The sequence below is a fragment of the Somniosus microcephalus genome, unplaced genomic scaffold (genome assembly GCF_052327205.1).
Source record: "Somniosus microcephalus isolate GS21.2 unplaced genomic scaffold, FLI_Smic_1.0 unresolved_chr3, whole genome shotgun sequence".
Taxonomy (NCBI): domain Eukaryota; kingdom Metazoa; phylum Chordata; class Chondrichthyes; order Squaliformes; family Somniosidae; genus Somniosus; species Somniosus microcephalus.
Window position 1 is genome coordinate 17,770,275 of NW_028225181.1, and position 72,089 is coordinate 17,842,363.

A 72,089-nucleotide genomic window follows, 5' to 3' on the forward strand; every position below is an offset into this window, starting at 1 on the left:
AAGAAGATGTAATAGCTTTATAAGATTATACGCGTTTGATCATAGAGCAATGGCATGCTTTCAATATGTGAATAAATGCATTACTTTTTCACAGAACTCTATTGACGCAGTAGTGGTGTTTATGTATTAAATGCAAGGTCCCATGAGATTGGAAAGTTCAATAACAACAACTTGCATTTATATCCTTTCCTTAACATAGTACATGGTCCAAGGTGGTTCGCAGGAACATAATCAGAATAAATTGAGATCGAGACATATGAGGCGATATATATTCCTTGATTCCCCTAGAATGCAAAACTCAATCTGTCTCAGCCTTGAATATGCTCAGCCATACAGCATCCACAGCCCTCTGGGATAGAGAATTCCAACGATTCCTTACCATCTGAATGAAGATATTCCTCCTCATCTCAATCTTAAATGGCCAACCACTTATTCTGAGATTATGCCCCCTAGCTCTAGATTCTCCAGCCAGGGGAAACAACCTCTCAGCATCTACCCTGTCAATCACCCTCAGAATCTTATGTGTTTCAGTGAGATCACCTCTTATTCATCTGAACACCAGAGAGTACAGGCCCACTCTCTCCTTATAGGAAAATCTTCTCCTCCCAGGAATGAATCATGTATATCCATGCTCAGCTAAGGAGACAAAAATTGGCTGAGACATTAAACCAAGTCCCCACCTACCCTCTCAAGTAGACATAGAGTATCCCATGGCACTATACGATAAAGCACAGCGGAGTTTCCCCTTGTGTTCTGGACAATGTTTATATCTCAAACAAAATCATTGAAACAGATCATCTCCACATTGTTGCATTGCTCTTTGTGGGGCAATGCTGTGCACAAATTGAATGCCGGATTTCAGCCATTGCAACAGTGATTGCACCTCAAATGTGCTTCATTGGTTGTAAAGTGTGTCCTGGGTTTGTGAAATGGAAGATGTTCTTTTTTCTTTCGACTGAAACAGGGAGGCAACACGTTGCCCTTACTAAAGCCCCCTAACAAGCCGCACTTTCTGCCCTCTTTCCCGTCCAAACATCTCCATTAATGGGCGGGTAAACCGATATCACCCATGATACACTAGCACCCAAAGATAAAATTACCAACTCTGTTTGGAGCAGCGGTCAGCAACCTTGTAATAGCGAGATCTGAAGATTGGGCTGAAATGTGAACTGTGATTCAGAAAGTGAGAGGAGCAATCACAGGGAGCCAATGAGGAACAAGAGGGGCTGCTCGCTCGCCGTGCACACCGTCACTTATTCTGGCACTACCCGTTGAACTGAGCTGTTTCCAGGAGACTGAGATTAACTCCTGCTCCGATAAAATTAAATGTTTGGAGGCGAAGCGTCTGCGGGAGAGGCGTTCCAAGAAGCAGACAGCAGCCTATAGACAGCAGCGCTCCTCACTCTGTCCAAAGTTTGCAAACTTAGCTGTCAGTGGGGATGTAGCTCAGTGGTAGAGCGCATGCTTTGAATGTACCAAGGTCACCTTTTCTAATCTTAAGCCTCTCCCAGCACATTATGCATGTGATTTTCAAAATATCATCTCTATTATCACTGACAGGGAGCCAGTTGCCCAGCGATGCCGATGGCTCACAGCTTTAAAGTAGCTCTCTGTTCACAAGGTTTCTGCTCCTCTTTGAACATTTCAAAAACAGGCCTGTGGCATAAATGCAATGCCCAAGGTTCTCTGTCCAAGCTGAAATCCGATCTCTAAATCCGAAAGTAAGTTGGAAGAACCACAGGGCGGCAAACAGTAGCTCGTGCTGTGGCTGCTCGCTCAGCATTGTGACATCACACAATCTGGTCAGTCTGTGACTGGGGGTGAAGAGCAGCTCCGGCCAACTGAATGTTTGTGGAGCTCAGCTGTTGCAACCTGCTGCCCTCGTAAAGCAACATTCAGCAACTGTGGTTTAAATAAATGCTAGGAGATGCCGGTGATTGAACTTAGGCTCGCATACCACTGAGCTACATGTCTGGGACACCATGCTAATGACATTTTGGATAGAAGGACTGAGTTCCTTACTTTCTCAATGCCAACATTCATTTGCTGGACTTAAGATAATCTCCTTTTGTTCTCCAGTATGTACTGAAGTATGTGCACCTAATACAACTGTGGTTGAAGAGAAGAAACCAGGGCTCAGCACAGAAGTGTGAAAGGAGCATTGAGAAGGAAGACATGGGGAATCCTTGCGCTCCTCCCTCAGGGAAAAAGGGGACTAAGGGGAGACCTCAGGGAGGCATTTAACATTATGAAGGGATTTAAAACATACAATCATAGAATCATTCATCACAACAGGGGCATTTGTCTCCATTACGACTGTGCCGGCTCTTTGAAAGAAGAACGACATTTAAAACCAAAGCCCACTATTTGTCCCATAACTATCCTTCTAAGAACATATAAGAAATTAGAGCAGAAGTAGGCCATTTGGACCTTCGAGCCTGCTCCTCCATTGAATAAAACCATGGCTGATCTTCTACCTCAACTCCACTTTCCTGCACTATCCCCATTTCCCTTGATTCCGTTAATATCCAAAATTCTATCGATCTTTGTCTTGAATTTACTCAAGGACTGTGCATCCGCATTCCACTGGGGTGGATAATTCCAAATGCACACCACCCTCTGAGTGAACATACACCACCTTCTTCTCATTCTTAAATGACTATCCCCTTATTCTCAAATTGTGACCACTGGTTCTATGCACTGCAGCCAAATAAAACATTCTCCCTGCATCTAACCTGTTGAGCCCTGTAAGAATTGTGTATGTTTCTAGAGATTGTAGGCCTATTCTACTCAATATATATTCATAGAAAAATCCCCCCATCCCAGCCATCAGTCTGGTGAACCTTTCTTTCCAATCCCTCTATGGCAAGTGTATTTTCCCTTTTGTAAGGAGAACAAAAGTGTTCACTGACAGCCTGAATGCTTATCCTCACATGTAGCATGTACATTGCACTTGTTGGCTAGGATCGGTTTCTGAGGATCCTCTTTCTCTATCTCACATTGTTCCCTTTAGTCAGTCCACTTTCAATCACAATAATCCCATACTAACCCTGTAGCTCCCTACGAGGAGTCACCGAGGTCTAGAGCAAACTGTTCAGATGCTGCTCCCCCTCCATTATGTGTTGGAGAGTTCGAATCAAAGACATCTACTGCAGACGTGTCCTCTCGGAACATTCTTGCTGTCTAGAAATTCCAAAATATTGCAGTTCTGACACGCAACCTGCTATGCCATACCATAGGCTGTGTTTATTTATGGCTTAAATTGATCTGTAGGTTCTTTTTGGATTTAAAGCTATTTAACTGTTTGCATAAAACCAAAAAACAAATTCTAACCACGAAATTCACTAACCAACAAACTAACTACTTACACTAATTACCAAAAGCACTACGCAATAAACTAACTACTTATCTGTAACTTACCCGTGTCCATTTTTGTATGTGTCCCTCTTATTGTCTGATGTCTGCTCTCTGCTCCCGGTGCTGCTCTCGAATTCCTTTCGCGAGGTTTCTGCTCATCTTTCTTGTAAACATTAAAAAAACTGCAGTAATGAAGCAATTGTGAAGATTTCGTGACCAGACCAAAATCCGATCTCTGAATCAGAAAGTGAGATTGAAGAATGACAGGGAGTCAAACAGGAACAAGAGCTGTGAATGCTCACTCTGCATTGTGACGTCACACGATCCCGTCAGTCGGAGGCTGATGTGAGCTGAGATGTTGAGGAATCCGAGACTGGAGAATCGTAGACAGTGGTGTTTCGCAAGGGTCTGTTTTGGGGCCACTGCTTTTTTGAAATGTATAAATCACCTGGACATTGGAATACAGAGTAGAATTTCTAAAATTGCTGATGACACCAAACTTGGGCGGGGGGGAGGTGACAAACAGTGGGGATGATACCAATCGACTGCAACAGGACACAGATAGGCGAGCAAAATGTGAAGACAAGTGGCAGATGGAATTTAATATAGGTGATGCATGTTGGTTGACCGAAAGAACAGGGACAGGCAATATACACTCCATGGTACAGTTTTCAATAGTGTGCAGGGAGAGAGGAACCTGGGAATTAATGTGCATACGTCCCTGAAGGTGGCAGGAGATATTGGGAGCGTGGTTAGCAAAGCATATGGGATGTTGGGCTTCATAAATAAAGATATTGAGTACAAAAGCACTGAAGATATGCTGAACGTTTATAAAGCGCTGGTTAGGCCCTAACAGGAGTATTGTGTTCAGTTGTGGTCACCACATTTTAAAGAGGAGATTAACACAATAGTAAGGATGGATATTAGCTCTGATTATGTAGAATCTGTATGGGTAGAGCTGACAAACACCTAGGGGCAAAAAGTTAGTGGGAGTTGTATACAAACCCCCAAACAGTAATACGGAGTTTGGGGCTGGCATTAAACGGGAAATTAGAGAAGCGTGCAATAAGGGCACAGCAGTTATCATGGCTGACTTTAATCTACATTTAGATTGGGCTAACAAAATTAGTCACAATACTGTGGACGAGGAAATACTAGATTGTATACGGGATGGTTTCCTGGACCAATATGTCGAGGAAACAACTAGAGATCAGGCCATCTTAGACTTGGTATTAGTAATGAGAAAGGATTAATCAGCAATGATGTTGTGTGAGGCCCCCTGGGGAGGAGCGATCATAATATGATAGAATTCTTCATTAAGATGGAGAGTGAAATAGTTGAATCAGAGACTAGTGTCCTGAATTTAAATAAAGGAAACTACGATGTTATGAGGCAGTCAAAGGGATTAATTAATAGGGGGAAAATATAATATGAGAGTAAGCTTGCAGGGAACATCAAAACGTACTGGAAAAGCCTCTATAGATATGTGAAGAGCGAAAGATTAGTGAAGACAAGCGTGGGGCCCTTGCACTCAGAATCAGGGGAATTTATACTGGGGAACAAATAAATGGCATACCAATTAAATACATACTTTGGTTCTGTAGATGCATTGTTGGTCATCTTCCAAAATTCTATAGACTCTGGAATAATCCCCATAGATTGGATAGCAGCTAAATTAACCCCACTATAAAAAAGGTGGTAGCGAGAAAACGGGGAATTATAGATCGGTAAGCCTGACATCGGTATTGGGGAAAATGCTAGAGTCCATTATAAAAGATGTAATAGCAGAGCACTTGGAAAATAGTGACAGGATCGGACAAAGTCAACATGGGTTTACAAAAGGTTAATCATGCTTGACTAATCTACTGGAATTTTTTGAGGATGTATCTAGTAGAATATATAAGGGAGAACCAGTGGATGTGGTGCATTTGGACTAACAGAAGGCTTTCGATAAGGTCCCGCATAAGAGATCAGCTTGCTAATTTAAAGCACATGGCATTGGGGGGAATGTATTGAATTGGATAGAGAACCGGTTGACAGACAGGAAGCAAAGAGTTGGAATAAACGGGTATTTTTCCGAGTGGCAGGAAGTGATTAGTCGGGTACCACAGGGAGCGGTGCTAGGACCACAGCTGTTCATAATATATATTAATCATCTAGTCGAGGGAACTAGCTGTAATATCTCCAAGTTTGCAGACGACACAAAGCTGGGTGGGGGAGTGTGCTTTGAGGAGGATGCAGAGAAACTCCAGTATGATTTGGACAGGATGGGAGATTGGGCACATGCATGGCAGATGCAGTATAATGTGGGTAAATGTGAGGTTATCAACTTTGGTGGCAAAAACAGGAAGACAGATTATTATCTGAAAGGCAACAGATTGGGAAAAGGGGAAGTGCTACATGACCTGGGTGTCCTTGTGCACCAGTCGCTGAAGGTAAGCGTGCAGGTGCAGCAGGCGGTTAAGAAGGCAACTGGCATGTTGGCCTTCATAGCGAGAGGATTCGAGTAAAGAGTAAGGATGTCTTGCTGCAGTTGTACAGGGCCTTGGTGAGACCACACCTCGAGTATTGTGTGCAGTTTCCGTCGCCTTATCTGTGGAAGGATGTTCTTGCCATGGAGGGAGTGCATCAAATATTCACCAGACTGATACCTGGGATGGCAGGAATGACTTATGAATAGAGATTGGGTCGATGAGGTTTATATTCGCTGGAGTTTCGAATAATAAGGGGGGATCCATTTAAACTTATAAAATTCTAACAGGACTAGGCAGACGAGATGCAGAAAGGATGTTCCCGTTGGTGGGGGAGTCCAGAACCAGGGTTCACAGTCTAAGGATAAGGGGTAAGCCATATAGGACTGAGATGAGGAGGAATTTCTTCACCCAGAGAGTGGTGAACCTGTGGAATTCTTTACCAGAGAAGGCAGTTGTGGCCAAATTATTAAATATATTCAAGAAGGAGCTAGATATATTTCTTAAGGCTAAAGGGATCAAGGGATATCGCAGAAAGCAGGGACCAGGTACTGAATTTGGATGATCATCCATGCTCTCATTAAATGGTGGGACAGACTCGAGGGGGCCTATGTCCTACTCCTGCTCCTATCTTCTATGTTTCTATGTTTGTATATTTCTCAGAAGGATGTGAAGACCCTTGAGATGGTGCAGAGGAGATTTACCAGTGATGTGGGATCTTAGTTACAAGGACAGGTTGGAGAAGCTGGATTTTTATCAATAGAGCAAAGGAGGTTGAGGTGTGACTTGATAAAGGAGTACAAGGTTGTGACAGGTTTGGATAGGCTACACGGGGAAAGGCTCTTTCCAATAGCTGATGTTACAAGAACTAGGGGACACAGATTTAACCTTTTGTGCAAAAGATACAGGAGGGATGTGAGGAAAAACGTTTTGCTGCAGCGAGTGGTGGTGACCTGGAAGTCGCTGCCGATAGAAGAGTTTGGAAGCGGAGACCCTCAATTTGATCTAACTGAGACTGCATATGCACTTGAGGGAGATAAAGTTGCAGGGCTACGGGGTAAGTGCGGGGAATAGCACTGACTGGATTGCTCTATAGACAGCCGGAAAGGACACAATGTGTCGAATGGCCTCCTTCTGTGCCGTTATGATTCACTGACTATGTTGGAAACGATTGCTTTAAGGATTCAACGCTGCACTCTCCCGAGCGGAGATAATGGGCCACAGAAATGTTCGTATGATTGGGTAGGTATGAGGTTAATTTAGAACACAATATTTATACAATTACAGTTAATTCACGTCTACAAACAGGCTTTGCAGTGCGATTTTGCACTGAGTGCGTTTTAAACAGAGTGCTGCGAGTTGGGTGAGTCAGGAAGTTAGGTGAGGGGTGGGAGGAGGAGCTCCCTTGCTTCACCTTTGTTTTTCCTAACTTTTCAACCTGTAGGAATTGGTTCTTACTTTACACCAAATAAAGAGTCTGAGAGCGGGAGCATTCAAACAACAACGCCGAAACCGCTAAAATTACCTCAGAACCAGGGAAGGAGCTGATTGGTAAGTAGGGCCTGGTGTGTATTTCTACAGTTCATTCATTAAAGTAAAAATAAGGTCTCTAGTTTAGAGTAAGTAGTGTTTAAATAGTAGTAACATCCCTAGTGTAATTAATATTCTTTAATTTAAAGGAAGTAAAAGGAGTACATTAAGAATAGGGCATGGCAGGGCAGCTCGGCAGCGTGGACTGCTCCTCCTGTGCTATGTGGGAAGTCAGGGACACTTTCGGTGTCCAGGGCAAACACATATGCGGGAAGTGTCTCCAGCTGCAGCTACTCGAAATCCGCATTTCGGATCTGGAGCTGTGGCTTGGGTCACTGTGGAGCTTCCGCGAAGCTGTGATCTTCGTGGATAGCACGTTTAATGAGGTCGTCACACCACAGGTAAACAGTGCGCAGGCAGGCAGGGAATGGGTGACCGCCAGACAAAGTAAAAGAACTAGGAATGTAGTGCAGGAGTCCCCTGGGTCCATCTCCCTCAACAACAGATTTTCTGTTTTGGATACTGATGGGGGTGATGGTTTCTCGGGAATGCAGCAAGAGCCAAGTCCATGGCACTACGAGTCGCTCAGCTGCACAGATGGGGAGGAAAAAGAGTGAGAGAGCAATACTGAATGGTCAGTCTAACGTAAGGGGAACAGATACACTTGTCTGTGGCCGCAGACATGACTCCAGGGTGTTATGTTGCCTCCCTGTGTACAGAGCTGGAAGATGTAGTTGGGGTTTTAAATGAATATTTTGAATCTGTGTTCACTATGGAGAAGGGTGATGTAGGCATAGAAATCAGGCAGGGGGATTGTTATATACTTCAACAAATTAGTATTGAGAGGGAGCAAGTTCTATCGGTTTAAGCGAACATAAAAGTGTATAAATCTCCATGCCCAGACGAGATATATCCCAGGCTGCTCTGTGAGGCAAGGGACGAGTTTGCAGGTGCTCTGACACAAAAGTTCAGAACCTCTCTGGTCACAGGGGAGGCGCCAGAGGACTGGGGAACAGCTGACATAGTACCATTTTTCAAGAAATGTAGTAGGGATAAACCAGGGAATTACAGGCCAGTGAGCCCAACATCAGTGTTAGGGTAATTTCTGGAAAATATTCTGAGGGACAGAATTATTCTCCAATTGGAGAGTCAAGGATTAATCAAGTATAGTCAGCATGGCTTTGTCAGGGGGAGATCATGTCTAACCAATTTGATTGAATTTTTCTAGGGGTTTACTAGGGGTGTGGATGAGGGTAGTGTAGTTGATGTAGTCTACATGAACTTCAGTAAGGCTTTGGAAAATGTCCCATATGGGGGACTGCTCAAGAAGGTAAGAGCCCATGGAATCCAGGGCAATTTGGCACATTGTATCCAAAATTGGCTTAGTGGCAGTAGGCAGAGGGAAATGGTCGAAGGTTGTTTTTGTGACTGGAAGCCCGTGTCCAGTAGTGTACTACAAGAATCGGTACTGGGTCCTTTGCTATTTGTAGTGTACAATAATGATTTAGATATGAAGGTAGGAGGTATGATCAATACGTTCGCAGATGAAACGAACATTGTTTAGATGGGCAGAACAGTGGCAAATGGAATTAATCCCTGAAACGTGTGAGGTGATGCATTTTGAGAGTACTAACAAGGCATGGGAATACACTAGGAAGAACAGAGGATGAGAGGGACCTTGGTGTGCATGTACATAGTTCCTTGAAGGCAGCAGGACAGGAAGATAAGGTTTTTAAAAAAGCATATGGGATACTTGCCTTCATTAGCCAAGGCATAGAACATAAGAGCGAGGAGGGTATGATGGAGCTGTACAAAGAGCTGGTTCGGCCACAGCTGGAATACTAAGTGCAGTTCTGGTCGCCACACAGTAGGAGGGATGTGACTGCATTGGAGAGGTTGCAGAGGAGATTCACCAGGATGTTACCTGGACTGGAGAGCTTCAGCTCTGAAGAGACACTGGACAGGCTGGCTTTGGTTTCCTTAGAGCAGAGAAGGCTGAGTGGGGCCTGTTGATGTGTACAAAATTATGAGGGGCATAGATAGGTTAGATAACAAGGAACGTTTCCCCTTATTAGATTGGTCGATAACCAGGGGGCATAGATTTAGGGTAAGTGGCAGGAGGTTTAGAGCGAGTTTGAGGAAAAACTTTTTCACCCAGTGGTTGGTTGAAATCTGGAACTCACTGCCTGAAAGGGTGGTAGAGGCAGGAACTCTCAACATTCAAGAAGCGTTTAGATGAGCACTTGAAACGCCAAAGCATACAAAGCTACGGACCAAGTGCTGAAAATGGGATTAGTATAGACAAGGATTGATGACCGGCGCGGATATGATGGGCTGAAGGGCATCATTCTGTGCTGTGTAACTCTATGTATGACGCTATTAATGCCATTACAACTACATCTGACCCTCAACCAGAACACAGTGACATTGCAGCAGTTATACATTAATTTCTGGCGTTAAAACACAAAAGGAAAAGAGGCACAACCATGGCTAACAAAAGAAATTAAGGATTCTATTTGATCCAAAATGAAGTCATATAAAGTTGCCAGAAAACCAAGCAAGCCTGAGGTTGGGAAGCAGCTTAGAGTTTCAGCAAAAATGTGCCAAGTGATTGATTAAGAGGGGAAAAATATGGTATGAGTGTAAAGTTGCAAGTAACATAAAAGCGGATTGTAAAACTTCTACAATTATGTAAAAAGAGAATGATTAGTGAAGACAAATGTACGTCCCTTACAGTCAGAAACGGGAGTATTAATAATGGTGAACAAGGAAATGGCTGTGTAATTAAACAAATACTTGGGTTCTGTCTTCATGGAAGAGGACTCAGTTAACTTTCCAGAAATGCTAGCGAACCAAGTGTCTAGTGAGAAGGAGGAATTAAAGGAAATTAGTAATAGTTAGAAAATAGTGCTGGAGAAATTAGTGGGAATAAAAGCTAATAAATCCCCTGTGTGACTCTATTATTCCTGTTTAACTTTCCTCTACCTCTCTCAGTTTCTGTCTCCATTTGTACAACAATTTCACGCAGCTTTCTCTTGCAGAGAAACTCCTATCTTTCTCTTAATTTGTGCTGAATGTGTGCAGCTTTTTAAATTTATATACATGTGCCTTTACTGTTTATGGTTCTCCTCTGTGTAATTTTCCTCATTATATTGTTCTCTTTCTATTTTCCTCCATCTCATCTTTTGCGGGTTTCTGTTTCTCCCTTCTCAGTTTGCCTGCCCAGAAATTTCTCCCTCTCTCACTCTTTCTCTCTCTTCTTTTTCCTCTGTTGTTTCTCTATCCATTTCAACATCTACATGTCTTACCCTTTGCTTCTTTCCCTATTTTGATTGGCCTCTTGTTGTGTTTACTTTCTTTAACGTGTTACCTCTGCCACTCTACGCTCTGCAGTCAGTTGAACAAAGACCCAGAGATGGACAACTGAAGGAAATCCATCGTTTTGCTCTTCAGTATATCCGGCAGTTTTATATTTTTATGTACGCCCATTGTTGTTTATTTTCTGACTTTCCGTATGCCAGCCCTCTCTTTTTCCTCATCTACCTGCTTCCGATTGAAACATTTATCCCAAATATGTACTTTGATGACACCAGTTTTAAACCTGGGACACACCCCCTTTGATGTCGGACTACATTTCCAACATCCTGTTTTGGATGAGACATAATTTTCCCTAAACAAACATTGGTATGGCTAAAGGCATCATCTTTACTCGCAGCCACAAACTTTTTATCCTAACCATCAATTTCAATCCCTATATTGGTCGTTAGCTGCCAAAGAATCTCAGCACCTCTCTCATCCTAGTTTCTGCGTTATACAAAATAGTCACTCTATAACAAATTTCACCTAATTCCACGTCAGTAGCATTGCCGCATCCATCTTGCCACACAGAGTTTAGTACCAATCTACTCAACTCTCCCCATAGTACAATCCTCCCATGGCATAGATCAATCTATTAAACCGACATTGCACTGCCTCGACGGCAATTATACCCTTTCTCAATTAAATTGACCAACCCTGTGTGCAGTACTCTAGGTGATGTCTCACAAAAGCCCTGTAGTACAATTGTAGTAAGAATTCCTTACTCTTGCACTAAAGGCACACATGCCATTTGTCTTCCTAATTTTTTGCTGTACCTGAATGCTGACCTTCTATGGTTCCTGTACGATAACAGCTAACTCTCTCTGAACTTCAAAATTTAAATTTTGTCACCAGTTAAATGGTATTCTATTTTTCTATTCTTTATACCAAAGTGAATAACCTCACATTTGCTCACATTTTAGTGCATCTGACATCTTATTCTACAAACATGCAACCTGTCTATATTCTGTTGCAGGATCTGTGTATCCCCCTCAGAACTTACTTTCCCACCTAGCTTTGCATCGTCATCAAATTGAATACTTCACACTCGGTTCCTTCATGTAAATCATTCATTTAGATTGTAAATATTTGTGGTCCAAGCACTAATCCTTGTGGCACCCCACTAATTAGAGCCTGCCAACTGGAAAATGACCCGTTTATCCCTGCTCTCTGTTTTCTGCCCGTTAACCAGTCGTCTACCCATGCCAGTATTATACAGCAACCTTTATCTTCCATAACCATTTTTAAGTGGAACCTTGTAGGAACGGAGGTTCCTATCAAAAAGACTGAGATCGGCTCAGGTAATTAAGTTAACGTAGTTTAATGAAATCAAACCAGTTTAAAATGGAAACTGCTAGAACACATCAGTAACAGGTTTACTCTCCTTGAGGTTTCATCCAGGACTGATCCACTGATCAGGAGGCAGACGTCATGACGTCATCTCGTTGAAACCGTGCTGTAAAGGTAACTAGGCATTGTACAGTCAAACATTGTAATTAAAGATACAGGCACAGACAGTAACTACATTGCTGTTAAAAGAATTATGTACAACCACTCTGAGTCCTTTGGTGCCTCCGCCACATGCGCCCCCCCAGAATTGTCTTTAACAGAAAAGGTGAGGCGAGGAGAATGCCTGATGAGGCTGTCTGATCGACTTCGATACCCTGGTAGAGGAAGTTGATGATCAGTGGATGAGTTGGCAGTCGATGGCGGCTGAGCAGGCGCGGCGAGCACAGTTGGGTTGTCAGGCGGCTTTGGTTGACCAGGTGCGGTGGCAAAGTGGGGTCGGCCACGTTTGGGTGGTTGAGCGACTACAGCAGGTCGGTCCAGGTCCAGGTGATCCGGCTTCAAGTGGTCCACCGAGATGTGATCCGGTTTCCATCCGAAGTCGACCAAAAATAATTTGTCTCCCGGTTCGATGACATGGAAAGGACCAGTGTAAGGGGCTTGAGTGCATCCCGGTGAGCATCGTGTCGGATGAAGACAAACTCCGCATTCTTCAGTCCTGGTGGCACGTAGGAGGTCTGCAAACCGTGATTGGATGTAGGTATCGGAGCAAAGCATTTGGCCACTTCTTGGTGGCAAATGTGTTGCCGGGAGGCGGGCCATGGCTCTGTGGGAGAAGGGAGGAAATCTCCTGGTACACGGAGCGGCTGGCCATAGACGAGTTCAGCTGAAGACGATTGTAGATCGTCTTTGGGCGCCGTACGGAGACCCAACAGGACCCATGGGACTCTGTCCACCCATCCTGCACCTTGAAGACTGGCCCAAAGAGAGGCTTTAAGTGACCTGTGGAATCGCTCGCAAAGGCCGTTTGCCTGCGGATGATAGGCGTTGGTGCGATGAAGTTTGGTACCGAGCTCCTGAGCCACAGCATTCCAAAGATCCAATGAAAATTGTGGCCCGCGGTCAGAGGAGATGACCGCCAGTACCCCAAAATGGGCGACCCAACAGGAGAGATATGTGTTGGTGTAGGGGTTACGGGGATTGGGTGGGATATGTGTCGGTGCAGGCTCGATGGGCCGAAATGGCCTCTATCTGCACTGTGGGGTTTCTGTGATTCTGTGATTCTGTGAGATGGAAGCTCTAGTAACGTCTGCCGATGTGGTGGAAATCAAATGAATAGCCTCTGGCCACCTAGTGGTGCGATCCACTTTGGTGAGGAGATGAGTATAACCCTGGGAAGGCCGAAGCGGCCCCACGAGGTCCACATGCACGTGGTCGAAACGATGCTCCAGAACAGTGAACGCAGCCACTGGAGCCTTGACATGATGCTGGATTTTGGCCTTCAGGTATTAGCCCAGTCACGGCAATCGATGTGCATATCTTTCCAGACAAAGTTGGCTGATATAAGCCATTGAGAAGCCTTCATCCCTGGGTGCGACAACCCGTGCATGGCATCAAAAACCCTCCGGCACCATGCGACTGGCACTATGGCATGAGGAACTCCCATGGAAACGTCGCAATGGAGCGTGGCACCTGTGGTCTGGAAGACGACGTCAGTCGCTTGGAAGCTAGATGGAACGGTTCGATATGATTGGACCTCCGAATCCGAAACCTGATCTGCTGCCATGAGGGTCGAGTCAATTCCCAGGTGCACTGCGTGCACCATCGCATGGGAGAGGCAATCTGCCACCAGGTTGTCCTTACCAGACACATGTTGAATGTCCATGGTAAATTCGGAAATGAACGTCAAGTGACGTTGTTGATGAGCGGACCATGGTTCGGTGGTCTTGGGCATGGCAAACGTAAGGGGTTTGTGGTCGACAAAAGCCGTGAAAGGGCGCCCCTCCAATAAAAACTGGAAATGGCGAATGGTGAGGAAAAGGGCCAGTAGTGCCCTATCGAAGGTGCTGTACTTTTTTTCATTTGTTCGCAATTGACGGCTGAAAAAAGCCAGCGGTTGCCACGTGCCATTGAGCCACTGTTCTTGCACCACACCGAGGGCATAGTCTGACGCGTCGGTGGTAAGGGCGATAGTAGCACCTGAAAATGTGTGTGCCAGCATGGTTGCATTGGCCAAAGCGTTCTTGGTGCCGCCGAATGCCTGGATACTTTCAGCTGTCCAGCTGATTGGGTCTTTGCCGGACCTGCCCTTGAGGGCCCGGAACAAGGGTTGCATGAGTTGAGCCGCCTTGGGGACGAAACGGTGGTATAGGTTGACCATCCCCAGGAACACCTTCAAGGCCTTGGCTGTCGATGGCCGCGGGAAAGAAGTAACTGCCTCAACCTTCGTCACCAAACAGACGGCGCTGTCCAATGTCATGCGATGTCCCAGGAAGTCGATTTGTTCCAGGCCGAACTGGCATTTGGCCGGGTTGATGATGAAACCGTGTTGGCTGAGGCGTGTAAAGAGGGAACGCAAATGGGAGATCTGCTCCACCTTGCTGGCACTGGCGATGAGTATGTCGTCAAGGTAGACGAAAAGGAAACGCAGGTCTCGAAGAACGGAGTCCATTAAACGCTGGAACGCCTGTGCTGCGTTCTTTAAGCCAAACTGCATCTGCAGGAACTGAAAGAGGCCAAAAGGGGTGATGACTGCGGTTTTTGGGATGTCTTGTGGGTGCACTGGAACCTGGTGATATCCGCGGACGAGGTCGACTTTAGAGAAAATAGTATTTCCCAACAAGTGGGCCGAGAAGTCCTTGATATGTGGGATTGGGTACCGATCCAGAGTGGTGGCGTGGTTGAGGCATCGGTAGTCACCGCATGGCCATCAGCCGCCGCCTGGTTTCAGCACGATGTGGAGAGGTGAAGACCAGGGACTCTGTGATCGCCTAATGAAGCCGAGCTGCTCCATTGTGGTGAACTCCGCCTTCACAGCTTCAAGCTTGCTGGGTTCAAGCCTTCTAGCCCGCGCATAAACCGGGGAGCCAGTAGTGGTGATATGATGTTCAACACCATGTTTCATCGCCGAAGAGCAGAAGGTGGGCCTTGTCAGCTCCGGAAGCTCCCCGAAGAGCAGCATGAAGTCATCTGGAGGAGGGAAAGCACAGGCAGTGGATCACACCACGGAGGTACCGTGGAAGCACAGAATCGAGTGGAAGGTGGCCATGTTGATCAACCGGCGGTGTCGGACATCGACTAGTAGGCTATTGGCACACAGAAAATATGCCCGTAGGATAGTCTGTGAGAATGTAGCCGTGACGAAATCCCGAAAGAAGCGCTGACCACCGAAACAGACTTCGACCCGCCGCTTTTGGAATGTTCGAATAGCTGCACCATTAGCCACTATGAGGGTAAAACCGAGGTTCCCAGTCTGTGTGTCGAGCTTCGATGCAAGTAGAATGCTACACTGCGCCCCAGTGACACAAAGGAAATGGAGGCCCGAGAGGGAATCGGTGATATAGAGGAGTTTCCCCGTAGAACCGAGGGCCATCGGCACCACAGAACACCCTGTAGACTTGGTCATCCGTCGCCAGGGACGCCGCCTGCGCCTTCTTTTTTTTTTGGCGAAAAACTGCAGGGGTAACGGCAGCATCGTACTTTCACGCCAAAACGGGTGTGGTAGGAGCACCAGCCCACTGTAGGAGAAACCGGGACCACGTCTGTGGGGGGTGGCTGCCTCATGGCCACGCAGCACTGCTGGGTAACTGTGAAAATCTTCTCGGCTTCTGCCGCAAGCTTGGCACAGTCAGTAATGTCGTAGCTGGCCAGGAGAGCCTGAACCTGTTCAGGCAGTTGATAGTGGAAACGCTCCCGGAAGATGAAACATTCTGGTTCAGCACCCAAAAGTGTGAGCTTTTGGCTCATGAGCTTGAACGGTTTGGAGTCCCCGAGGCTGGGCAGCGTGATGAGCTGGCGAGCACGCTCCGACTTTGATAGCCCGAAAACCTGAAGCAACCTCACCTTAATCGCATCATACTTGCTGTCAGTAGGAGGACTACCGATGAGGCTGATGATCTGTGATGCAGTTGTTCTGTGGAGGGCGGAGACCATGTAATAATAACAGGTCTGATCCGTGTTGATGTTCCGAATGGCGAACTGGTCTTCAGCCTGGATGAACCAGGCGTCTGGTTGTTGCTCCCAGAACTGTGGCAGATTCAGCGTGACGGCGTTCGTGTCCATGTCGAATCTTCCACGAAAATTGTTCGTAGAAGTCGGGGTCACCAATGTAGGAATTGAGGTTCCTATCAAAAAGACTGCATTCGACACAGGTAATTAAATTAAGGAACTGTAATGAAATCAAACGATTTTAAATTGGAAACTGCTAGAACACATTAATAATAGGTCTACTCTCCTTGAGGGATCCACGATGACTGATCCCCTGATCAGGAGACTGACGTCATGACGTCATCACGTTGAAACCGTGCTGTAAAGGTAACTCGGCATTGTACAGTCAAACAGTATAATTAAAGGTACAGGCATGGACAGTAACTACATTGCTTTTAAAGGAATTTTGTACAACCGCTCTGAGTCCTTTGGTGGCTCCGCCACAACATTGTTGAATGCTTTTTGGAAATCCAAATAATCTACATTTTTAAGTGTAACTTGAACGACTATTACATGTACAATATAAGTAATGATTCTGGGATACCTGGTATTAGACGTATATGAACTTCTCATTCTTAGCTCCTATTGTTTGCACTTTCAACACAGGCCTCTTGCCTCATCGAGCGAGGAGCATATTTGTTGGTGTGTGAGTATTTACAGAAGAACCCATGGGGTTGAGGTTAATTTTTCCTTGTCTTTGCTTGTAGGCTAGTTCCCATGTTAGAAGAAAGTTGCTCGAGTGAAACTGATCCAAAACCATACATGGTACAACTGTGGTTTCAGAACGCTTTCATTGATTGGGTGAAATCATATATTGGTAAGGGAATATCTGTCACAAGAGCCTTCAACTGCGTCTTAGTGTGTTCAGATCTTAGGACATTAAGAATTGTTGCTGAATGAAGTGTCTAAGATATTGTGGAATGCCGTAAGTCAGTAAATTTCAGATACTGTTTGATGCAGTGAGAGGGAAGCGGCTCCAATTGTCAATCAGGCTTTTTACACGGCACTCTTACAGGCCATGCTTGTGTCCAGTTTATTTGGCTGGCCTGGTAAGGTCTGTAAAATTATTCCCGCATCAACAACTTGCTGGAAATAGCAATCACTAACAAGGGCAAACTCTATGGAGCTGGATCATGACACTCTTGGACCTCCTTACATTGGAGAGAAAATGGAGACTGGGCGATACGTTTCCAGATTGCCGCGAGCAACCATGAATTTAAGATTATTTAAATTTAGGTTTTGGTGCCAGCAGTTGCCCTAACTACAGAAATAAAATGGTTAACTTGGCTCTTTCAGCTGTCGCAGCATCAGCGACATCGCCCACAGACGTGCACTGCCGCCAGGGGGCGCGAATACTGTCCGGTCTCAATATTTAATAAAGTTTTTTGAGGAGAAGCAGGCTGGTTACTGGGGGAGTGACGCTGAGTGGTGGTGAAGGATTTTCAGGCCTAGTTAGGCAGCACATCCGCCGCTGAAATTAATTTAGCCGAGAAGGGACAATCTGGGGTTTTCCCGTTGTTAGAAAGTTACATTTATGTTGTGTTAGTTACAGATGGTTCAGGAGTTGATGTGTGACGGTTCTCTTCTGATGGGAACAGTTGCTCGAATGATACACGATGCTGCATCACCCTTCCAGCTGGCCCTAAATCCACCCAATCAATCATCCCCTGTAACATTAATAATCATCTGGGCATGTTCAGTCAGCGTTTATTTTAATTTTCACAGTTAATAACAGGAAAATATTTAATATTATAATCATACCTGTGATGATACATTACACAGTTTGTTAAGGAGAATATATTAGAGTAACCATCGATTTGCAACTTTGCTTAAAATGTTGTACCAATAACGATTGGTGCATTAAAAACGTTTTGATCTTTGTTGCAATGGCCGATAAACATTGTGTGGATAGACATCAGCTATTTCTATTATTTAAATAATTTTGCAATTAAATGCACTGGATAGTTTACCCCATTCTTTAGCTCCCCTCTGAATTTATCCTGGGTCAGCACATAAATAAATGTGTTTGTGCAGCAATTGAGAACCTGAAGCATGAATCCCACCGATTCAATATCATTATCATAATCATAATGAAAGACGGTTGTACGGAGAGATAGAGAATAAACAACAATGGTCGTCCATAACAAAATAAAACTGCCCGATATACTGAACAGCAAAACGATGGATTTCCTTCGGTTCTCCATCTCTGGATCCTTGTGATTCTCTCCATTGCTGAAGCCCCGGAGTCTCCTGCGGACTCGACTGGACAGTAAAATGTGTCTAGCGGTGAGAACATTGAGCAACAAAATCAGAACGAATGGGACACAAGGGATTAAAGTAAGATTAAAGACATCAAACGCTGCCCACGCGGGTGCAGTAAAAAAGGTCGATTTCCAGACACAACCCCGGGGTACGTTCTCCATTATATATTCAGGGTCAAATACAAAGTACCAGGGAATGTTTATTAAACAACCCAGCGCACTCACCACCCCGATAACAACAGACGCCGTTTTCTCGGTGCAATATTTTGTTTTGAGCTTCGGACAACAAATTGCCACAAATCGATCGAAGGTGAAAACCACTGTGAACCAGACAGAGGCCGCCGTGGCTGCGCAAACCAGGACTATATTCAGAATGCACATGGGGGTAATCGTCAAGAAGGAAACTGGGAAATAAATTTCAACAATGCACCTTAATATTACATTCGAACAAACAACCAGAAGATCAGCCGTTGCCATGGCCACCAGGTAGCGAGTGATACACTTGGAGAGACCGCACTTTCCTCGGGACAGGATCACAATCGCCACCAAGTTAACTGCAAGAGATACAAAGATCAGTGAGATTTGTTTCCACTCAGAGTCACTGTAAAACCATCGTTATTACAGTCATTTTGAGTGAAATTTCAGGTTGTTATTGCACTGATTAATGGGAACTCATTCATGCTCTGTTGCTTCCAAACTGCTCTATCGCTGAACTCGCATCTTTCTCCAATTTCGCTCCTAGCTCCCCTCATGCCCTCTCCGTGCTCAGCTTTTATAGGAGACCCACCTACTGGTCGCTCGATCCTATTTCCACCAATCTGCTGACACCCAACTTCACTTCCTGGCCCCCATGCTAGCTGATATTGTTAATGGTTCTCTCTCCTCACATACTGTCCCCTCCACTTCAAAACCACAGTCATGCGCACCTGCTCAAAAAAAACCCTTGAAGCCTGTGTCCTTGCCAACTACTGCCCTATCTCCAACTTCCCTTTCCTTACCACGCCCTTGTTCGTGCTGCCTCCTCCCAATTCCATGCCCATCTTTCACAGAATTCCATTTTGGAGCCCGTCATACCAGCTATCGCCGCCTGCCCCGGTACTAAATCACCCTTACCAAAGTCAGAATTTGTATTCTATGTGACTGTGAATGTGTCTGTGGTAAGCTATTCCTCCTCTTCCTTTTCGACCTGTCTGCTGCCTTTGTCTGGACAATGCACCTCCAACGCCTCTCCAGCCTTTACCAGCTCGGTGGGACTGCACACACCTGGCTCTATTTTGATCTATATAATCGTAGCCTGCAACGGCTTCTGTGCTCGCCCCCACACTGTTACCTCTGGTCCCCTCATATTATCATCTACATGGTTCTCATCAGCGATATCATCCGGAAACACAACGTCTGGATCAAAGCCATGCCGAGGACACCCAGCTCCATCCGACTACTGCCTCTCCCAACATGTCCCTTGTCCCTAATTTGTCACACCGCTTGTCGGATTGGATGAGGAAAAATTTCCTACCACCTATTATTGGGAAGACCGAAGTCATTGTATGTGTCCCCGCTATAAACTCCATTCCCCGCCAACGACTGCATCCCCCCTGGCAAATTTTTGAGGCTGGACCAGACCTTGCGCAACATTGGCATCGTGATTGAACCCGATTTGAGCTTCGGCCACATATCTGCTCCATCACAAAGACTGCTTCCTTCCACCTCCGTAACATCACCCGACTCAGCCACTTTCTCAGCTCAACTGCTGCTGAACCACTCATATATGCTGCGGTGGCCTCTAGGATTGATTACTCCAAATCTCTCCTTGCAACACTATCATTTTCCAACAGCCTTAAGCTTGAGCTCATCCAAGACTCGTCTGCCCGTATTCGAACTCGCACAAATTCCCATTCACCCAGCAATCCCCTGAGCTCAAGGATATACAATTGCTCCCGGTTCATCAAAGTCTATATTTTAATATTCTCATTCTTGTTTTCAAATCTCACATGGCCTCGCCCCTCCCTATCTCTGTAACGTCTTCCATCCCTACAATCCACTAAGGTCTCTGCTCTCCTCCAATTCTGGCTCTTGGGAATCCTGGATTTCAATCGATCCACCATTGGCGACCGTGCCTTCCACTAGCAAAGCAATATGGACTGGGCGTGGTGAGTGTGCAATAGGGACTGGGCAGGCTGAAGGTTCATTGGAAGTGGGTGGGGCGAAGTTGCAAAGGAGACCGAGCCGGGTGAAGGTGCAACAGGGACTGGGCAGAGTAAATGTTCAACGTAAGTGGGCTGGGTGAATGTCCAATCGAAGTTGCGCAGTGGAGCTGCAATGGAGAAGGGGCTAGATGAAGCTGCAGTGGAAACTGAGTGATGTGAAGGTGCAATATGGTTTGGGTAGGGTGAATGTTCAATGGACGTGGGCGGGGTGGAGGTGCAATGGGGAAGGGGCTAGGTGAACGTGCAGTGGGGAACGGGTTAGGTAAAGGTGTAATGGGGATCTGGTGTGTGAACCTTCAGCCTGTACAGTCCCTATTGCACCTTCACGCCACCCGGTCACCTTTGCACCTCACACAAGCCGTTCCCCATTGCACCTTCACCCTGCCCACTTCCAGTGAAACTTCAGACTGTCTACTCCCTATTGCACCTTAGAGTCATAGAGTTGTACAGCACAGAAAAAGGCCCTTCAGCCCATCGTGTCCGCAACGGTCATCAAGCCCTGTCTAATCTAATCCTATTTTCCAGCACTTGGTCCGTAGCCTTGTATGCTATGGCATTTCAAGTGCTCATCCAAATGCTTCTTGACTTTTGTGAGGGTTCCTACCTCTACCATCCTTTCAGGCAGTGAGTTCCAGATTCCAACCACCCCCTGGGTGAAAAAATTCTCCCTCAAATTCCCTCCTAACCTCAAACCTTGAATCTATGCCCCCTTGTTATTGACCCATCTACTAAGGGAAATGTTCCTTTCTGTCTACCCTATCTATGCCCCGCATAATTTTGTACACCTCAATCAGGTCCCCCCTCAGCCTTCTCTGCTCCAAGGAAAACAACCCTATCCTGTCTAGTCTTTCTTCATAGCTGAAGCGCTCCAGCCCAGGTAACATCCTGGTGAATCTCCTCTGCCCCCTCTGCAAAGCAATCACATCCCTCCTATAGTGTGGCGACGAGAACTGCACACAGTACTCCAGCTGTGGCCTCACCAGCGTTTTGTACAGCTCCTTCATAGCCTCCCTGCTCTTATATTCTATGCCTCGGCTAATGAAGGCAAGTATCCCATATGCCTTTTTAACCACCTTATCCACCTGTTCTGCTGCCTTCAGGGATCTATATACAGGCACACCAAGGTCACCCTGATCCTCTGACATTCCTAGGGTCCTACCATTCATTGTGTATACCCTTACCTTGTTAGTCCCTCCAAAATGCATCGCCTCACAATTTTCAGGGTTACATTCCATTTGCCACTGTTCCGCCCATCTGTCCAACCCATTTATATCGTCCTGCAGACTGAGGCTACCCTACTCTCTTTTTACTTCCCCACCAATTTTCGTGTCATCTGCGAACTTACTGACCATACCTTTTAAATTCACATCCAAATCATTAATGTAGACCACAAACAGCAAGGGTCCCAGCACCGATCCCTGCAGTATCCCACTGGACACAGGCATCCAGGCACAAAAACAACATTCGACCATCACCCTCTGCCTTCTGCCACTAAGCCAGTTTTGAATCCGATGTGCCAATGCACCCTGGATCCAATCGGCTCTTAACTTCTTGACCAGTCTGCTATTCGGGACTTTATCGAAAGCCTTACTGAAACCCATGTATACCACATCCACTGCACTACCCTCATCCACACACCTAGTCACCCCTCGAAAAATTGAATCAAATTGGTCAGACATGATCATCCCTTGACAAAGCCATACTGCCTATCCCTGATTAATACTTGCCTCTCCAAGTGGAGACTAATTCTGTCCCTCAGAATTTTTTCCAATAATTTCCCTACCGCTGATGTTAGGCTCACTGGCCTGTAAGTCCCTGGTTTATCCCTACTACTCTTCTTGAATGATGGCACTAAGTTATCTGTTCTCCAGTCCTCTGGCACATCACCTGTGGCCAGAGAGGTTCTGAAAATTTGTGTCAGAGCCACTGCTATCTCCTCCTTAGCCTCACACAGCAGCCTGGGATACATCTCATCCCGGCCAGGGGATTTATCCATTATTAAGCCTGCAAAAACCACTAGTACCTCCTCCCTCTCAATGCGAATATTTTCAAGGATATCACAGACCCCCTGCCCGATTTCTATGTCTACATCGTCCTTCTCCATAGTGAACACGGAAGGACAAAAATTCATTTAAAACCCCACCAGCATCTTCTGATTCCACACACAGATTGCCATTTTGGTCCCGAATGGGCCCTACTCTTTCCCTAGTTATCCTCTTGCCCTTAATATACTTATAAAACACATTAGGAGTCTCCTTGATTCTGTTCGCCAGTGTTATTTCAAGGCCCCTCCTCGCTCTCCTAATTTCTTTTTTAATTATCCCCCTGCACTTTTTATACTCCTCTCGGGCTTCCTCTGTCTTTAGTTCCTTGTATCTGCCAAATGACACCATTGTTTTCCTAATCCATTCTCGTATATCCCGTGACATCCAAGGTTCCCTGGGCTTGTTGTTCCCACCCTTGACCTTTACAGGAACATGTTACCATTGTACTCTCTCAATTTCCTTTCTCAAAGACTCCCATTGCTCCGATGAGGATTTTCCTACAGGTAGCTTATCCTGGTCTACTTTTGCCAGATCCTGCCGTATCATATTAAAATCGGCCTTCCCCCAATTTAGAACCTTTATTTCCAGTCCATCTCTCTGCTTTTCCATGACTACCTTAAATCTCACCGAATTATGGTCACTGTCACCAAAGTGCTCACCTATTAACACATCTACCACTTGCCCGGCCACATTCCCTAGAATTAGATCCAGTACCGCCCCCTCTCTTGTAGGACTTTCTACATGCTGGCTCAAAAAGCTCTCCTGGATGCACTTTAAGAATTCTGCACCCTCTAAGCCTTTCACACTCTGACTATCCTATTTAATATTGGGGAAGTTGTAATCCCCCCTATTAGTTCCCTGTTCTTTGCACACTTCTCTGTGATTTGCCTACATATCTGTTCCTCTATCTCCCCCTGACTGTTTGGGGGCCTATAGTACACTCCCAGCAAAGTGCTTGCCCCCTTTTTGTTTTTAAGTTCTACCCCTATGGCCTCTTTAGAGGAACCTGTTAATATATCATCCCTCTTTACAGCAGTAATTGAATCCTTAATTAATATTGCCACACCCCCTCCTCTTTTACTCGCCTAAAGATTCTACACCCCAGAATATTGATCTGCCAGACTCGCCCCTCCCTCAACCATTTCTCCGTGATAGCAACAATATCATACTCCCATGTGTTCATCAACATCTTCAGTTCATCCACCTTATTCGCAAGATTCCATGAATTGAAATAAATGCCATCCAGCCGTGCCCTACTCCATTGTGCCGTTACATATTTGCTCTGCCTTCCAAGTTTACTTGTTTTTCCCTCTATATTTGGCTGTACATTATCCCCTATTACAACTCCACTCTGTATCCCATCCCTCTGCCAAGTTAGTTTAAACCCTCCCCAACAGTGCTGGCAACCCTCCCCACAAGGATATTTGTCCCGTTCTGGTTCAGGTGCAACCCGTCCGACTTGTACAAGTCGCACCTTCCCCAGAAGCAGATCGACTGATCCAGGAAACTAAAACCCTCCCTCCGGCACCAACTCTTTAACCACGCATTCATCTGCTCTATCCTGCTATTCATATACTCACTAGTACGTGGCACCGGGAGTAATCCAGAGATTACAACCTATGAGGTCCTGCTCTTTAATCTGCTACCTAGCTCCCTAAAATCTTGCTGCAGAACCTCATCCCTCTTCCTACCCATGTCGTTGGTCCCAATATGAACCACGACCTCTGACTGTTCACCCTCCCCCTTCAGAATGCCCTGCAGCCGTTCAGTGACATCCTTGACCCTAGCAGCAGGGAGGCAACAAACCATCCTGGAGTCACGGCTACGGCCACAGAAACGCCTATCTGTTACCCTTAAGATAGAATCCCCTACCACTATTGCTCTCCCACTCTTCATCCTCCCGTCCTGAGCAGCAGAAGAACCCCAGTGCTGGGAAGTTGGCTGCTGCTGCCTTCCCCTGGTAAGTCATCCCCCTTAACAGTATCCAAATCGGTATAGCTGTTTGAGTGGGGGATGGCCACAGGGGTCCTCTGCACTACCTGCCTGCTTCTAATGCTCCGCCTGATGGTCACCCATTTTCCTTCTGCCTGTGCAGACCTTACCTGCGCTGTGCCCAACTCACTAAATGTTTTATCCATGAACCCCTCAGCATCGCGAATGCTCCAAAACTCATCCATCTGCAGCTGCAGCGCCTCAATGCGGTCTGCTAGTAGCTGCAGCTGGATACATTTCCAGCACACATGGTCATCAGGGACACCGGCAGCATCCCTGAATTCCCACATAGCTCAGGTGGAGCATAACACAGGGCTGGGCTGTCCTGACATGATTACCCTTTAATTAATTGTAATTAAATTAAACAAATGAATCCCACCAATTTCACTACAGTTAAGTGATATAATTAAATGTGAATGTAAAAGGTATGATCAGTAAGTTCGCAGATGACACGAAATTGGTGGGCTGGTAAAAAGCGAGGAGGGTAGCCTCAGTCTGCAGGACTATATAGATGTGTTGGTCAGATGGGCGGATCATTGGCAAATGGAATTTAACCCTGAAAAGTGCGAGGTGATGCAATTTGGAGGGGCTAACAATGCAAGGGAGTACACAATGAATGGTAGGACCCTAGAAAAGACAGAGGATCAGAGGGACATTGGTGTGCATGTACATATATCCCCGAAGGCAGCAGAACAGGTGGATTAGGTGGTTAAAAAGGCATATGGGATACTTGCATTCATTAGCCAAGGCATAGAATATAAGAGTAGGGAGGTTATGATGGAGCTGTACAAAACGCTGCTTAGGCCACAGCTGGAATATTGTGTGCAGTTCTGGTCGCCACACTATAGGAGGGATGTGATTGCTTTGGAGAGGGTGCAGATGAGATTCACCAGGATGGTACCTGGGCTGGAGCGCTTCAGCTATGAAGGAAGACTGGACAGGCTGGGGTTGTTTTCCTTGGAGCAGAGAGGCAGAGGGGGGACCTGGTTGAGCTGTACAAAATTATGAGGGGCAGCGATAGGGCAGATAGAAAGGATCGTTTTCCCTTAGTAGCGGGGTTAGTAACAAGGGGGCATAGATTCAAGGTAAGGGGAAGGAGGTTTAGAGGGGATCTAAGGAAGAACTTTTTCACCCAGAGGGTGGTTGGAATCTGGAACTCACTGCCTGAAAGTGTGGTAGAGGCAGGAGCCCTCACAACATTCAAAAATCATTTGGATGAGCACTTGAAATGCCATAGCATAGAAGGCTACGGACCAAATACTGGAAAATTGGATTAGATTAGACAGGGCTTGATGGCCGGTGCAGACACGATGGGCCGAAGGGCCTCTTTCTGTGCTGTATAACTCTACGACTCTATGTGGGTGGGGTGAAGCTGCAATGGGGAGCAGGCTGGGTGAAGATGCAATGGGGAACGGTCTGAATGAAGGAGCAATGGTGACTGAGCAGAGTGATGGTGAAATTGGGACTGCGGGGTGAGGGTCAATTGCCAATACAAAGTGACCCCGGCTGAATAAAGAGAAAAACAAAACTTAAAACTAAAGTAAAAGGTATACCTTGGGGAACAGTACAAAGACAATAAAGGAGAGGAAGGCAAATGCCAATAAGATGTTAGGAAACATGTCAATATACAATTAGGAAATCAACGACGAATTACAAAATTACATTTTCAATCAATATAAAAATAAATAGTTAAGTATTCTATAAGCACAGGAAATATGAAAATAGGGATATGACCGCAAAGGAATGCACAAGTTAAAATCTAAAATAAAAGCAGAGAAGTGAAATAAATATTGAACAGTTCTTTTACCTCAGATTTTACCAGGGCCACAAACATGGTGGGCGTGAAATTAGCCGAGGAATTCAAAATGGAAAACCAAGCCTTCTAAGATAGACGGGAGCGAGATCTTTGATTAGAAGTGCATGTAACAAGGGCAATTCGGTTATCATGGGATCTTTAATCTAAATATGGACTGGACAAATCAAATACCACTAATGGTGTGAAGGACGAGTTCTTGGAATGCAAGTGAGATGGTTTCCTCGATCAGTATGTCATAGAATCATAGAGTCATAGAGTTATACAGCACAGAAAGAGGCCCTATGTGGAGGAACCAACCAGGGAACAGACTCTCCTGGATCTGGTACTGTGTAATGAGAAAGGGCTAATCAATACTTTGGTTGTAAAGCGTCCTTTAGGAACAAGTGACCATAATATGATTGAATTTTATATTACATTTGAGAGTGATGTAGTCCAAACTGAAACTAAGGTCTTCAGTCTCAACAAAGGAAACTACAAGAGAATGAGGGACAAGTTGGCCATGGTAGATTGGGAGACACATTAAAATGTATGAAGGTGGAAATACAATCGCTAACATTCAAGGAAATAATGCATAATTTGAAAAAATATCATATATTTCTCTGGGGCATAAAAACCCAAAAGGAAAAGTGAACCAACCATGGCTAACAAAATAAAATGTACTGGTATTAAGTCAAAGGAGGAAGCTTAAAAAGTTGCCAGAAAAAGCGGTCAGCCTGAGAAAAGGGATTTTTTAGAAAATTGCAAGGGAGGACCAACATTTGATAAAGAAAAGGAAACTGTAATATGAGCAGAAACTAGCGAAAAATATAAAACCGGATTGTAAAAGCTGCTCTAGGTAAGTAAAAAGGAAAAGTCTCGCAAAAGTAAATGTAGGTCATTTACAGTCAGAGACTGGAGAATTTATAATGGGGAATGATGAAATGGCAGAGAAATTAATTAAATACTTTGTTTCTCTCTTCACGAAGGAAGACACAACAAATCTCCCAGAAATACGAGAAAACGAAAGCTGTGGCGAGAATGAGGATCTTAAAGAAATTATTATTAGTAAAATAAACAGTAGTAGCAAAATTAATGGGAATAAATTTCGATAAATCTCAGGGATCGGATGACCTACATCCCATGGTTTTGAAAGAGCTGGCCATTGGGATAGTGGACGCATAGGTTGTCATCTTCCAAAATTCTATAGATTCAGGAATTGTTCCTGCAGATTGGGGGATAGCAAATGTATCCCCTCTATTTAAAAAAAGGAAGGCGAGAGAATAAGGGAACTACAGACCTGTTAGCCTCATATCAATCGTTGGGAAAATGCTGGAATATATTATGTAGAATGCAATAACTGGGCACTTAGAATCGAATAGTAAGATTGGGCAGAGTCAACATGGATCTATGAAAGGGAAATCCTGTTTAACAAACCTATTGGAGTTCTTTTAGAATGGAACTAGTGCCGTAGGCAAAGGAGAACCGGTAGATATGGTTCATTTGGATTTTCAGAAGGCCTTCGATAAGGTCCCACACAAGAGGTTGGTGCACAAAATTAGGGCACATGGAATTGGGGGAATATACTAGCATGGATTGAGAATTGGTTAACAGACAGAAAAAAAAGAGTAAGGATAAAAGTATCTTTTTCAGGATGTCAGGCTGTGACTAGAGGGGTACCGCAAGGATGGTGCTTGGGTCCCAGCTATTCACAGTCTATATCAATGATTTGGATGAGGGGCCTCAATGTCACAGTTCCAAATTTTGCCGCTGTCACAAAGCTAGGTGGCAGTGGCCGTTAGAAAGAGGATGTAAAGAGGCTTCAAGGGGCTCTGGATAGGCTCAGTGAGAGGGCGAGAACATGGCAGATGGATTCTAATGTGGATAAATGTGAAGGTAGAAAAATCAGACAGGCAGAGTATTTCCTAAATGGTAAAAGATTGGAGAATGCAGATGCTCAAAGGGACTTGGCTATCCTTGTACATGAGTCACTAAAATGAATGTGCAGCTGCAGCAAGCCATTAGGAATTCAAATGGTATGCTGGCCTTCATTATAAGAGGATTTCAGTACAGGAGTAAAGACGTCTTACTCCAATTACATAGGGCCTTAGTGAGACCAAACCTGGAGTATTGTGTACAATTTTGGTCTCCTTACCTAAGGAAGGATATAATTGCCATAGTGTGAATGCATCGAAGGTTCACGAGATTGATTCCTGGGATGGCAGGACTGTCGTATGAGAAGAGATTGAGTAAACTAGGCCTGTATTCGCTTGAGTTTAGAAGAATGAGTGGGCAGCACATTGAAGCATACAAATTGATTTCAGGGCTTGATAGGTGGATTCTGGGAGAATGTTCCCCTTGGCTGGGGAGTCTAGGACCAGGGGCCACAGCTTCAGGCTACAGGGTAGGCCATTCAGGACTGAAACGAGAAGACTTTTCTTCACACAGAGTGTGGAGAATCTTTGGAATTCTCTACCCCAGAGGAAAGTGAAGGCTCAGTCAATGGGCATATTCAAAACAGAAGTCGATAAATTTCTCACTAGTAAGGCCATCAAGGGATATGGCGATAAGGCCGGTGAATGGAAGTGAGGCAGAAGATCAGCCATGATGTCATTGAATGGTGGAGCAGGCTCGAGGGGCCGAATATCTATCCCTGCTCCTATTTCTTATGTTTCATGATAAACTAAACATATGTATAGAGAATAAAACCCCGTGTCTGGAAGGACTATTTCTACTCATAGTCAAAGTTAAGGAAGAGATAGCAGAAGCACTGTATATGAATATATGTATACTTTCTTAGAACTTTCATCCAGTGTGCCTAACAACGTTGGGAGGAAAGGTCTTGTAATCTTCGCTTAAAAATAAGAAAAGATATTTCTCTTGAAACCGAAAACGTAATAAAGACTAGTCAGCACGGATTTCAAATGGGAAGGTCCTACTTTACCAACCTTACTGCGTTATTTGAAAAACTAGCAGAGAGAGTAAATAAGGCTAAGTTAGTGACTATATTATACATAGACGTTTAAAAGAGCTTTCACCGCCATAGTAGACTCGTGACTAAGATCCGAGCCTGTAGACTCAGTGGAAAAGTGGCTGAATGGATAGTAAACTGGCTGCTCAATAGAAACGAGAGTAGAAATTAAAGGTAGTTGCTCAGACTGGGGGAATGTGGGAAGTGGTGTTCCACAGGGGCCACTATTGGTTAAAATTTATAGTAGAGGGTTGGACTTGGGAATCAGAAGTATAATATCAACATTTGCGGATGACACCAAATTATGGGGTATAGTTAACACTGAGGATGTCTGCGACAAAATTCAAGAAGATATTAACAACATTGAGTCATGGAGAGTAAATGATAAATGATTTTCAATAAATATAATGTGAGGTTGTGTATTTTGATAGGTGGAATAAGCAGGGCACCTGAGCCTTGGAAAATAACAGTCCTAATGGTGGGAGAAGAAAAGGAATTTAGGGATACAAATTCACAAGAAGATGAAAGAAGCCATTAAACGTGCAGTCAAAGCTCCGGAGTTAATTTCTAGAGGAATGGAAAGCAATAACAGAGGAGATTTGTTAAGCTTATACAGAACCTTGGAGACAATTATGATCTGCTCATTACAATAAGTATATAGAAGCACTGGAGAAAATGCAAAAGATATTAGAAAGTGAAACTCGTTACCATTCAATAAGACCATGACTGATCCGATCTTGGCCTCAAATCCATTTCCCTGCCCGCTCCCCATAATCCTTGATTCCCCTATATTTCTAAAAAGTATCTATCTCCAACTTGAATATATTCAATGACCCAGCCTCCACAGCTGTCTGAGGTAAAGAATTCCAAAGATTCACAACCCGCTGAGAGAAGACATTACTCCTCATCTCCATTTTAAATGGGCGACCACTTGTTTTGAAACAATTCCCCCCTTGTTCTAGATTACCCCAGGCGTGGAAACATTCTCTCTGCATCTGTCAACCCCCATTAGAATAATCGCCCAGAAATTCGGTTCGGGGGCTTCCTGCGGGTGCAAGCCTCCGACCTGCACTTACCTAGCATGCCGGCCATTGTGCTGTGGCCCCGCGTGGTATTCCAATCCAGGTCCTCCTCCAACTGCCAGCACACTGTGCTTGTGTATCCCAGGGGCGCAGTTAGTTTGATGCGTCCCCTGCGATCACGTGGGCCATGGAGAGCCAATGGGAGCAGTGAATGCTTCATTCATAAGATTGACAGGAAGAGCTGTCCAACCTATAAACACTATAAGCCCCAAAACATCACTAAAACTTCAAATAACTTTTATTAAAAAATGACATTTTAAAAATTACTATAAATTACATGAAATAACTATTGTAAACAATAAATTTATTTTATGAAATAAATAATTACATTTTATACGGGGCTAAAAATAAACATACCTTTCTTTAAAGTATATAAAAATAATAAACCTGTGGAATAAATGCTTTAATTTCAATTAATTCACCACTTACCTTTTTAAAAGCAGGCCTTGCGACTGCGTTTTACATGTCTAATTTCTAGAGACTTACCTTCTCGGAGAAATCTGGAAGAAAAATGTAAGTTCAATGCGCACGCGCTGCCTCTCCCGTGCACGCGTTCCACCTCTTAACCCCTTCTTTCTGGGGCAGGGAAGTGCTGGTTTCCCACGCATGCGCAGCGCACGCACGAAACCGGCTCTTCCGTTGGACCTACGGGTGAGTACCACGTGCGTACTCACCTGTGGAGACCCGATTTTCTGGGCCATTATATATTTCAATAAGGTAATTTCTCTATATTCTAAACTCCAATGAGTAATGGCCCAACCGGCACAATAGTTCTTCATAAGACAACCTCCGAGGGGAATGGGAATGACTGAATTGCTCTACAGAGAATGGGCACGCACTCGATGGGCCGACTGGCCTCCTTTTGTGCCTTTGTGACTCTATGACTCTATGTCATGGAGTGTTAGCGGCACTTTGCATAGATGCATGTAAGTGGCAGCTAGATAAATATAGGAGGCAAAAATGAATAGAATGATATGTTAGTGGTGTGTGATGAGGAAATGCGGGAGATGGCTTGTGTGGAACATAAATCTGTTGGGCGGAATGGCCTGTTCCTTTGCTGTAAAATTGGAAGTTATTCTATTCTATGTAAGGGGGAACTTGTGGGGTGTAGGTACAATGGAAACAGGGCAGGAGGAAGGTGCCTGGCTTATGGGCAGGTGAAATTGCAATGGGGACTCGGCGTGGTGATGGTGCAATGCGTACTCTGCCTGGCGAAGGAGAATGGGGACCGGAAGGTGTAAAGCTGCAATGGGGACGTGGCGGGAAGAAGGAACAATTCGATCACCGGATGGGACAGAAATAAAGGTTCTAAATTGGGGGAAGGCCGATTTTAATAGGATAAGGCAGGATCTGGCCAAAATGGACTGGGATTAGCTACTTGTAGGAAAATCCGCATCGGAGCAATGGGAGGCTTTCAGAAGGGAGATTGAGATCATACAATGGCAACATGTTCCCGTAAAGGTCAAGCGTGGTTCCAAAAAACACAGGGAACCTTGGATGTCAGGGGATATACGAGAATGGATTAGGAAAAAAAGGAGGGCTTTTGGCAGATACAAAAGGCTAAGGACGGAGGAAGCCCTAGAGGAGTACAAAAAGTGCAGGGGGATACTTAAAAAAGAAATTAGGAGATCAAGGAGGGGCCATGAAATAACACTGGCGAGCAAAAGAAAGGAAAATCCTAAGATGTTTTATAAGTATATTAAGGGTAAGAGGATAACTAGGGAAAAATAGGGCCCATTAGGGACAAAAGTGGCAATCTGTGTGTGGAGCCAGAAGATGTAGGAGGGGTTCTAAATGAATTTTTGCATCTGTTTTCACTATGGAGAAGGACGATGTAGACATAGAAATAGGGCGGGGGGTGCTGTGATATGCTCGAACTTATTAACATCGAGAGGGAGGAGGTATTGGCGGTTTTAGCAGGCCTAAAAATGGATAAATCCCCAGGCCCGGACAAAATGTATCCCAGGCTGCTGTGTGAGGCAAAGGAAGAGATTGCGGGGGCTCTAACACATATATTCAGAACCTCTCTGGCCACAGGGGATGTGCCAGAGGACTGGAGAACCGCTAATGTAGTACCATTATTCAAGAAGGGGAGTAGGGAAAAACCGAGGAACTACAGGCCAGCGAGCCTAACATCAGTGGTAGGAAAATTATTGGAAAAAATTCTGAGGGACAAAATTAGTCTCCACTTGGAGAGGCAAGGATTAATCAGGAATAGTCAACATGGCTTTGTCAAGGGAAGATCATGTCTGACTAATCTGATTGAATTTTTTGAGGGGGTGACTAGGTGTGTGGACGAGGGTAACGCAGTGGATGAGGTATACATGGATTTCAGTAAGGCCTTCGATAAAGTCGCACACAGGAGACTGGTCAAGAAGGTAAGAGCCCATGGAATCCAGGGTGCCTTGGCACATTGGATACAAAACTGGCTTAGTGGCAGAAGGCAGAGTGTGATGGTCGAAGGTTGTTTTTGTGACTGGAAGCCTGTGGCCAGTGGGGTACCACAGGGATCGGTGCTGGGTCCCTCGCTGTTTGTGGTCTACATTAATGACTTGGATATGAATGTAAAAGGTATGATCAGTAAGTTCGCGGATCATACAAAAAATTGGTAGGGTGGTAAATAGCGAGGAGGGTAGTCTCAGTCTGCAGGACGATATAGATGTGTTGGTCAGATGGGCGGAACAGTGGCAAATTGAATTTAACCCGGAAAAGTGCGAGGTGATGCACTTTGGTGGGACTAACAAGGCAAGGGAATACACAATGAATGGTAAGACCCTAGGCAAGATGGAGGGTCAGAGGGATCTGGGTGTGCAAGTACACAGACCCCTGAAAGGCGGCGGAACAGGTGGATAATGTGGCAAAAAGGCATATGGGATACTTGCCTTCATTAGCCGAGGCATAGAATATAAGAGCAAGGAGGTTATGATGGAGCTGTATAAAACACTGGTTAGGCCACAGCTGGAATACTGTGTGCAGTTCTGGTCGCCACACTACAGGAAGGATGTGATCGCGTTAGAGAGGGTGCAGAGGAGATTCACCAGGATGTTACCAGAGCTGGAACGCTTCAGCTATGAAGAGAGACTGGGCAGATTGGGTTTGTTTTGCTTGGAGCAGAGGAGGCTGAGAGGGGACATGATTGAGGTGTACAAAATTATGAGGGGCATAGATAGGATGGATGCTGAGGAGCTTTTTCCCTTAGTAGAAGGGTCAATAACTAGGGGGCATAGATTCAAGGTAAAGGGCGGGAGGTTTAGAGGGGATTTGAGAAAGAACTTTTTCACCCAGAGGGTGGTTGGAATCTGGAACTCACTGCCCAGAAGGGTTGTGGAGGCAGGAACCCTCACAACATTTAAGAAGCATTTGGATGAGCACTTGAAATGCCATAGCATACAAGGCTACGGACCAAATGCTGGAATATGGGATTAGATTAGACAGGGCATGATGGCCGGTGCGGACACGATGGGCTGAAGGGCCTCTATCCGTGCTGTATAACTCTATGACCTGATTCCTCCAATTTAAAATCGGGCTTGCTGAATGGTAGAGAAGTGAGAAATAAGTAATGGGTTGTTGAAAGTGCTGAATCATGGCGATATAGTTAGAGGTGGACCCAATAAGAGCTAGGATGCAGCAAGAGTACAGGAATAGCGATCTTTGGAGGAAAGCCAGGAGCAGATATTGTGCAAAAAACGCATGCACCAGATACGAGGATAGTCGTGTTTTCATATATAGAAGCCGAGAAACCTTTTACATTCACCTGTGGGGAGAATCTGAATATGGTGCTGGGGATAGACTCCGCACTGCTGTCTGTCTGATATCAAATATGTTGCTGATGTTGACCACAGAGACTTAACTTAGCAACGTTTTAAAAACTGTGGTTTATAGTTTTTAAGGTCTCTGTAGTGTAGCGGGGACAGTTTGTAAACCAGGGCCCTTAATTTTATCACCTAAATGTAGTGAAATTGCTGGGATTCACTTAATTTTAATTAATTAGTTAAAGGGTAAGTCAAGGCAGGACAGCGCAGCCCCGTAGTGTGCTCCCCTGCTCCAAGTGGGAAATCAGGGAAGCTTCCTGCGTTCCTGACGACCATGTGTGCGGTAAGTGTGGCCTGCTGCAGCTACTGACAGACCGCATTGCGGCAACGGAGCTGCGGATGGATTCATTTTGGAACATTCGCGATGCTGAGGACGTCGTGCATATCACATTTCGCGAGTTCGTCACACCGCAGGTAAAGGGTTTACGGGCAGGAAGGGAATGGGTGACCAGCAGACAGAGTAAGAGGCGCAGGCAGGTAGAGCAGGAATCCCCTGTGGCCATCCCCCTGTCCAACAGATATACCACCCTGAATACTGTTGGTGGGGAGCAGCAGCCAACTTCCTGGCACCATGGGTGGCTCTACCGCACAGGCTGGGAGGAAAAAGAGTACAAGAGCTATAGTCATAGAGTCATAGAGTAATACAGCACGGATAGAGGCCCTTCAGCCCATCGTGTCCGCGCCGGCCATCAAGCCCTGTCTAATCTAATCCCATATTCCAGCATTTGGCCCGTAGCCTTGTATGCTATGGCATTTCAAGTGCACATCCAAATGCTTCTTAAATGTTGTGAGGGTTTCTGCCTCCACAACCCTTTCAGGCAGTGAGTTCCAGACTCCAACCACCCTCTGGGTGAAAAAGTTCTTTCTCAAATCCCCTCTAAACCTCCCGCCCTTTACCTTGAATCTATGCCCCCTAGTTATTGACCCCTCTACTAAGGGAAAAAGCTCCTCAGCATCCATCCTATCTATGCCCCTCATAATTTTGTACACCTCAATCATGTCCCCCCTCAGCCTCCTCAGTCCCCTATAGTGATAGGGGATTCAATTGTAAGGGGAATAGATAGGCGTTTTTGCGGCCGCAATCGAGACTCCAGGATGGTGTGTTGCCTCCCTGGTGCAAGGGTGAACGACGTCGCAGAGTGGCTGCAGAACACCTTGGAGGGGGAGGGCGAACAGCCAGTTGTTGTGGTGCACATAGGCACCAACGATACAGGTAAAAAACAGAATGAGGTCCTAAAAGCAGAATATAGGGAGCTAGGAGGTAAATTAAAAAATATGACCTCAAAGGTAGTAATCTCAGGATTGCTACCAGCGCCACGTTCTAGTCAGAGTAGAAATAGGAGGATATTTCAAATGAATACGTGGCTAGAGGAATGGTGCAAGGAGGAGGGATTCAAATTCCTTGGACATTGGAACCGGTTCTGGGAGAGGTGGGACCAGTACAAACGGGACGGTTTGCACCTGGGCAGGGCAGGGACCGATGTCCTAGGGGGAGTGTTTGCTAGTGCTGTTGGGGAGGGTTTAAACTAAAGTGGCAGGGGGTTGGGAACCTGAGCAGGGAGACAGAGGAAAGGGAAACAAAGAAAAAAGCAAAAGACAGGAAGGAGAAAAACAAAATTAGAAGGCAAAGAACTCAACGGTTTAAATCAAACATGGTCAAAGTAAATAATAATTCATATAGGTCTGAGAGCGTTAAAAAGCAAGCCTGAAGGCTTTGTGTCTTAATGCAAGGAGCATTCGGAACAAGGTGGATGAATTAGCTGCACAAATAGAGGTAAACAAATATGATTTGTTTGGGATTACAGAATCATGGCTCTAGTGTGGCCAAGGCTGGGAACTCAACATCCAGGGGTATTCAATATTTAGGAAGGATAGGCAAAAAAGAAAGGGAGTTGGGGTAGCATTGCTGGTTAAAGAGGGGATTAACACAATTGAAAGGAAGGATATTAACTCTGATGATGCGGAATCTGTATGGGTAGAACTGAGAAATATCAAGGGGCAGAAAACGTCAGTGGGAGTGGTATACAGACCTTCAAACAGTAATACGGAAGTTGGGGATAGCATTAAACGGGAAATTAGAGATGCGTGCAATAAGGGCACAACAGTCATCATGGGTGACTTTAATTTACATATAGATTGGGCTAACCAAATTAGTAACAATAATGTGGAGGAGGAATTCCTAGAATGTTTACGGGATGGTTTTCTGGTGCAATATGTCGAGGAACCAACCATAGATCAGGCCATCTTAGACTGGGTATTATGTAATGAGAGAAGATTAATAAGCAATCTTGTTGTACAAGGCCCCTTGGGTCAGAGCTATCATAATATGATAGAATTCTTCATTAGGATGGAGAGTGATGTAGTTGACTCGGAGACTAGGGTCCTGAATTTAAATAAAGGAAACTACGATGGTATGAGGCGCGAATTGGGTAGGATTGATTGGGGAATGTCACTCAAAGGGTTGACGGTGGATAGGCAATTGCAAACATGCAAAGACCGCATAGATGAACTACAGAAGTTGTTCATCCCAGTTTGGGATAAGAATAAAACAAAAAGGTTGAATCAACCTTGGCTAACAAGGGAAATTAGGGATAGCATAAGATCCAAGGAGAGGGCATATTGATTGGCCAGTAAAAGGGGTAACCCTGAGGATTGGGAGAAGTTTAGGATTCAACAAAGGAGGACAAAGGGATTAATTAAGGGGAAAATAGAATATGAAAGTAAGCTCGTAGGGAACATAAAAACTGACTGTAAGAGCTTTTATAGATATGTGAAGAGAAAAAGATTAGTGAAATCAAGTGTAGGTCCCCTGCAGTCAGAAGCAGGGGAAGTTACAATGGGGAACAAAGAAATGGCAGACCAATTAAATGCATATTTTGGTTCTGCTTTCACAAAGGAGGACACAAATAACCTCCCAGAGATGTTGGAGAACATAGGGTCTGATGAGAGGGAGGAACTGAAAGAAATCAGTATTTGCAGGAAAATTGTGTTCGGGAAATTGACGGGATTGAAGGCCGATAAATCCCCACGGCCTCATAATCTACAGTCTAGTGTACATAAGGAAGTGGCCCTAGCAATAGTAGGTGCATTGGTGATCACCTTCCAAAATTCGCTGGAATCTGGAACTGTATCCATGGATTGGACGTTAGCTAATGTTACCCTACTATTCAAAAAGGGTGGTAGAGAAAAAGTGGGGAATTACAGACCGGTAAACCTGACATTGGTAGTGGGAAAAATGCTAGAGTCCATTATAAAGGATGTAATACCTGAGCACTTGGAAAACAGTGACAGGATCGGACAAAGTCAACATGGATTTACAAAAGGTAAATCGTGCTTGACTAATCTACTGGAATTTTTTGAGGATGTAATTGGGAAAATAGATAAGGGAGAACCAGTGGATGTCGTGCATTTGGACTTTTAAAGACTTTCAAGAAGGTCCCGCATAAGAGAGTAGCGTCTAAAGTTAAGGCACATGGGATTGGGGGCAAGGTATTGACTTGGATAGAGAACTGGTTGGCGGACAGAAAGCAGACAGTAGGAATTAACGGGTCTTTTTGCGAGTGGCAGGCAGTGACTAGTGGGGTACCGCAGGGATCGGTGCTTGGACCCCAGCTATTCACAATATACATTAAAGATCTAGATAAGGGAACAAGATATAATATCTCCAAGTTTGCAGACGACAGAAAACTGGGTGGCCGAGTGTGCTTCGAGGAGGATACCGAGAAACTCCAGGATGCTTTGGACATTTTGGGTGATTGGGCAGAAGCGTGGCAGATGCAATATAACGTGGATAAATGCGAGGTTATCCACTTTGGTGTCAAAAACAGAAAGGCAGTCTATTATCTGAATGGCAATAGATAGGGAGAAGGGGAAGTGCAACGAGACCTGGGTGTCCTTGTGCACCAGTCGCTGAAGGTAAGCATGCAGGTGCAGCAGACGGTGAAGAAGTCAAATGGTATGTTGGCTTTCATAGCAAAAGGTTTTCAGTACAAGAGCAAGGATGTCCTGCTACAGTTGTACAGGGCCTTGGTGAGACCGCACCTTGAGTACACTGTGCAGTTTTGGTCGCCTTATCTGAGGAAGGATGTTCTTGCCATGGAAGGAGTTCAGCGAAGATTGACAAGCCTGATCCCTGGGATGGCAGGAATGACGTATGATGAGAGATTTGGTCGAGTGGGCTTATACTCGCTGGAGTTTAGAAGAATGAGAGGGGATCTCATCGAAACTTATAACATTCTGAGAGGCTGGACAAACTAGATGCAGGTAGAATGTTCCTGATGGTTGAAGAGTCCAGAACCAGGGGTCATAGTCTAAGGATAAGGGGTAAGCCATTAATGACAGAGATGAGGAAGAATTTCTTCACCCAGAGATTGGTGAACCTGTGGAATTCTCTACCACAGAAGGCGGTTGAGGCCAAGTATTTAAATATATTCAAGAAGGAGTTAGATATATTTATTAGAGCTAAAGGTATCAAGGGATATGGGGAGAAGGCAGGTACGGGGTACTGAGTTTGGATGATCAGCCATGATCTCATCGAATGGCAGAGCAGGCTCGAGGGGCCGAATGGCCTACTCCTGCTCCTATCTTCTATGTAACTGTGGATAATACACTCGATAATTCGAAGCAGGATTCCTTCCGTCCCCCCAGACTACCCCATCAGACCGAATTAAAATGATAGCAAAATATTGCGGATGCTGGAAATCCGAAATAACAACAGAAACCTCATCATCCCATCAGGCACTTTACAGCCTTCCAGACTCAATATCGAGTTCAACATTTTCAGATCATAACCTCGGCCCCTATTACATTTTTATATATTTTTCATCCACACCTTTGGTTGTGCCTTTTCCCTTTTTTCCTCTCCCACATGGCAGCTGCCTCTCATTCAGCCAGCGCATTTCACACTTCATCTCGAGCCGTCTTTTGTCTCTTCACTTGTCCTATTACCACCTCGTCTCGTCCTGAATACCTCCTAATGTCTCTTCACTTCCCTTTTGTTCTCTCATCCCCTCCTCCATTTCCCAGCCACCAAACTGCCCTTTTAATCTGTCTCATTTCGAGCATTTATTTCTCAGTTCTGATGAAGGGTATCGACCTGAAACGTTGAATCTATTTCTCTCTCCACGGATGTTGCCTGGCCTGCTGAGTTTTTCCAGCATTTTCTGCTGTTAGACCGAAAGAAAAATTGAGTTTGATTTAAAGTGGGATTAAATTAGTAAAATGAGAAGTAATATTATGTGAATGAGAAGCAGATACATCGACAGAACTTTCATTGGTTCTGCAATTTCTAGAAATTCATTCAAATGGATTTTATATATATTTAGCCCGTAAATTATAAAATAATTATCGAATGAATTATCCAGCTCATTCAACACTGAAGGAATCAAAGAAATGTCCTGGAAAACATCAATTCAAATATCAACAGAATTAACTATTGAAATATACAAAGAATTATCCAAACGACTATCAACGGATTCATCAAAATAATTATTTATTGAATTATCCACCGAATTCAGCACTGAATTATCAACAAAAATCCCGACTCAATTATGCACTCAATTGTCTAGTGAAGGCAATATAGATATATGGAAAGAAAAATCTACTAATTTATCTACCGAATTGAACAATCCAAATATTTTTCCACTCAATTATTTGTCGAATTAAGCACTGAAATATCCAAAAAATAACCACTCAATTTTCGATAGAATTAAACACTGAAATATCCAAATAATTATCCTCTCAAGTATCTATCGAATTAAACACTGAAATACCCAAATAATTAAGCACACAATTATCCTTCGAAAAAACACAGAAATATCTAAAGATTTACCAGCTCAATTATCCATCGAATTAAAAACTGAACATTCCAAATAGTTACCCTCTCAATTATCCATCGAATTAAACACTGGAATATCCAAAGAATTATCTTCTCAGTTATGCATCGAATTAAACAATGAAATTTCCAAAGAATTATCCACACAATTATCCATGGAATTAAACACTGAAATATACAAATAATTGTCATTTCAATTATCTATAGAATTCAGCTCTGAAATATCCAATGTATTATCCACACAACTATCTAGCAAATGACGCATTATATTATACAAAGAAGTAAGCACTCGATTATCCACTGAATTATCAACCGAATTAAATGCTGCAATATCCACCGAATTATTTTCTGAATTACCCACAGTTCTTTCCAAATGCAACCTATTTTTGAGCTCCTATTGATTTGTAGTGTGGTAAATATATCAGATTCAGCAGACACACGTTTCAGTTTACTGGGCTTTACTCTTGTAATGGGCCTACTTTGATTAACCCTATTGCTGTTAAAGAAGGTTTACAATTAAATGTATAATTTAATGATACTTTTGTGATCAGCAAACCCACTTTCTAAAGTGGCAATTTATGTTTCACAGTGAAGGAAGGGTAGTTGACTAGATGTAAAATCAAACCGTACACTTCCCAAGGTAATTCAGTTATACATTAAAGAACGTTTTAAAGTAAAAAACATATCAGAAAATATAGGACAAAATTGGACTGAACTGAATAGTGAGATCCGCGGATTTGCTCAAGGTAAATATATGAATGAATATTGCTTCAATAGATAAATAAACACATTCACTGAAATTCCTTTAACATTTACAACTTGTTGTGCTGGAAAACATTCCTGAAGTGTTTGCAGCATAACAGTCAAAAGAAATATCACTGAAATAGAAATAATGTTATTGGGTAGTGCATCCCTTCTTTCCTATACTGTAACACCTCTGAGCATCAATAAATACATTCTTTATTGTTTAAAGTAACTTTTGGAGAAAACAAGCATAGCAGCATCATTCAGTTCTTTTTAGTTATTAAAGTGTTGCAGATTTAAGCCAGACGACCCTATTTCTCAATGTTTTAGTGTCCATTTATCCGGAATCCAGATTGCATGCCATTCTTTTTAGAAGAAGCACGGTATCATCACTGGAGACTACAGTGTGAAGGAAGACACCACATTAATTAAGCAGGGAACATTCGGGTTAATCTGACACCAAACCTCACACAACTGTGCTACCCAGAGAATAATAAAAGCACATTTTGCCAGACACGCAGCACGAGAAGCTTTAAAGTTAAGAGATTTTATCAGATTCATGTCTTTCTTCAACACTCACCAGGAACACCAACAGCTGCGAGAATAGGGTAGTAAATGGCGCTTATCTTCTGAAGTATCAGGACTTCCATTTAGTGTGAGAAGTGATGAATCCTGCAGTGATGGACACAGCAGGCCCCGTGGAAAGTGTGATGTGATACATTGAAAGCAGCCTTTATTTATACAGCAGGGAAATCTCCAGTGTACAGTTCTGTCCCCGGGCAACTGATGTTAGTTACAGTCATTTGAACAAACAGGTTGCGTCATCCACTTTACTCCCAGGTTAATACTGTTATGGGAATAAAAATATCTAAGTGACACGTCAAATATTGGAATAATGTCTTTCATCAAATGGATAACAAACAGGCATAATGGTAGAATCCATCTGGTAAATGTTACAGGCGTTATACCAGGTTGGCAAAGTACTGAGTGGGGTTGCTATTGACCGGTGCTGAGATAGCTTTCATTGCAAATTTACCTCAATAAGAAAACCTATGAAACTCGTTGTAAATTTGTCAGTCTTGCAGATATTTTCGGGAGTTTTAGTTGGCGGAGATCACAGCTCAGAAACAACAAAACGTTTTGGGCAAACGTTTCGGGAGGGACAATAATGGTCGGTGTGATTATATGCTGAAGCTCATTACATACTACACATCGTACGGTGAATGGGACGTCAATATACTATTTGAATAGTGTTTGTAGAGCTGAGGATAATGCAGAAATACCCTTTGGATTCTAATTAGATTGCATACTCAACAAGGATTACCAGGGCAAAACAGCAATCAAAAAATCAATACCATATTCAACTACAGATCCAACGCAATAGAGTACAAGTCAGTGAAATTAATTATGTTATTGTGTGGAGCTCGGCTCAGTCCGAAGCTTAAGAAATCTGTCCACCTTTATTCACCGAGACACAAGGGATATATTAAAATACTTGAGGCAGTGCAGGGTACAGCCACAAGGGTGATCCCCAATGTGAAAGCCCTGGTTAATGAGGAAATAATGGAGGAATCTGGAATTACCAACTTCGATAAGACATGACTAGGCTGATAGGGAGATAATTGATGGTATGGAAAACGTAAATTAATAATAAATGTGTAATCGAAATTGGAAGAGTTGGACAAGGGAATCGTAAACCAAACTGGTAAAACAGGCTGATTTGGGAACGCAATCAATAGATTTAGTCATAGAGTCATCGAATCATAACGGCAAAGAAGGAGGACATTCGGCCGATAGTGTCCATGCAGACTATCTGTAGGACAATCCTGTCGGTCCCATTCCCCTGCTCTATCCCCATAGCCCTGCAAATTTATTTCCCTCAAGTGCCTATTCAGTCTCCCCTTGAAAACATTGAGTGTCTCCGCTTCCACCACTTCCATCGGCAGCGAATTCCAGATACTCACCACTCGCTGTGTAAAAAAGTTGTTCCTCACATAACCACTGTATCTATTGCCCAACAAATTAAATCTGCATCCCGTAGCCCTAGTACTATCAACTGGTGGGAATGGCCTTTCCCCGTCTAGCCTATCCAAACTCGACAAAAACTTGTACACATCTGTCAAATCACACCTCAGCCACCTTTGCTCAAATAAAAACAAATCTAGATTCTCCAATCTGTCGTTGTAGATAAGATTCCCCAAACCCGGAACAATTCTGGTAATTCTCCTCTGCACCATCTCTAGTGCCTTCCCAACCTTTCGGAAGTGTGTTTATAAACACAGTGAGCTGACACACCAGGGGAGAGCTCACAGTGTCGGACAAGGAGTGAATTACACTGATGTGTTTATAAACATAGTGTGCTGACACACCAGGGGAGAGCTCACAGTGTCGGACAAGGAGTGAATTACATTGAAGTGTTTGTAAACACAGTGAGCTGACACACCAGGGGAGAGCTCACAGTCTTGGACACGGAGTGAATTACACTGAAATTTTTATAAACACAGAGAGCTGACACACCAGGTGAGAGCTAACAGTGTTGGACACAGAGTGAATTACACTGAAGTGTTTTTAAACACAGGGAGCTGACACACCAGGGGAGAGCTCACAGTGTTGGACACGAAGTGAATTACACTGAAGTGTTTATAAACACAGTGAGCTGACACACCAGGGGTGAGCTCACATGTTGGACACGGAGTGAATTACATTGAAGTGTTTATAAACACAGTGAGCTGACACACCTGGGGAGAGCTCACAGTGTTGGACACGGAGTGAATTGCAGAAACGTGTTTTTAAACACATGGAGCTGACACACCAGGGGGGAGCTCACAGTTTCGGACACGGAGTGAGTTACACTGACGTTTTTATAAACAGAGTGAGCTGATACACCAGGGGAAAGCTCAATATGTTGGATTTTAAGTGAATAACACTGGAGTGTTTTTAAAAACAGAGACCTGAAATACCAGGTGAGAGATTCCAGTGTTGGACACGGAGTAAATTACACTGAAGTGTTTATAGACACAGTGAGCTGACACACCAGGGGAGAGCTCACAGTGTTGGACACGGAATGAATTACACTGAAGTGCTTATTAACACAGTGAGCTAACACACCAGGAGAGAGCTCACAATATTGGGCAAGGAGTGAATTATACTGAAGTGTTTATAAACACTGTCAGCTGACACACCAGGGGAGAGCTCACAATGTTGGGCAGGGAGTGAATTATACAGAAGTGTTTATAAACGCAGTCAGCTGACAAACCAGGGGAGTGCTCGCAATTTTGGGCGCGGAGTGATTTACATAACATCATAAGAACTTAAGTCGCAGGAGCAGGAGTAGATCATTTGGCAGCTCGAGCCTGCTCCACCATATAATAAGATAATTGCTAATCTGATCTTGGCCTGAACTCCACTTCACTGTCAGTTCTCCATAACAATTGACTCCCTTACCTTTCAAACATCTGTCTAACTCCAACTTAAATATATTCAATGACCCAGCCTCCAGAGATCTCTGGGGAAGAGAACTCCAAAGATTCACGTCCTTCTGAGGGATCAAATTCCTCCCCGTTTCCGATTTAAACGTGTGCCCCCATATACTGAAATTATGCCCCCTATTTTCAGATTCCCCTACTAGGGGAAAAATCCTCTGTATCTACCTTGACAAGATCCTTCAAAATCTTATAAGATTTAATAAGATCCTCTCACATTCTTCTAAACTCCAATGAGTATAGGCCCAAACTGTTCCTACTTTCTTCAAAAACAATCCCTTCATCTCCTGAATCAACCTCGTGAACCTTCTTTGAACTGCCTCCAATGCAAGTGCATCCATCCTTAAATAAGTAGACCAAAACTGTACGCAGTACACCAGGTGTGGTCTCACCAACGCCCTGTAAATTTGTAGATGGACTTCCGTGCTATTATACTCCAGCCCCCTTGCAACAAAGGCCAACATTCCATTTGCCTTCTGACATGAATCATTCATTCATGAAAGAAAGTCTTATGAAATAATGCTGAGTGGCATGCGGGTGGCGCTGTCCAGGGAAGGTATAAATACTCGGGCATGGGCCCAGCTTGCGCAGGGCATTCTTAACAGGATCTAGTGAAGGACAGAACTAGACCTCCATGTTGTAAAACAGTTAATTGAAGCTTTGTTTAATGCATAGTCCAAGTGCCTAGTAGTTTTCTTACGTGACCTTCCTAAATATTTGCTATATCTGCATGATAACACCGTGAGCTCTTAACTTGTGTAAACATAGAAACATAGAAGATAGGAGCAGGAGTAGGCCATCGGCCAGTCGAGCCTGCTCTGCCATTCAAGGAGGTCATGGCTGATCATCCAGCTTCAGTAACCTGTCCCTGCCTTCATCCAATATCCCTTGATCCCTTTAGCCTTAAGAAATATATCGCACTCCTTCTTGAATGTATTTAATGAATTGGCCTCCATTGCCTTCTGTGACAGAGTATTCCATAGGTTCATCTCTTTCTGAGTGAAGAAATTCCTCCTCATCTCTGTCCTAAATGGCTTACCCTTGTCCTTAGACTGTGACCCCTGGTTCTGGACTTCCCGGCCATCGGGAGCATCCTTCCTGCATCTAGCCTATCTAGTCCTGTGTAGTAATATTATATGTGGCACCTTATCAAATGCCTTCTGGAAATCCATATACTCGATCTCTACTGCTTCCCCTTTACCATCCTGCTCGTTACATCCTCATAGAACTCCAGAAAATTGTCAAACATGATTTTCCTTTAATAAAACCATGCTAACTCTGCTTGGCTATATTCTAAATGTTCTAACTCTCCTGCTACCATTTCCTCAATGATGCACTCTAGCATTTTCCCAATGACAGAAGCTAGGCTAACTGGTCGATAATTCCATGCATTCTGTCTACTTCCCTTCTTAATTAGGGGCGTTATATTTGCGGATTTCCAGTCGGCTGGGACCTCTCCAGAATCCAGGGGTCTTTTGTAGTTTACACCCAATGCTTCCACTATCTCTGCAGCCACATTTTTTAAGACACTAGAATGCACGCCACCGGGTCCAGGGAACTTGCCGACCTTTAGTCCCATTAGTTTGCCCAGTACATTCTGTCCAGTGACTGTGATTGTTTCAAGTTTCCACCCCGCACACCAATTGCCCCTTGATTATTCATTATTGGCATGCTTCAAATGCCTTCTACCATGAAGACCGATACAAAATATTTGTTCAAAATTTCCGCCATATCCCGGTTTCCTATTATTAGTTCCCCAGACTCATCCTCTAGGGGACCAACGTTTACTGTAGCTAGTCGCTTTATATTATTATATGTGTGCAGAAACTCTTACTCTCTGTTTTTATATTTCTTGCTAACTTAATCTCATAAGCTATCTTCTCTCCCTTTACCATTTTTTTAGTTGTCCTTTGCTGGTTTTTAAAAGAAATTCAATCTCCTGGCCTTTCACTATTATTTAGGGTTAGGGTTAGGGTTAGGGTTAGGGTTTTGATATGCTTTACTTAGTTTGCCACGGATTTTTCATTCTTCTCTTACAGTATTTCTTTCACACTGGAAAATCTCTTTACTGAGAGTTATGAAATGTCTCCTTAAATGATTACCACTGCTTTTCTACAGTTTTACCCTCTAACATGTTTTTTCCGTCCAGTTCAACCAGATTTGCCTTCATACCTTTGTAATTACCTGTGTTTATGTTCAGACACTAGATTGACAGCTAGCTTTCGCACCTTCAAACTGAATTTGAAATGCTACCATGCTTTGATCACTCTTCCCAGAGTATCCTTCACTTCGAGATCATTAATTCATCCAGCCTCGATGCACATTACCAAATGTAAAAGGCTCTTCTCCCTGGCTGGATCGATAAAATATTCTTCCAAGAAACCATCCCGTTTAATCTTTAACAACACTTCCTCAAGTCTACCTTCGCCATTTTGCTTTCTCCAATCAATATGAAGGTTAAAATGTCCCATGATGATTACCGTACTTTTCTTACAAACTTCTATTATTTCTTGATGTATACTCTGCCCTACCGTGTGGCTACTGTTTGGGGGGCTGGAGACCATTCCCACCAGTGGCTTCTTACCCTTATTATTTCTTATCTCTACCCTAACTGATTCTACATCTTGATCTTGCAGGCCAATTTAATTTCTCGATACCGCACTGAAGTCATCCCTCTTTAACAGTGCTCGTTTTCCTTTCTGCCTATCCTTACGAAATGGCAAAACCCCCTGAATATTCAGTTCCCAGCCTTAGTCACCTTGCAACCACATCTGTCTAAAGGGTATCAGATCAAACTCCATTACTTCTATTGGTGCTGCCAACTCATCTATCTTGTTACGAATGCTGCTTGCTTTCAGATATAGAGCTGTTAATTATGTCTTTTAAACATTTTTCCCTACTCGGACGCCTCTTTCTAATGCACTCTTATGTGTATACGCTCTGTACCTCCCTGTCACATTCTGGCTATCATTACCCCTATCGCTACCATGCACTGTTGCCTTCACTGAGATGTTTATAAACACAGTGAGCTGACTCACCAGGGGAGAGCTTACAGTGTCGGACATGGAGTGAATTACTCTGAAGTGTTTATAAACACAGTGAGCTGACAAACCAAGGGAGAGCTTACAGTGTTGGACACGGAGTGAATTATACTGAGGTGTTTATTGAAACTTGGCGCTGACACACCAGGGGAGAGCTGACAGTGTTGGACACAGAGTGATTTACACTGAAGTGTTTATAAACACAGAGAGCTTACACACCGGGGGATAGCTAACAGTGTCGGACATGGAGTGAATTACACTGAAGTGTTTATAAACACAGGTAGCTGACCAACCAGGGGAGAGCTCACGGTGTTGGACACAGGGTGAATTATAAAGAAGTGTTTATAAACACAGTGAGCAGACACACCAGAGGAGAGCTCACACTGTGGGACACGGAGTGAGTTACACTGAAGTGTTTATAAACACAGTGATCTGACACACCAATGGAAAGCTCAATGTGTTGGACATTGAGTGAATTACACTGGAGTGTTTATAAAAACAGAGAGTTGAAATACCAGGGGAGAGATCCCATTGCTGGACACTGAGTGATTATACTGAAGTGTTTATAGACACAGTGAGCTGACACACCAGGGTAAAGCTCAATTTGTTGGACACGGGGTGAATTACACTGAAGTTTTTAAAAACACAGTCAGCTGAGACACCAGGCGAGTGCTCGCAATGTTGGGCATGGAGTGAGTTACATAACATCATAAGCACATAAGCCGCAGGAGCAGGAGGAGGTGATATGGCCCCTTGAGCCTGCTCCGCTATATAATAAGATAATTGCTAATCTGATCTTGGCCTTGTGATGAAATATGTCATTCATCAGACTCTGTATTTAAGTACATATATTGTAGTGCCTGCTCCTGTGTTTGTATTGCCTGCTCCTGCGTTTTACCTTGTATTGTATATAGTGCACCGCCCCCTTTATCCCCATTGGGTGTGTCGGCTCCGCCCATACCTGGCCCTACTTAAGACAAGCCCAGGCTTGTCTTGCAGCAGAACAGCAGAATGCTAGGTGAAGACACAGGCATCCTTCTTTGCTAATAAAAGCCTTGTTTTATCCAGTTAACTTTGAGCCTTGTAGTTATTGAGGCGCATCAATTTTATTAGCAAACTTTCAACGATGGTTCAACTTTTGATACCGGAACGCTTGGATTTGGACCCGCATGCTTCGGATGCATCGGCACGGTTTGGACACTGGTTCCAGTGCTTGGAATTTTTCAAGGCCAACTCCGAAGCCGTCACAGCCTCTAAAGCCACCGGAGATGTGAAACTCGGGATCCTGCAGAATCGGGTAAGCCACCGGGTTTTTCCACTCATCCAAGACGCCGCCATCTACCTGGATGCCTGCAACATTCTAAAGGCCCACTATCAGCGGCCTACCAACGAGGTGTACGCCAGGCATCTGCTTGCTACCTGCACACAGTGACCCGGAGAGTCGCTAGAGGACTTTCTAGTCACCCTAAAAGTGCTTGGCAAAGACTGCAAATGCAAAGACGTGAAAGCCACGGTATACACAGATGAGCTTATTCGGGATGCCTTTATCACAGGCCTTAGCTCTAATTACATCCGGCAGAGACTGCTAGAGAAAACGGGCCTAGATCTGACACAGGCTGTGGACACAGCGCGATCGCTGGATGTGGCTCAGAAGAACTCTGACTCCTACTCTTCAGGCCATGCAACCCATGCCGCCTCGTATGCACCAAGGGAGCCGCCTTCCCCGCCCGGTAACCCAACACCGTCAGGGCCCTGCTCTCCCCCCAGAAGCCCTACGACCGCCGCAATGCATCGGGGCCCCAAATGCTACTTCTGCCGGCAGCCGCAGCACACCAGGAACCTGTGCCCGGCGAAAGGCACCACCTGCTATAAGTGCGGTAAGAAGGGGCACTTTGGGAAAGTGTGCAGAGGGAACCCCGCAGGCAAACCCGCCACCGCCACGTGCGCGCCATGGGAGTGGCCATCTTGGACGCCATCTTGTCCAACTTCGTGGGGTCCGCCATCTCGTGAGCAGACATCATGGACGCCATCTTACCCGGCCTTGTGTGGCCCACTATCTTGTCCCGATCAGGGCCCTACAGTGGCGTCGATCACAGTGGACCAGTCCAGACCGCACCCACTATCCAAATCGATGGTGGACATCGAGGTAAATGGGTGCAAGGTTAAATGTTTAATTGACAGCGGGAGCACGGAGAGCTTCATTCACACTGGTCTGGTACAACGACTCTCTCTAACTATAGTCCCTACTCAGAGCATAATCTCTATGGCCGACAAAACCCAGATATCGACTATTGTGGGTTACTGCGCGGTACGATTGTCCGTTAAAGGCACTGTATATAATAATTTTAAACTGTTAATTATGAAGGATTTATGTGTGAGCGTGATATTGGGCCTGGATTTTCAGTGCCACCACCAAAGCATCACGCTCAATTTCGGTGGGATCCAGCCGCCCCTCACAGTGTGCGGTCTGGCTACCCTGAAGGTAAAGCCGCCTTCGCTATTCGCGAACCTTACCCCTAACTGCCGGCCAATAGCGACCAAAAGCAGGAGGTACAGCTGGGAGGACAGGCGGTTTATCGTGACCGAGGAAGACAGGCTCCTGAGGGAGCGCATTATTGAACGCAGCAACAGCCCGTGGCGCGCCCAAGTGGTGGTGGTGAGGGGTAGTGAGAAGAAGCGGATGGTGATTGACTATTGTCAAACAGTCAACATCTATACCCAACTAGACGCCTACCCACTAACCCGCATATCCGAAATGGTGAACCAAATCGCCCATTACCGGGTGTTCTCCAGAAGATTAAATAGACCACTGCGGATCCAGGAGGAGGGCGGGTTAGTGTGCAGTGATTTGGATCCCCTATTGACTGCTGGAAGCCTTTTCACTGCCTTCATTGCTCAAGTCGCGCATTCAATGACAGACTCACCAACCGACTGGCTGTGTGCAGGCACTGTAGCACTGGGGCAGCTCAGCACTACCCAGGACAGAGAAGGCTGACAATACCATTTCTCTAAAAGTCATACTGGGGAGATATTGACATCAATCATCGCGGGCAAATGGAATTACTTTTTGTGATGCGGGCTAACCTGATATCTCCAAGAGATGACTATAAGTCCAAGTCATTCTGTTCTTCAGTCTTACAGTATATATGTAGCCAACCGCATCGTCTTGGAAATTGTTGATAATTAACCTTCTGAAATCGAACTTGTGCTGCTTGTCTTTATGAATCAGCACTTTGTTCAGTTTCCATTGGATTTCACTCCCTTCCCCAATTACTCTGGAAATATCAATGCTCCAATCCATACTGTTCGAATCAGATCCGACATCCCCCAGGTCAGATTTACGGAGACTCCCAGGGGAATCGGGACTACAAGGGTAACAGACACTGTGGAAAGTGGATAGCTGGTTAAACTGACAAACGACACCATAGATTAAATTGTTTCCTGGAACTGCAATCACGGCCGAATACGTGCACACAGTGACAGGCACACATTCTACACGTGCCACCTCACATAGTCCTAGGCACCACCTTAAATTCGTGCTCGAAACTCATTAAAATTATACACGTGCCGACAGCACTTCCCCCACTATTCAGTGGCATTTTTCCTGTTTAGGGCTAGGTCCGGAAAACGGGCGTGTCTCACGCCCCTTAAAGGCGTCAGCAACTCTTAAAAGGGAGGAGCACGTTGGCTACCGACAGTGGGAAACTTGTCAGAAGAATGTTGGCCCGGATATGCTGCTTGGAGGCTTCCTGCGGGCGGAGGCCCCCGACCTGCAAAAAAGAACCACACCGACCCGAATCCTCTGGGCCCCCATAAAGGTCCGTTGTAATCCTTAGGACTCCTGGGCAGCGTCTGTCATCACGCCGCCCAGTGGCGCAGCGTGCGCGGAGCCTCGGGTGTCGAGCGTGTGGGAGACCCGCCCTCAAAAGTAGAATTTGCATAGGCCACGCCCCCGATTTTTGTCAACTGTTCTGAAGCATTGGAAACTGGAAGTAGCTGTGGAATTGCATGGTAAGTTGTTTCTTTATAGTTCTTTGAATCTTTTGCAAACTTTTAGAAACTTTTAAAGACTTTTACATGGATTGGAAGGACCTTTAATAGGTTTAAAGAGATTTGAAGCAATTTAAAGAGTGTTAAATACCCTGAAAATAACGTTTTCATTCATTGAATTAATCAGCATAGTGAAATGGAAGGACTGAACACAATGCACATCATTAAGAGAACTCAAAATTTCAATGATGATGACCTCAGCAGACTCCTCAATGATCTTGAGGTGAAGCACCTGTGGATCCTTGGGAATGGGAAGTCCAGGGCGCCGAGGAAATAACAGATGAAAGCTTGGTCAGAAGTTGCCCAGGCTGTCAGCGTGTACTCCACCATTCCACGGACAGCAGAACAATGCCGCAAAAAAGTTACGATTTATTGCGATCTGCCAAGGTTAGTACAGTTATTAGAATAGTCAACAATAATATTCTTATAAATTTAACTGGACCTGTTTTAAAAAGTTGTTCGATGCATGTGTGTAGTCAAGTGACTTCATTATCCAGGCACCTGAGCTTGCCATAACATTTTATGTCTTTGGGGCCAGCTCAGGGTCATCCATTGTGCTCTTACCTTGATTCCACTGGTTTGAGTTGTAAAATTTCAATTAGTGAGTGAAAAAAAAAACCTGCCTGCAAAGTAGGTTGTGTCCCTGTTTCAAATGCAGGTGGGTGGAATCTACAGAAAAAGCTGCATTTTCATGACATTTCATATTTTCTCTTTTCATTTTAGAGTAAAATTGTTAACAACGCCAGAGGACGTGCACTGACAGGTGGTGGTGTTGTCACGCTAAGGGATTTATCCAAAAATGAGGAAAGCGTCGAGCAGCTGCTTGGAATTAGTAGCGATTGTACAGTGGCTGCTGCACAACCAGACATTGGGATAAGGAATGGTGAGTTGGGCTGGCCGCCTATATGTTTCAAAATGTTACGTGTGTGTTGAATATCAGCTTCTGTGATGTGGCAGATCATGCTTTACCTTTGCAAATGTTTACTGTTTCCTTTCCACAGGTGGACAGCATAATTCTCACACATGGGATGAACAGTGCGTTGAGTCTGCGGCCACAGAGGGCATTGGGAAGGGGTTACAGCTGCAGTGGGATCAGGAAGTTGTGGAGGAGGAGGAGGAAATTGCGCTTTGTCAGATAGTGGAAGGGGAGGGTATGGACCCTGGGTGGCTGCACAGTACCTCTCCATCTCCTAGCCCCTCTGGCTCTGTGCGAGGCAGAAATGACTGTCTTTCCACAGCCAGACACCAACCTGATGCTGCAGAGCAGGTGGGAGAAGCAGAATGACATTCAATGCTACGGAATAACATAAATTCTCTGGTGCAACAGATTGAAGGGTTGAGGCAATCGATGTGTACTCATAATGTGAAGAAATTTGACTCTCATGCCTCTATCAGGCAGGGAATAGATGTTCTTGGTAAAGATGTTACTGTGTCACTTAATCAGATTGTATTGCAGTTGCATAAACCAGATGTTTATATGGCGCTTAATCAGATAAATGAGCCTCTCAGTCGACTCTTGCAGTTCCTTGAACCACTTTCTGCTGCCATTACTTTGACCGCAGAACCGCCGTTACCTGCTACCAGCGCAGAAACAGTGCAGGCCCACGAGGCAGCAGCTGCACCAGTCCTGATGCAAGCAAACATTGCCATTCAGCAGCAGCAGCAGCAACCCTGTCAGGAGGCAATTGCGGAAGGGCAAGAGATGGCACACAGGGGCCTTTCAATTGGCAGCAGAGGGCTCCGCTCACGGGGAAGGGGAAGTCACAGGATACAATAGGGTTTCACCTATTGCACAGTCCACCTCCTTTGACCCTCAGGCACAGATGCGAGGGGGCAAATCATTCAATTCTTTATTGTTTCATTTTATTTAAATGTTAAATGTTGTCGATGCTTTTTTTTATTGAAATATATATTTGTGACTGAAAGTGTTTGTAAACTTTTCGTTTAAAAAGTACAGCCTCTAGTAACATTGAAAAAAAATGGTACTTCTTTGAGATGAATTATCTAATCGCACTTATGCATTCCCTGAGTGACTGTTTTTGTGTGCCTTTGCCTAAGCTACTGATGCCATGCCATGCTCCACCACTGACTGCAGCATGGCTGCTACCTTTCAGTGGGCGACACTCTAAATGGTCTTGAGGAGCTGCTGGCTGGGAGTGTGAAATACGTCGATGGTGTTCGTTCTTCTTCTCCTTCTTCTTCATATTATTATTATTATTATTATTATTATTATTATTATTATTATTATTATTATTCCCTCTCTTCTCCCTTTGTCCGCTGTGATCCGCACCCCCTTCCGAGTGTGATCAAAACACATCTAACGTTACTTTTGCAAACATTACCCTGTTTGCACAGATCTGACCTAAAGCGGGCTGGGAGAGGAGAGCAGACAGGCAGATACCGTCAGCCCCTAAGTGTCGCCTCCTCTGGCCACACAGGACAGCTTTCAGCAGCGGAAAGGCTCACAGTGATGGACAAAGTGTAACAGATGTGTAAATGAGCAACGACTAAAGAAATAAACCACTTTAGAGACACTATGATCTGCTGGATGCTGTTGAGTGTATGTGGGGTGGGGGGGGTAGGGGGCGTTGCAAACAGGGCGAAATTTGTCCGGGAATTTGGTTCCTTCCATCAAAAGTGAAGCACTTCACCGATGAGGCGGCGCATTGCACCAAATATGTGAGAGCAGCAAAACAACTGCCCCTCTGGAACATAGTGCTGGACAGCAGCCAGAAATTTGAAAGCTGCAAATTATTGTTTCAGGTTTAACAAAGTCATGTTTACCCTCTTTAATCCGTCCACTATTTTACCTGAACATTCATCTCTTTTTCTCCTTGTTTTTTATTGGTGTAACGACTCCGTTTAATTTTTGGACAGAGTAATGTCACATCAATGAGTTAAGCACCTTTACTTTAACATAATGGCCTAGAAAGTCACTATGGCCCCGCCAGCTGGCTAGCACCCAAAAGTTAGCGCTGGGCGCGGAGCCATTTGCGACCGTCAGATATTCACTTTTTGCGCCCCAAGTCGGAACCGGGCGCTATTCCAGGGTGTGCCCGCCCCCGCTTGGGGCACTGAAACTGAATTTCAGCACTCTAGGTGCCGCTGCGCCACCCGATGCGGTGCGGCAGGCTGCGGTACTGCAGGCCTCCTCCTTCTCTTAAGGTGGAGGTGCCTTCAACGGGGAGATCGCCGCTGGATTGTGCCAGCAAATGAGCCCAGCACCACGGAGAAGTGCCGGGTTCACGGAAAGCAACCGGCAATGCCACGGGGGGGCTGGTGGAGGAGGCCGGGGAAGGAGGTGCGGGCAGGCGGCCGCACCTCCACCTTTATGCGCCCCACTAAGGCTGCAGTAAGGCCCTGGTCTCCGGATGTTAGTAGCGGCCGCCACGGAGGAGGCGGCGGCAACTGAATATGGGCGTCGGGCCGGCATCGGGGCGGAAACGGGGCACTGCGCACACCGAAGACGTCATCGGTGCTGGCGCAGCGCTACCGGCTACCGCCACCATTACCACCGATCTCAATATCAGCGCAACCTCCTCTACTGGCGCAGAAGCCCTCTTTAGGCGGTAACTGGACGCAAAGCTTGCAGCGCCTTACTGAATTTCTAGGCCAATAAGTCTTCTGAGAGTTAGAGGCCACCCAGGGGAGCAGTGGAATAGTCGGATCTCGAGATAACAAAGGCTTGGGTGACGGTTTCGGCAGCAGATGAGGTGAGGCGGTAGGAGTTGGCTAATGTTATGGAGGTGGGTGTTGGCGGCCTTGATCATAGTGAGAATATGGGGTCAGAAAGTTAGCTCAGCGTCCAATAGGAAGCTAAGGTTGCGAAGGGACAGGTTCAGACTCAGCCAGTGGCCAGGGAGAGGAATTAATGTGTTGCCTATGGAACAGAGATTGTGGGTAAAGGTGGATATTTATCCAACCTTATACAGTCCGGTTTAATATCACACTTTGCTCCCTGGGCAGGTACCGCAGTGGTTGGAGGTGATGAAGATATTCCGGATCTGTTATTTTGGATCAGGTCCAGCCCGGTTTTGCAGCCTTGTTTCTCCCGGTCTCCAATTCAAATTGATGGAGTTCAGTGGATATTTGAACCTGCCTCAGGAAACAATGGGGTGAGACTTTGTCCAATGGATAACAAAAAGCCACAGTGCAGCTCCCCGCGGTTCCCGGATAAAACATTGGTTTCAGGACGGGAATTGCTCTCTTAGGTTCACAGTGACAATGGAAGATGCCGGAAATAACTACTTCGTTCATATTTTGGACAACAGAACAAGAGGAAGAAAAGCGGCCTCACTGTGATTAATGGTGCGTTACTGAAAACACTTTATCACATAGATGTGTTGAAAGGCCTCTGACAGAAACTGTTTCACCATTTTCTGTATTTGTGCCAATTTTCCGTTAAAATCCGGTTCATTAAATACCAAATTTTTGATCATTTGCTATGTGGAAAAACGCAGAATTAAAACAGAATCGCTTTCCTCCAGGCCAGTTAATTGCAGGCCCCTAAAATCCCTTTTTCAAAGTAAACGTAAACACTCAGCAATTTACTGATGTTTATTTCTGTACACTATGGGAAATCCAGCCGTAAAGCCTCATCCGCTAACGATCAGATTGATTTCCGTAACTTCCCCACAGCATTTCTGCTCGAAATAACGGGTAGAAATTATGTTCAAAGGAACTGAATATCGGACAGCGTGTATTACAGATGGCCAATACTTCATTGTCCATTCTGCGCTGTCATTTAAGATGAATTTCCAGCCCACAGGCGCAGTCTGCTCAAGCCCCAATATGGCAGGAAGGAAGTGCGCGTAGATTTGTGGCAGGAAGTGCGCCACATGACATATTGGTTAAGAGCAGACGAGAAACGCCCTTTGCCCTTGCCTCAAACAGACGTTTGGCTCTTTGCATTTAATTACTTGTGATCCCCTTTGGTAACATTGGTTTACACTGAGGCAGCCAGGCCCCGCCCCAGATGCACTCTTTGAAACCAGTTCTTGGGATTGCCTGCAACAAAGAAGTTTAATAATGTAAGACCCCATATTACATGAACACAACGCACCTCCCGACGCCCAATACCCCGTCGCTCTAATCCCGAAATCACGACCCAGGACCACAAATATGAGCCCCACGATCCTTAATCCAGGCCTGGATCAATGACTCAGTTCAATTCCTGCTTCCTGGCCCAGACCGCCAACTCGACCCCAAGCATGGCTGTGATCTGGAGCCCCGACCCAAGCACACATCCCTGATACTCGACTCAGGTCCCAATCACCGACTGTTGAAACAGGCCCTGATCCAGAACACCATCCTAGACCCTGGCTACTGACCCCAGCCTCAGTCCGTGTAACAAACCACGAACCTTGAACCCAGCCTCAATCCCCGACCCAGACCTCGACCCCCGATCAAGCCACAGATCTCGGAATCTAGTCTTCACTCGTGAGCTGCCTGGAGACACCCAGCATGCGACTGCAGCAAATTGGTCTGACAGTAATGAGGTGCAAGACCCGATGGACTTACCTGTTCAGGCACAGGGAACGATATGTGTAGACACCCGTACCAGCCTTCCAGGCCCTTCAAGTGCGGGCTAGAGTGCCCTCAGCTGCACGAGGGATCCGTGTGCTGGGAAACTACCGGCCTTCACAGCAGTCGGAGAGGCTATTCGGCCCATTGAAAGTGTGCAAGCTCCTTTCCATTGCAATCCAATACTAATCCCACAGCTCAGCTCTCTCCCAGTAGACCAATATCTTCCATGGCTTCCAATACATATCCGCTTTCCATTAACAATAATTTTTGGCCCCACAACTCCGTGGCAAAGCATTCACTGCTGCAACAACTCTCTGAATAAAATTCTCGTACTGTCTCGCCTCATTCTGTTAATTGCAAATTTATACCGAAGAGACTGGCCACTGATTCTCCAACCAGAACATGTGCTCTCTCCCCCATTTACCACATTAAATCTCTACGTAATTAAAAAAAATATTAAATCTATTATTTGCTTTTCCTGCTGCATTAAAAGTGAAACCCCATATCTCAAGATTGATCATGTTCTCTCCTCCCAGTTTCCCATCGCATTGGTGAACTAGGTGGTGCACTCTCTGAGGCTTTTAGGAACTGTCTCTAATGGGGCAACTAAAATTGCATATCATACTCTAAATGTAGCCAACACATTGCAGCCAGCATTTCCTGCAGTATGTCCATCAGCCTTCCTAGGAACCTAGACACCCGAAGTCAACATTTCAGTCCTCTGTAACAGAGCCAATGTTCGATCGTGACTTCTAGCGAGCTGGCAACTTTGACGTCCTATCTGCCTGCCCTTGCCTCTGCGTACTTGTGCCCAGTGATTTACCATGTGGAGACCCGCCCCCTAGCCCTGTCATAAAGTATGCAAAGTGTCAGTCTCTGAGCTGTTGCTAGCTAGGGTCAGATCGATTGATGGTGTTTCTTCATGTCTGTCCTCCTCTTCTTGAAGTGGCAGGGGCATCATCAATTTTCCACAAGCTAAAGTGAAAGGGAAGCACAAGAGTTAACATTTACTGTGAAGGCAATGTAGAGGAAGAAATGTCTGGTGAAAACTGCTACAGTTTCTCATGCAGCATGTGTAGGGCGAGGTAAAAGTAAGAATGGAAAAGGGGGAATAGATGCAGAAAAAACTCTGCTCATCGTTTACTCCAGTGTTACCTGTCGCCACAACCACGACTGTCCCCCACCTGCCCGTGATGGCCAAAATGTTTACTTCTCCAGGCAAATCAATATGGAGCCGGGGTCATGCTCTCCGATGGCAGCCTCCTGGAATAGGTGGTGCAGGAAATGCTCCTCCAAAAATGAAACGAGTGTGTTCATGAAGGTCCTGTGATGTGTCGAGAGAATGTGTATATCTTGGTAGAATCGTTGGTATGCAGTGTGTAAGATTGCAATAATGTTGACTCTGTGAGTGAGAATAGAAGCAGGTAAAGTGAAGTTAGATGTAATGATTGTAGTAGCGTGTGAGGAAGCGTGTAAGGGGTTATTGTGAGTATTCACAGTGATGGAGGTGCGAGCAGAGAGAAAGAGATTAGGTGAGGTCATTGAACTTCTTTCAACATTCCAGCCATGTCCCAGAAAATATGTTCCTGGCATTCACCTCTACAGTGGAGTGGGCCTTTGGTGTAGTGGTAGCATCCCCTCTGCGGGACCAGAAAGCGTAGAGTTTCGAACCCCGCCCCAGACAGTCCCAGCAAGTAGAGTCGGAGCTCCAGCTCTAAATTCTGGGTTGACATCCAGCGGGATACTTGCGTTCGTGGGTGTGGGTGGCCCCACGCCCTCGTATGGATTGTGGGAGTCCGTAAAACCCTCCCGCCATAGGACTAACCACGCTAATGGTTGGTACAAAGATGGTTATGGTCAAGGAAGGAGCGTTAATCGCAGCCAGAAATCCTTCCACCACTTCATACAGTTCCCCAAAGGGAACAGTATAAAGACATGTACGACGACCTCTACAGTGACCTCTACTCACTGGCGGTGGAGCTGCTGCCTGGAGGATTCCTACACTTGTCGGGGATAGGATGGTCCACCACCTGCATCAGCGCCCCCTAACGTGATATTGGAGAAAATTGGTGCACTGACTGGATCATTTGCATAAATGTTATCACTTTGACGATTAGCAATGTCTGTAGCCATAGCGCATATGCCTGATAAGAATGTCTGACTGCCTTTAAGGTGCTTCAGAGACGTCCGATTTTACCGCCCCATTGCAAAACAGAATTAATGCCACGGAACAGTGGAGAGATGCATTGGCTGCTTATAACTCCTTTTAATGAGTAATCCAGTGCCCTCCGCACTTGGATATTGAGGAGGGAGTAAAGTCGTCGAGCAGTCAGGAAATGATGCACCAGCCAATGCCCTGCTCCTGAATCCAGAGTGGTCTGTTTACGCTTCTGCTCAGTGATGACTCCCAGGATGCTAACAGGTGGCTCGGAATTGGTGGTGCTGCTGACGTTCATGGGGAGGCGATGATCATGGCCTTGTTCGATTTCAATAGGACAACATCTCAGTTAAATTATTTGACAGAGTATTATCATTAATGAGTTTCATACCGGTAATGCCACCGAACCTAAAAAAATGGGAAAGGTGCTTTAGCATAAACGCAAATATCTCCTAAAGCCAAGGAAGGGCATCCAGGTTCTCGCAGCCAGCACTCCAGCGTTGTGCAGGGCGTCAACAATGAATATAGGAACATGGTTAGGCCATTCAGCCACTCAAGCCTGTTACAAAATTGAACTAGATCATGGCTGAACTGTGACCTAACTCCATATGCCTGAGGGCTTATCCAGCAGTGGGGCTGCAAGGATACGAGCTGCTGGTAACGTCATATCATCCTTCTCACATGCAACTCTTGCTTTCCCGCCCTCCCCTCACCACAACTCCACCCTTGTTCATTACCCATGAAATGCAGCATGCCCAGCCACTGGGTGTCCAAGAAGAGGGAGAGGAGAGTGAATAATAATAAGAATAAGATGAAGAAGAAGAAGAAGAAGGAACACCATCGATGGATTTCACACTCCCAGCCAGCAGCTCCTCAAGGTCGGGCTGCAAGACCATTTACAGTGACCCCACTGAAAGGTAGCAGCCATGCTGCAGATACTTTTGGGAGCATGGCGTGACATCGGTAGCTTAGGCAAAGGCACACACATGACAGTCACTCAGGGAATGCATAAGGGTGATTAATTAATTTCTTCATCTCATTTTGGAAGAATAGATGTATAAAGTTGGATTGGAAAGTTGGATTTGTCGTGGTTTTAATTTCAGCATTGGCCAAGAGAAAGCTGTGATGTTCAGTAACAGAGGGATGCTCAGGAGTGGGAGAAATGTTGAACGGATATTTCCAGTAGTGGTCACTGGTACCGCTGGAGGATGATTCGTAGCTGGACTTTCTTCTCATCTGCATCTTCCTCTTCTGCTTCTGCATCCTCTGCTTTTTCCACTCCTGCATCCTCCTCTTCTGCTTCTTCCTCTTACTCTTCCACGTCTTCCTCCAGCTCGTCATTCCTCTGCTTTAAACATGGAGTTAATACGAGTGGCGAGATCCAAATTAATAAATCAGCTTTTTAAGTGGATTGACGTCAGGTTCTGGCTCATCTATTTATGTGAATGGGGCACAAGCAACAGCAGCGCTACTGAACTTTCAAAAATGGCAGTCGTCGCCTTCGCTGCCGGAAGTGGATGAAAGCGAGGTGGCCGCTAGATGGGGAAAAATTTGGCTGCTTACAGCCATGAGGTACCGTCGTTTTCCTCAGGAAAAAGTGCTCTTCCGCCCTTCTCTGGCGCGGAACTCGATGGCCGCCATTTTGGTGAGGGCCATGGCGTTGCAGTTAGCAGTATGGACATGCAAATTTGGACAGCATGAGGTCACACCAACTTGACGCCACGCTCTGCAAACTTGGAACATTGCGCTGATTTTAGCACTGGGTTCTAGGCTCGCTGTGAAATGAGAGCGTGCATCAGAATGACAGAGACGCTGTCAACAAATCTTAAGTGGATACATCAATCACAGAAATCACAGAAACCCCACAGTGCAGATAGAGGCCATTTCGGCCCATCGAACCTGCACCGACACATATCCCACCCGACCCCCGTAACCCCACGTATTTAATCCCCCTAACACTAAGGGTCAATTTATCATAGCCAATCAACCTAACCTACACATCTTTGGACTGTGGGAGGAAACCGGAGCACCCGGAGGAAACCCACGCAAACACAGGGAGAATGTGCAAACTCCACACAGACAGTCACCCGAGGCCGGGCTCAAACCCGGGTCTCTGGCGCTGTGAGGCAACAGTGCTAACCACTATGCCACCATGCTGGAATCTTTCAGGTAAATTTGCATTTTTGCTTTTGGATGGGTTTGTTATATATTATTGAAATAATGGCGTGGTGCAATAGATGGTAACGTTTTTAAAGTGTGCAGAGTGCAGGGGAGTGCTTTTGGAAACTTGCAAGGTAGGTAAAGGAAGGGATCTGGGACAGAAAATGCAAGTAATATTCAGCAGGTCAGGCAACATCTGTGGAGAGAGCCACAGAGTTCATGTCTCACGTCGAGATGCTGCATGTAATGCGGTGCATTTTCAGCATTTTCTACTTTTATTCAGAATTCCAGCATCTGCTCAATGAGGCAAGAGGAAGAGGCGGAATAGCATGATGTAGAAAGCAGGAAGCAGAAGGAATGATGAAACCCAGAAAGCCGCTTCTAGCCGGGATATCCACGATGGAATCCTTCTCCTGCGGTACCAGTGATCACAGCTCTAATCCCGTTGCAACAATTGCCCCACACCTTAAATTCCCTCTGCCACTGTGGACACCACACTTGTGCATTACCTTAATGAGTAACTTGCGTGTGCGTTTGCCTATCATAGTGCTCTTAAGCAGTGATGTAGCATGGCTTTAAGTGGAGGACAACCTTGAGCTGGCTGTGAGTGTGAAGTTGTGTGATGGTTTTTATTTTTCGCTCTCCTCTCCCTCTTTTTGTTTAAGCACGGGCATGCCAGGCTGGATTTTTTGTTGTCTGAAATGAGGAAGTCAAAAGTGTGGGGCTGAGGTGAGGGTTGGGTGGTTAAAGCAAGAGCTGCATGCTTACTCCATATGGAGCATGGAAATCAGAAGAAATTTTGGGATGAGGATGCAGTGGCATGTGAGAAAAAGGGTAAGGCAGGAGGATACTGTAGTGTATGTACCATTAAGGGGAGAATACTTTTTACAGCTCCTGTATACTGTAGTACCGGCAGTGACCACACCTGTATATAAAACCTGAGTAGGGATCTGTACTGTTAGTTTTAGAGTAACCCTCATCCAGTAAACACCTGTTTGTTATCTGCAGTCTCTGTCTATTTATTGAAGGACACCATACATCAAGATACACGGATTTAACATTGGCGACGAGTGGATTCAAACCTACCTGCAACTCTGCATCACCTCCCAGGGATTCGATCCTGGAGAACAGTGAATGAAGAAGGCCGAGTCCAGAAATACGGGCGTCGACCATCCAGAGAAGGCTTGAGCATCGCAGAGGAGGCTGTTGAGAGCTGGGCTTGGTTCTCCAGTCACAACGATCCAGCGCAATGGGCTGGCAACAGGTATGGCGCAGACCCTTCCCAGACAGCGGCAGCTGGAGCCGACCGATGGCACAGAAAAAGGCCGAGCAGCTTCGTCGGGGTAAGAGAGAGGGAAAAGTGCACAGGGCACAGCCGGGGTTGAAGACCGAGCAGCGTCGACGAAAATAAAATATGAGAGAGAGGGTAAAGCGCATAGGGCTCAGCTGGGCTTCAGGACCGAGTGGCGTCAATGAGAGAGGTGTGCAGGAAAATGCGCAGAGTGCAGCCAGTGTTCAAGGGCCGAGCAGCGTCCACGGAGAAGAAAGGAAAGCGCGGGAGATGCCATTTTGTTTGAGCCGCAGTGGAGAAGAAGGGAGAGCACGGGAGACGCCATTTTGTTTGAGCCGCATTGGAGAAGAAGGGAGAACGCGGGAGATGCCATTTTGAGCCAGTCTAACCGCACAGAGGGATGCCGAAGATTGGCAGTGTCACTGCGTTCGACAATGTAGTCGAAGATTGGACGACATATGTCGAACGCATAGAAGTGTACTGCAAGTGGAATGAAGTGCCAAATGACAGGACGCGCTGGTATTGTTGAATTGAACGGGTGCAAAAACGTATGGCTTGCAGCGAAACCTATTAACCTCAGAGAAGCCAGCGGAAAAGGATTTTGAAAACATAGTGTCAATACTACAGGACCAATTAGACCCCACACCGCTGCTGATAGCGGAAAGATTTAAGTTTCACAAAAGGAACCAGCATAAAGATGACAGTAATGCTGAGTTTTTAACGGAACTGCACAAGCTATCGAAACACTGCCAGTTTGGAACGGGACTAGCAGATGCTTTAAGTGACAAGTTTGTGTGTGGGCTTCAAAGTGAAGGAACCCAGAAACGGCTTCTATCAGAAAACGATCTTACGCTGGACAAGGCTTTCAGCATGGCAGTATCACACAAAGCAGCAGCACGGGGCACGGCAGAGATACAATGGAGACCGCAAGAATATGGCACAAATGAAATGTCATACAGAACAGTGAAGTGCTATTGCTGCGGCAGAACAACACACGACCATAAGGATTGCTGGTTCAAGGACCAAGTATGCAGGCAGTGTGGAAAAGTAGGACACATAGCAAGAGTCTGCAGGTCGGAAAAGAAAACCAGCAGCAAGAAATCCCCACAGGAGAAGTACAAGAAGATACATAAGGTGACGGAGAGTAGTTCAGACGAACTGTAGAGTGATACAGACTCCGGAAGCAAGGAGCTGGGTTGTCTGAAACTACATAATGTGATCAAAATGGAGGATCACCAAACTATCTGGGTCACGCTCAAGATAGCCGGAGTCCAAGTGAAAATGTAATTGGACAGAGGGTCAGCCCTAACAGTCATAAACCGAAGGGACTACAAGCAGCTATTCACACATATACCCTTGAGAGATACGGAGATTGTCTTGAAGACGTACACGGGGCAAAAAGTCTACCCCAAAGGAAAAATAAGGGTGAACGTTATATATAAAAGCAAAGAAACACCAAAAATGGAGCTATATGTATTGCCAGATGGAGGGCCACCACTACTAGGGCGTGAATGGATCCGGAAGATACAGCTAGCTTGGCATTCCATACAAGCACTGATTGTAGATGCCAAAAAGGATGATGGCGTCACACCTGGACGACTGTCAAAAATGCTAACTGACGCACAAGAAGTGTTCCAGGAGGGACTCGGAACACTAAAAGGCATAACAGCGAAGTTCTAAATAGAGGAAAATGCAAGCCCAAAGTTTTTAAGGCCAGACCGGTACCTTATGCGATCCGCCCTACCGTCGAAGCAGAGCTGGAAGGTTTGGAACGTTCAGGAGTACTATCCAAAGTGGACTGGAGCGAGTGGGCTACAACCATCGTTCCTGTATTGAAGAGGTCGTTGAGTAATACGCTGGGGGAACCAAAGAATGTTCGCATCTGTGGGGACTTTAAGGTGACCGTGAACCCCGTCCTTCACACTGTACAATATCCGCTTCCGCGGATTGAATATATTTTCGCCTCGCTGTCTGGAGGGAAACGCTTCACTAAGATTGATCTGGCCCAGGTGTACCTGCAAATGGAGGTAGAAGAATTCTAGTATCAGTACCTCACGATCAACACTCATAAAGGTCTTTACCAACACAACCGGCTGGTGTTCGGGGAAGCATCAGCTCCGGCTATTTGGCAAGGGGCAATGGATCAAGTCCTGCAAGGGATTCCAGAGACCCAGTGTTATTTGGAAGACATCCTGGTCACGGGAGAAAATGACAGTGATCACCTCGCCAACCTGGAGCAGGTGCTCACTAGATTGAAGGATTATGGGCTCCGAGCTAATCGCCACAAATGCGAGTTTTTCCAGAAGCAGATCTCGTATGGTGGCCACCGTATTGATGAAGAGGGGTTACATAAGTCGCCTGAAAAGATTGAGGCAGTAGTTAAGGCTCCAGCACCGGAAAATGTTTCACAACTTAGGTCGTTTCTCATGTTGGTGAACTACTACAATAAGTTCTTGCCGAATTTGTCTACAGTATTACACCCACTGAACACCCTACTGCAAACGGGGGTACGATGGAAGTGGAATGACGAATGTAAACAAGCTTTCCAGAAGTGCAAAGAATTGATCACATCAAAAGAGGTGTCGGCTAATTTCAACCCAGCACTATCAATTCGGTTGGCATGTGATGCATCACCCTATGGCATTGGAGCGGTGCTGTCGCACAAATTCCCAGACGGCTCGGAGAGGCCAGTAGCCTTTGCGTCTCGGTCACTAACCTCAGCCGAGCATAACTATGCCCAGATTGACAGGGAGGCCCTCAGCCTAGTGTGGGGAGTGAAAAAGTTCAACCACTATCTGCACGGACGGATGTTCACCTTGCTGACTGACCACCAACCACTTTTCTCCATCTTTAATCCAAAGAATCGCGTTCTGGTGATGACTGCGCAACGGCTACAAAGATGGTCCCTTTTTCTAGGGGTGAACCAATATGAAATCGAGTATAAGGGCACGAAACAGCATGGAAACGCTGATGGGCTATCACGCCTGCCACTGCCTACTGGGGAGGAAGCACCTGCAGTGGACCCTGTCGAAATATGTTATTCGACTATAATTGAACGCTTGCCAGTAACTAGCGTTGATATAGAGAAGGAGACCCGAAAGGACCCGACACTGTCTCGGGTATATGACTTGACGGTGAAGGGATGGTCAACACATGCCGAATCACTGTTGCCAGCATTCTCATCCAGAAGAGAACAGCTGTCAGTATGCCAGGGGACCTTGATGTGTGGATCCCGAGTGGTTAATCCACCCAAGTTAAGGAAGAGAGTGCTTAATGAGCTTCACGAAGGCCATCTGGGAGGGGTGCAAATGAAAAGCCTTGCTAGGGCTTATGTGTGGTGGCCGGGGATCGATCAGCAAATCGAGGACCTGACAAAGAGATGCTCTGGATGCCAGCAGGTCCAAAATGCACCAGCACATGCCCCTCTACACACATGGGAGTGGCCCTCATCTCCATGGCAACGGGTGCATATTGATTTTGCTGGTCCATTCATGGACTCAATGTTTTTAATAGCCGTGGATGCGTACTCGAAATGGCCTGAGGTGATCAAAATGTCCTCCACCACCACGGAGAAAACTATTGCAGTTCTACAGACCATATTTGCCAGGAACGGCTTGCCAGAGCAGATTTGCTCTGATAATGGACCACAGTTGTTTCCGAAGAGTTTCGAAGATTTATGAAAAGGAATGGGGTAAGGCATTTCACATCTGTCCCGTATCATCGAGCCACTAATGGATTGGCTGAGAGGTTAGTACAAACCTTTAAAAAAGCAGTAAGGGCCATGTGCGATGACGACCTTCCACTGCAGAATAATGTTGGCAATTTCCTGTTAACCTACAGAAATGCGACACATACAGTCAGCAACCACACCACGGCCATGATGTTCTTTAACCGAAGGTTGAGATCTCGTCTGGATTTGCTCAGACCAAATGTACGAAGAGATGTTGAGAATAAGCAATTCCAGCACATCAATGAGACGCCTACAAGGAGCTTCAATGTACGGCAACCGGTCCTGGCCCGCGACTACCGAACAGAGAAATGGCAACCAGCTACCATTATTCAAGAAGGGTAGCAGGGATAAACCAGGGAATTACAGGCCAGTGAGCCTAACATCTGTGGTAAGGAAATTATTGGAAAAAATTCTGAGGGACAAAATTAGTCTCCACTTGGAGAGGCAAGGATTAATCGGGGATAGTCAGCATGGCTTTGTCAAGGGTAAATCATGTCTGACCAATCTGATTGAATTTTTCGAGGGGGTGACTAGGTGTGTGGATGAGGGAAATGCTGTGGATGTGGTTTACATGGACTTCAGTAAAGCTTTTGACAAGGTCCCGCATAGGAGACTGGTCAAGAAGGTAAGAGCCCATGGGATCCAGGGGGCCTTGGCGCGTTGGATCCTAAACTGGCTGAGTGGCAGGAGGCAGAGGGTGATGGTCGAAGGTTGCTTTTGTGACTGGAAGCCTGTGTCCAGTGGGGTAACTCAGGGATCGGTGCTGGGTCCCTTGCTGTTTGTGATCTACATTAATGATTTGGATGAGAATGTAAAGGGTATGATCAGTAAGTTCGCGGATGACACGAAAATTGGTGGGGTGGTAAATTGCGAGGAGGAAAGCCTCAGGCTACAGGACAATATTAACGGGTTGGTCAGATGGGCGGAAAAGTGGCAAATGGAATTTAACCCGGAAAAGTGCGAGGTGATGCATTTTGGACGGACAAATAAGGCAAGGGAATACACAATGAGTGGTAGGACCCTAGGAAGTACAGAGGGTCAGAGGGACCTTGGTGTACATGTACATAGATCCCTGAAGGCAGCGGAACAGGTAGATAAGGTGGTTAAAAAGGCTTATGGGATACTTGCCTTCATTAGCAGAGGCATAGAATATAAGAGCAGGGAGGTTATGATGGAGCTGTACAAAACGCTGGTGAGGCCACAGCTGGAGTACTGTGTGCAGTTCTGGTCGCCTCACTATAGGAAGGATGTGATTGCTTTGGAGAGGGTGCAGAGAAGATTCACCAGGATGTCACCTGGGATGGAGCGCCTCAGCTATGAAGAGAGACTGGACAGGCTGGGGTTGTTTTCCTTGAAGCAAAGAAGGCTGAGGGGGGACCTGATTGAGGTGTACAAAATGATGAGGGGCATAGATAGGGTAGATAAAGAGGAACATTTCCCCTTAGTAGGGGGGTCAATAACAAGGGGGCACAGATTCAGGGTAAGGGGCAGGAGATTTAGGGGGGATTTGAGGAGGAACTTTTTCACCCAGAGGGTGGTTGGAAGCTGGAACTCACTGCCTGAAAGGGTGGTAGAGGCAGGAACCCTCACAACATTCAAGAAGCATTTGGATGAGCACTTGAAATGCCATTGCATACAAGGCTATGGACCAAATGCTGGAAAATGGGATTAGACTGGACAGGGAGGGATGGGCGGTGCAGACACGATGGGCCGAAGGGCCTCTTTCTGTGCTGTAAAACTCTATGACTCTATGACTATTACTAAAACAGAACAGAATAATCATTATACAGGCTCTACGTGAAGACACGCTCAAAAGGATGCATGAGGGACATGAAAAATGCAAAAGGAGAGCAAGAGGCACTGTTTATTGGCCTGGCATAAATAAGGACATTGAGAACATGATAGGCAAATGTGAGACATGTCAGAAACACCAAAACAAACAAGCAAAGGAACCAATGATAGCAGCTGACATACCAACAGCACCATGGCAAAAGTTTGGTATGGACCTTTTTCATTTAAATGGTAAAGACTATCTAATAGTGATTGACTACTATTCTAACTATCCTGAGATGGCGCTGCTCTCAAGCACCACAGCAAGCTGTGTCATAATGCATGTGAAATCCATCTTCGCCAGTCATGGAATTCCCAGGATTGCCGTTAGCGACAATGGTCCGTGCTTCAACTGTATGGAGTGGCAACAGTTTGCAGCACATTTTGACTTTCAACAAATCACATCCAGTCCTTTGTATGCTCAGTCGAATGTTAAGGCAGAGAAAGGTGTTCAAGTTCGCAAGCAGCTACTGAAGAAAGTGACAGAAAGCTACCGAGCCTCACCTTTAGACTCTGGTTCTTCACCTGCTGAACTCCTAATGGGTCGCAAGTTGCATACCATGCTACCCTGCTGTGCAAAAGAAAAGCAGAGTAAGGAACTGAGACAGAGACTTCAACTGTTAAAGCTGAAACAGAAATTAAACTATGACAAGTCATCCAAAACTCTGAAACCATTGACAAGGGATGATGTCAGGATTGAGGATGCATGGAACAGGAAAGCTACAGTTCTTGAGGAAGTAAGACCAAGGTCATACACTGTTAGAGCTGAGGAAGGACAGATTCTCAGGAGGAACCACCGTTCCCTCCTAAAAACACAAGAGACTATCGAAGAGCAAATCGATGACAATGCCGCAACTGAATCTTGTCACTCACCACCAGAACAATCTAACACAAATACACATACAGGCTCTTATGAAAACACATCAGACTTAACTGTGCTGAGAAGATAACACGTGAAGTAAAAAAGCCTGATAGACTTAATCTTTGAGTACAAAGAAAACTACATTGAAAATGTATTGACTGTTGAAGATGTTTATGTTGTTATTGATTGGTATTGATTGATACTGATTTTGTTTAACCTCAAATAAAGGGGGATGTAATCACAGAATCTACAGTGCAGATAGAGGCCATTTCGGCCCATCGAGCACATATCCCACCCTATTCCTGTAACCCCATGTATTTAATCCCCTAACACTAAGGGTCAATTTATCATAGCCAAATCAACCTAACCTGCACATCTTTGGACTGCAATGTTCTATTGCATTGCTAATGACTAGTATATTGCAAGGTGCTATTCCATTGCAAAGTCCTATTGCATTGCGAATGACGATCATATTGCAAAGCGATATTCCACAGTAATATGTTATTGCATTGGAAACGAATTTCATGTTGCAAAGCAATATTCCATTGAAATGTTCTATTGCATTGCAAATGACTAGTATATTGCAAAGTGGTATTCCATTGCAAAGTCCTATTGCATTGCGAATGACGATCATATAGCAAAGTGATATTCCAGTGCAATATGTTATTGCATTGCAAACGAATTTCATTTTGAAAAGCGATATTCCATTGCAAAGTTCTATTGCATTGTAAATGACTATTTTATGGCAAACTGATATTCCATTGCAATGTTGCATTGCCTTGCAATAACTGTTATATTGCAACGTGAAATTCCATTGTAATGTGCTTTGGATTGCAAATGACTTTTATATTATAGGGAAATAGTCTATTGCAAAGTCATATTGCATTGCAAATGAATATAAAATTGCAAGTTAATATTCCATTGCAATGTTCTACTGCATTGCAAATGATGGTCACATTGCAAGGCAATATTGCATTGCAAGCTGTTCTATAGCACTGCAAAAGACGAATATATTGCAGTGATATTCCATTGCAATGTTCTGCTGCACTGCAAATGCCGATTATACTGCAGTGATATTCCATTTATATGCCATATTGCATTGCAAATGACGATCATATTGCAAAGCGATATTCCGTTGCAATGTGCTACTGTATTGCAAATTAATTTTGAATTGGGAGGTAATCGTCCATTACAATGTCATATTGCATTGCTATTGCATTGCAAATGCATATCACATTGCAAGTTAATAATCCATTGCACTGTTCTATTGCATTGCAAATGACTATTATATTGCAAAGTGATATTCCATTTAAATGTGCTATCGCATTGCAAATCAGTATTATAGTGGAAACTGATATTTCATTGCAATGTTCTATTGCATTGCAAATGGCAATTTATTGCAAACTGCTATTCCACTGCTTGTTTTATTCCATTGCAATGAATGTTAGTATTCCATTAGTGTTTCATTGCATTGTAATGACTATTATATTGCAACGTGATACTCCATTACATTTTTCTATTGCATTGCAAATGACCATCATATTGCAAAGCGATATTCCATTGCAATGTTCCAATCGATTACAATGACAATTATATTGCAAAGTGATATTCCATTCCAATGCTCTATTGCATTACAAATGCCGATTATATTGCAGTGCTATTCCATTGCAACGTTCTGTTGCATTGCCAATGACTCCACTGCTGCAAAGTGATATCCCATTGCAATGTCCTATTCCATTGCAAATTACTATTTATTGCAAACTGACATTCCATTGCTTGGTTTGTTCCATTGCAATGACTGCTCATGTTCAATTAGAGTGTTCCATTGCATTAACATTACTATTATATTGCAACATGAAACTCCATTACAATGTTCTATTGCATTGCAAATGGCTATTTATTGCAAACTGCTATTCCATTGCTTGTTTTATTCCATTGCAATGACTGTTATTATTCCATTAGTGTTCCATTGCATTGTAATGACTATTATATTGCAACGAGATACTGCATTTCATTGTTCTATTGCACTGTAAACGACCATCATCTTGCAAAGCGATATTCCATTGCAATGTTCCAATGGATTACAATGAGAATTATATTGCAAAGTGATATTCCATTCCAAAGCTCTATTGCATTGCAAATGACGATTATATTGCAGTGCTATTCCATTGCAATGTTCTGTTGCATTGCCAATGACTACTCTGTTAAAAAGTGATATTCCATTGCAATGTTTTTTCCATTGCAATGTTCTATTGCATTGCAAATTAATATTTCATTGCAAACTGCTATTCCATTGCAATGTGTCATTGCATTGCAATGACTGTTATGTTGCAAAGTAATATTCCATTGAAATGCTCTATTGCATTGCAAATGACGATTATTTTGCAAACTGATATTACATTGCAAAATTCAATTGCATTGCAAATGACAGTTATATTGCAGATATATTCCATTGCAGTGTTCTATTGCACTGCAAATGATTATTTATTGCAAACTGATATTCCAATGCTTGGTTTATTCCATTGCAATGACTGCTAATATTCCATTAGAGTGTTCCATTGCATTGACATTACTATTATATTGCAACGTGATAATCCATTACAATATTCTATTGCATTGCAAATGAAGATTATTTTGCAAACTGATAATACAATGCAATATTTTATTGCATTGCAATGAATATTTTATTGCAAATTGATATTCCATTGCAATAATCTATTGCATTGCAAATGATGATCATATTGCAAAGTGATATTCCATTGCAATGTTCCAAAGCATTACAATGACAAATATATTGCAAATTGATATTCCATACCAATGCTCTATTGCATTGCAAATTACGATTATATTGCAGTACTATTCCATTGCAATATTCTGTTGCAGTGCCAATGACGACTCTGTTGCAAAGTGATATTCCATTGTATTGCCCTATATCATTGCAATGTTAGGTTGCTTTGCAAATGACGATTAAATTGCATACTGATTTTACATGGAAAAATTCCATTGCATTGCAAA

At 44.9% G+C, this 72,089-nt stretch overlaps 1 protein-coding gene across 1 annotated transcript; it reads right to left on the bottom strand.

Annotated features, from left to right (window-relative positions):
* Positions 1-18,136: 18,136 nt before the first annotated feature.
* LOC147091254 (putative G protein-coupled receptor 139) lies at positions 18,137-41,594 on the bottom strand. Its single transcript, XM_085976493.1, has 2 exons — positions 41,525-41,594; positions 18,137-19,023 (listed from the first exon to the last, which is right to left on the bottom strand). The coding sequence occupies exons 1-2, from the start codon at positions 41,592-41,594 to the stop codon at positions 18,137-18,139; spliced, it is 957 nt and encodes a 318-aa protein (XP_085832619.1).
* Between the last annotated feature and the right edge of the window lie 30,495 nt (positions 41,595-72,089).

Bases quoted from the DNA above. Each gene is read 5' to 3' on its own strand.
- LOC147091254 (XM_085976493.1), bottom strand. From the start codon at position 41,594: ATGGAAGTCCTGATACTTCAGAAGATAAGCGCCATTTACTACCCTATT. The intron at 19,024-41,524 runs GTGAGTGTTGAA...TATCTCTTGCAG, and splicing joins CGCAGCTGTTGGTGTTCCTG to TTAACTTGGTGGCGATTGTG.